General features: G+C 41.2%; 2 protein-coding genes, 2 long non-coding RNA genes and 1 other non-coding gene across 5 annotated transcripts; 1 reads left to right on the top strand and 4 right to left on the bottom strand.

Annotated features, from left to right (window-relative positions):
- Window positions 1–26644: 26644 nt before the first annotated feature.
- On the bottom strand, window positions 26645–27353 carry LOC128126191 (uncharacterized). The gene is made up of 3 exons (XR_008223951.1): window positions 27177–27353; window positions 26998–27085; window positions 26645–26876 (listed from the first exon to the last, which is right to left on the bottom strand). It is a non-coding gene; the product is annotated as an uncharacterized LOC128126191 (long non-coding RNA).
- Window positions 27354–27553: 200 nt separating this feature from the next.
- LOC111907063 (protein DETOXIFICATION 45, chloroplastic-like) lies at window positions 27554–28275 on the bottom strand. Its single transcript, XM_052771511.1, has 4 exons — window positions 28247–28275; window positions 27966–28164; window positions 27777–27848; window positions 27554–27685 (listed from the first exon to the last, which is right to left on the bottom strand). The coding sequence occupies exons 2-4, from the start codon at window positions 28065–28067 to the stop codon at window positions 27554–27556; spliced, it is 306 nt and encodes a 101-aa protein (XP_052627471.1). The 5' UTR covers window positions 28068–28164; window positions 28247–28275.
- A 9643-nt stretch (window positions 28276–37918) lies between these two features.
- Window positions 37919–38771, bottom strand: LOC111908670 (uncharacterized). Its single transcript, XR_002855946.3, has 3 exons — window positions 38350–38771; window positions 38096–38164; window positions 37919–38018 (listed from the first exon to the last, which is right to left on the bottom strand). It is a non-coding gene; the product is annotated as an uncharacterized LOC111908670 (long non-coding RNA).
- A 15321-nt stretch (window positions 38772–54092) lies between these two features.
- LOC128134096 (uncharacterized) lies at window positions 54093–55502 on the bottom strand. The gene is made up of 2 exons (XM_052771510.1): window positions 55384–55502; window positions 54093–54558 (listed from the first exon to the last, which is right to left on the bottom strand). The coding sequence occupies exons 1-2, from the start codon at window positions 55500–55502 to the stop codon at window positions 54093–54095; spliced, it is 585 nt and encodes a 194-aa protein (XP_052627470.1).
- Window positions 55503–58906: 3404 nt separating this feature from the next.
- Window positions 58907–59012, top strand: LOC111908671 (small nucleolar RNA R71). Its single transcript, XR_002855947.1, has one exon. It is a non-coding gene; the product is annotated as a small nucleolar RNA R71 (small nucleolar RNA).
- The last annotated feature ends 13077 nt before the right edge of the window (window positions 59013–72089 follow it).

The raw sequence follows: 72089 nt of genomic DNA, 5'->3' as shown, positions 1-72089 counted from the left end.
TCTGATAGGCTTCTTAACAATCCGTTTGAGCCTTGCTGGAGCATCCTTTTTGCATTTGGGCTGCAGGTTGGTCCATTGATGGTTGAGCCCTATCAAAGTACCTTAGTAAAAGTACTACAAAAGGGTTTAAAGTAGGTGCTTAAAAGATTAAGGAGTTTGGAACCCTACTAGCATAATGATGTTGGTGTTTGATTAGTGTCTAAGCCCGTAACAATATTTGGTAAGTACTTGTCCCGGTTGTGCATGATCCTTTTGGGTTGCCTTCAAACCTGCAATGGAATAAGATAATTGTTGGAGAGAAAAGAATGATTTATTAATTTATTACTTGGTTAATAAATTAATTTGAAATCAAGATAAATGATTTATTAATGTATTATGGATATAATATATTGATTAGAAAGCATATTGTTTAATTAATATGTAATCAGAAATTAATTTAGAATTAATTTTAGGATTAAATGAATTAATTGAAACTGCAGGGACTAAAGGTGATAATGTTCAAAAGTTGAGCATTGAAGCATTCTAAAAACCTCCCTTAGAGGTGGGGAACGAAATCTAGAGTGTCCTAGTGTTTCCTTGGGCTCTAAGGGTGCATTGGAAGCCTTAGGCAGGAAGTTAAGGGATCAGGGTTATCTAAGATACACCTGCCTTATCCTAAACCTTCCTTATCACCTATATAAACCCCTATTAGGTTGGATTTCGTCTAAGGCACTCCAAGAGAGGCTTAGAGCCGATTTTTCCACTTCCTTTCTCTCTCCATAGTAATCCTTGGTTGCTAGGTTTGTTTGTGAGCCATTAGAGGCGCAACACTTGTGGCGCTTGCTTTCAAAGACAAGAAGATTCAAGATTTAAGTTGTTATTACAATATAACAACAGGAGGTATGTATTTCATCTTTCTTTGTGAATTTCGAAATCCCTAGAATCTTGTTAGGGTTCTTCACATGTTCATAATGTTGTATAACTAATAGTGATAACATGGATCCAACTTTAGGGTTGCATGCACACATAGGATTGTTTGTATAAAACCCATCAGTGGTATAAGAGCCATTGGTTTTTGTTTCAATTAGCATTATACAAATGTATAAACTTGACAAATTAGGGTTTATGGCTAATAAACCCTAGGATGCATGAAGTTTTGAAATTAGGGTTCTTGAACCCTGATTTATGAAATTTGGTTAGGGTTTCCCAAATCCTTTCCTTAGCCTCCAAGATTTCGAAATTGGTTAGGGTTTCTCAAACCCTTTCCTTAGCCTCCATGTTTTCAAATTCTAGGGTTATCCATCCCTTGAATTTCGAAATTTGCCTCCTTCCCCAAGATAAGATCCTATTTTTTAGGGATTTGGATAAATGTCATATCTTGTAATTATCTTTTAAGGGTTTAAATGTGGTAATTAAAGATTTTGATATTATCCCATCCCATAATTTCGAATTTTAAGGGATTTAAGGGATTAGGTTAAATTAATTGTTTAATTTAAAAGATATCCTTACCAAATAGAAGATAATTGTCAAATTAATTAGATAATCATTGCCTTATGTGATAAACTTGATTTATTTGAATTATTTGATAGATTATCTTGCAAGAAATTGAATTAGGTTATATTTGGATAATTACTAATTAATTGGTTAATTATTATTATTTGTAATTTGATCTAGAATGTTCTTGCTTATGTTCTGAAAAGTTTCAAAACTTGCCCTTAAGTTTTGGAATTTAAATTTTGATTAAAAGTTTAATTTTAAAATGTTAAATTCTAAAACCCTAGTTTTGAAAAGTTCAAATTTCACCCTTTTGGTTTTATTAAGTTAATTGAAAGTATAATTAAAAGAAAGTTAATAAATCCATCATCATTTGGTTTATATTTGATTAAATTAAAAGTGTAATTTATAAAATTAAACCACCTAGTATTTTAAAAGTGTAAAATACACCCTTATACTATGTATAACATTAAAAGTTTAATATTATATGTATAACTTAAATGCTAGTCTTACCATTAGTATGCCTCATTCACAAAGCCGATCTATAAGGGGGGGGGGGGTATAAGGTTATGACCTATAAAATGGCCGTTTAATGGGTGTCCACTCTCACCCACCGTTCCTTGATTGGTGGAGGATCGTTAGCCAAACGGGTAGGATAGGGCAAACCCTCTCCTCATTAAAAGTATAATGAAAAATAAAGTAGCTAAATGTTTTACAAAATTCCCAATCTTAGTTACTTTAGGCAAAAGTGAATTGATGCAATTCTATGAAATTACACTTTGTACCTTTGCTAAGATGTTAGTGGAGCGTGTGGTTAACCGGCACACTAATTAGGTTCTATGCAAAGGTGGCAAAGGGTGACTTGATGGCTGTCATAGTTCGATGGAGCGTGTGTGGTTAACCGACACATCGAATAGGTGACTGTAACATTGGGGGCACCATGTATATTTGCATGGTTATTTACACCCTGTTTTGTGATCCTCGGCATCCCAGTCACAAATCGAGGTGCATATCAAGATTTAAACATGACATTGAAAAGTTCAATGAATCTCAAAAGATCTAGGAGTTTTCAATACATTTAAAACTTAAATTCCTTTTTCGTTTTTCATGGTGGAAAATTAGTGAATCGTCATTCACTTACCTTCAAATATTCTGCAAGTTGGATTACGACATCCCTCTTCCAATTTGTAGGATATTGTGTTGGATCCTGGCCTTAATATCTCATTTGGGTGTTTTATTAAGGACTCAATCAACTAAACTTGAATTTTCTCGCGTTTCATAGATGTCAAAGTTTGACAACTATGGTCTTCCTAAATCCGTTGGAAAAGATTTTCCACATGAAGATGATGTTCCACGATTGGATTGTGGAAATGAAAATCATGCTTCATTTCTCCACCTCCTCCAATAATTCTCCTTGACCCACATGTTTAAAACTTGAAAAGTTCAAGGTCATTCAAGCCCTATTGGCAATACGACACAAAGATGGAAAGTCTGTGTGTACATACGTCTTAAAGATGAAGTCACACATTGACAAGATTGTTAGGTGTCGATGTCTCAAGGAAGTTGGTTGTTCAGTGACTTCCTGAATCATATGGTAAGTTCTTTAGAGAGTACTATATGATGGACCACGACATGACACTTATTGATTTGACTCATTTGCTTATTGCTGCTGAATCAGAAATGATTTTGCGCACTGGTCGAGCAAATTTTGTCTAATAAATCAATATCCCAACCTTCTATAGGAAATGGCAACAATGGAAGTCCAGAAAAGTTTTCTCTACACAAGAGAAAGGCTGAGTCTGAAATAGTCCCGTGTACCATTCCAGAAGAATCCATGTGTTTATACTGCCAAAAGAAGGGGCATTGGTTACAAAGTTGCCCTCACTACCTAAAAAATCAAGAGATGGGAGAGTCAAGATGTATGACTCTGCTTTAGGTAAAATCCACTATCTAACTCCATTAAGTTCCTATTTGGAGATTCTTAATACATGATGTGATAATATTACATTTTGATGTTTTGAAGGATCGAAGAAAAGAAAGGAAGCCTAAAGGAAGGAGCGAGCTGGGTCTGATCGCGAAGAAATGGATTACGATCGCATGGATTCGATGATCGGATTTTTGAGCTGCTGTTTAGAGTTATGGTAGATTGCTTAGGAATAGGTAATAGAATAGTTTTCATTTACATTGTAAGGATATATATTTTTCCGCAATAAAATAAATTTTGATTTTGTCTTATTTATATTTCCTTGTAATAGCAATTGTGAAAATTGATGTTTGTGTGTTTCTATTATAAGCAATATAAAGTGGATGTGTTATGTTCTAAGTAAGGAAAAATTCCCATAGCCCAAGTTTCAATTGGACAGAAGCATGGAATCATATGATTTGAATCATGTGATGTATGGAAATCTTGGTACTTAGATATTTGAAGGCTAATTCCTTGACAAAGAGTCAAGTGAAGGACTAGGAGATCGAGTTCACAATGTTGTGCACTAGTCAAGTCCACCATTAATAACAACAAGATTATTCGTCATGATTTACTAAATGTCTAGTAAACATGATTATGCTTACAAGATTAAGTGTAATTTTGAATCATTGAAAAGTTTCAATGAATGGTAGAACGAATAAGAAGAATTAATTAGGCAGAAAGATAAAAGTTTCTCCAATCTAAGAAAAAGGGAGAGTACTTTTGTATCATGTTTTATGATCATCTTAAGAACCATATTACAATTCATCCTCTAAGGACACCTTAGTGCACTAGTATGGCTAAGAAGAGGAGTCGAGAATTGTCAAAATGGGTTAAGTTAATAAGATGAATCGTACTTCATTCCAAGATCAAGTCTTAGAGTCAAACTCCAAGATTGTGACTTGAGTGATAAAATCTTAAGTAGGAATGTTCTTATTTTTTCACATTTTGGTGAGTTGTGATGTCTAAAATAAGACAAAGACCAACTAGTACCAAATTGTATGAAGATTTTGTCTTGATAAAGACACACACTAACTCTTGAATATTTGTTTTGTCAAGGAATGTTTGTTGAAAAGAGAATCTTATATGTCAAGAGGTTAGTGGGAGTCTAAATGATCTTGAATAGGTTCAAGAACTAATCAAGAGTAAACCTATTATTAAACACTAGCACACGACTTGAGGCTTCTAACCTATCGTGTTGACAAATTTTTGTTTCTATGCCATTCCAGTTTGGTCAACTATGCATGTGAGTTCTATAAGTTCTCAATAGATTACATAGGAGCAAGGCACCTTGTTCAATGGAAAGTACATTGAAATGAAGGGGTGGGCTGCTCAATAACTTGGAAGCAATGGTGGGACCCTTAATGGAAAGAAATTAAGAATGAGCATGTTTTGTCCATAAGAGTTTGGATTTGTCAGTAAGATTATCTTGTTATAACAAATTCACATGGATAAGGTGTCACACCCCAAAACCAAGAACGGCGGAAACATTCTGGGGCGGAGGACGTCATGTACAGTATCACAACAATGTAAAGTAGTAAACAAGCAACAACATCATCCATTGCATTAATAATAGAATTATTATACAAGTGTGTTCTGTCAAATTTTGATAAACACTAAAGCATAAATCAAAATGAAAGATGAGTCTTCAACGAGCTCCATCTTCCATAGCCCTTGCATCGGTACCTGTCTATGATGACCTGAGGATACAAGTAATTTTGAAAGTGAGTATCAGCTTTGAAGCTGGTGAGATCATAAGTATTTTAGTGTCTTAATTTGTATGTAAGAATTTGTAAGTTTATGAACTGTAAGTATGGAAAATGTATATGAATTGTAAGTATTGAAAATGTATATGAACTGTAAATGTAAAAATGTTTGTAAAACAACTATAAATGTTTGAAAAACCCTAGAAATCCCTATGATTCCTACTATTATATAAAGCGTGTCTTCTACCAAGACCTAACTGTTGGGTAGCATAGCGTAGCAGTTTTGATGTATTGCGTCTATTGGGCTCGGTTTATAGTCCAAGTTTTGTTACTCCGGTTTGGGCCTGTCCAACCGTGAGCTGTTAGGGTTTTAATATAAATTAATGTGCTTGCATGCATATTAAAAAAAACGATGGATAGCGATCACAATAGATCATAGATTATTTTCTTTATCGTTCTTGTAAACCCTTAATCCTCTACAGTAGAAGTTCTTTATCGAGCTCTGCTGAGGATTGTTGATTAATCATTCGACATTCTTCGATCCATACTTGAGTTGTTTACTATTTTCGTATTCTTTATTTTACCTGTTATAAGATCTAATCGATCTTCAAGTTAGTTTTTAACTCATCAATTGGTATCAGAGCAGGAGGCTGTGTAAATCATACACTTCTTTCTGTGAAAAAGGTTTCGATTAGGGTTATTCCACATTTACTGATATTTATTGAGCCGTCATCCCATAATTGACGTAACTTGATATTTATTGTTTTGCCCTAATTTATTACATTACAAGTCTGATCTTTTAACAGGTTATTCGATCAAGCATGGACGAGTCGCAATCCAATCCCATTAATATTTCGAACAACATTGGATCAACAACGAAGATTCCCATCCTATACACCCACGATTATGAAGTCTGGGCACATCACTTTGAAGATTATGTTATAGGATCTGAGGATAATGGATACCTCATCTGGGAAGCAATCATCTCTGGACCCTTTTCTCATTCAGCAACTTCAAGGATTATTAAAACTCAAAAGGAGTATAATGATCTTCTGAAAGACGTTAAAGATATTGCTCAAGACGAAAAAGATAAATTTCAGTGCAATATCAAAGCATTGAGATTAATCAGATTCGCTCTTCAATCCGATACTTTCAGACTGGTGAGTTCGTGCACGACTGCAAAAGAAATATGGGACATGCTACGAGAATTATACTCTACAGACGAAGATCTTGAACACTCCATTCAAACCTTACTCTTGTTTGAGTTTGGTGAATTCAAGCAGGGAGCCGAAGAGACTGTGACGCAAACGTTCAATCGCTTCAATCATCTTCTTAGCAAGATGATTAAACATGACATTGAAAGGAAGCTAATTGAGCAGAAGGTTACGTTTTTGAACGGTCTCAGATCTGAGTGGAGATCTGTAGTGTCCATAGTTAAAGCCCATGAGCAATTTAAATCCTATTCTTTGGCGAAACTAGTGGGCATCCTGAAATCCCAAGAAAAGATCGTGTTACAAGAGAAAAATGTGGTTTCAAGCCTGAGTTCGTTGGCCCTCCTGTCCAAAAGCAAAGCAGTGATGGAAGAAGAAGACCTCAACTTGGAGGACTATGACCTCACTTCTGAAGACTATGCTATGATGGTGTCCAACCCCAAGAGGTTCATCAAGAAGAGATTCCCCACAAACAAGAACCGAAATTGGCAGGGGAGTTATAGTTCTGAAAAGGTCAAAGATGAACCGAAGGCAGAAGAATCAAGGAAGGAACCGAAAGCTAAAGGAGATTCGGGAGTAAGCTGCTATTACCGTGGAGGAAAGAATCACTATGCAAAGGATTGCGTCCTCAAGAAAATGGCAGAAAAGGATGAGGAAAAGGATGAAGAAGCTTTGTTGCAGAAAAAGCTGGATGAGATCAGAAAGAAGAGATCTACTGCTAACCCTTCTATGAACGCTTTAATTGTGCAGGGTTCGGTAGCAGATGATGAGTTCGGTGGCGTGGAGGTCTGGTCAACCGACTCTGAAGATGATGAAGTAAGGAAGCCTTCTCATGGAAAGGCTTATGTGGCGAAAGAAGAGAGCAGTGGTGGAAAATGCTTGATGGTGTCCGACGTTTCTCAGATAAGGGGATACAACACGGACGGGGGGATTGAAGATGCAAAGGAGCGAGAGGACTTGTGCTTCACTGCAAAACCGCTCAGCGTACAGTTCAACGAGCTTGATGAACTGATCAAGAAGGCACAATCCGTTTTTGTTTCATTCAAAGTTCCACAATGCTCATATGAAAAAGAATTAAAAAGTGTTAATTCAAGAATCTCTCATCTAGACAGTAGTTTAACTCAAACTCGAGTCACCAATTCTAACCTAACTGACCAAATAAGCAGGGTGTCTTCGAAGAATGAGGAACGCAGGATGTGGATCGAACTGAAGGAGTCGGAGTTAATTAAAAATCATGTGGAAGATGGAAACGTTGAAATTCACTTTGTTAGAACCATTGATCAACTGGCTGATATCTTCACCAAAGCCCTTCCTGAAGCGTCGTTCAATAAAATTCTACAAGGGCTCGGTATGATGGAATCAGAGTCAGTACCACAAACTACCTCTCAACTTCAATCGTAAGAAGTGAAATAGACCGAACGTTCGGGTTCGGTTGGATCACCTGCCTTTCGCTCATCAATTAAAGGTAGTTTTCTTGGCTGTAAATTTCATGTACAATTGTTTTACAAACTTGTTTATCTTATTGTCAAAAGCATTTCCTTTTTGAAAGTCTAAGTTCATTGGTTTTTCAAAAATTTTCAAAACTGAAATCAACCGAACGCTCGGGTTCGGTTTTTCAAAATTTTTCAAAACCGAAATCAACCGAATGCTCGGGTTCTGTTTTTCAAAAATTTTCTCAACCGAATTCAACCGAACGCTCGGGTTCGGTTCCAAAGTTTTTTTTTTCATATATCCTTTATTTTCTTTCTCAGTCTTATTTTTTTATTTTTTTTACTTCTCATTATTTTTTTAATATCAAAAACTCCAAAAATACATTATATTCTTTATTTACTTTTTGTCTTTAATTTTATTTGTGAGTTCGTTCGTCTATGGGGAAATTGTTGAAATAGTTAAGTGTCCCTAGAAGCATGCTGCTGTATGTGCCCAAAGCCTCATCAGATTCTGAATAATAGCCTTAATGACTTGGTATACACAAACCTTGTCTTCCCAATTAGGCTATCACATTTATTCTAATCGTGAGCTGCCTAACACTCTTCTCACATGAGATAAGAGTTTTCTGCTTGGTCCTTCTTTTCACAGCAGAGGTACGTTATATTCTTTCACCATCTCTATTGTATTTCTCCATTTAACTTCATTTCACAATCGTAACCCTTAGGACTCTCAGACATTACCACTGAGGTTTATGGTTACTCAAAAACTGTGTTTATGATCTTAGTTTCGTGCCACTACGAGCTGAGTGAAACCCAAAATTCAATACCCAATCTGAATTGACGGTGAACAATTAAATTGCTCAAGTTTTCAATAATGAATTGACGGACGTATCTTTATGAAATCTCAAACTTTTATTTTGTGTGATTCCTATGAAATTGTTAAACACCATCACATTTCTTCCCTTGGGATCCAGTTTTTAATTTTTGTTGAGATTTTATATTTACTAGCCACTTTTAAATTATTTCACACCTACTTGTTCAACAGACTACACCGGTCTCACAAGTACTTTGTTCACTTTCTATCTTATTTCAAGATTAGGACTCTTGAATCAAAGCAAAAACCACCCTACAAAGCTTAATTAAAAGAAGCCTTTCATCACTTCTTAATAAGTGTTTGATCGTTATTCAACGGGAAACCACACTAACACTTTAAGGTCTCTCTTGACTTTGAAGGAAGAGATTCGTGCCCGGGATCCTTTGTTCTGTGTCTTTATTGACATCACAATTTTTCCTCAAAAGAATTGCTTTATTTCTTATCTTTTACACCCTTAGCACGAAATTCTTTGATTTTCCAAAATTCTGGTTCTAATAATTACAGGCTTTTTCTTTGGATTGGTGGTTGATTAAAAGCTGAGGTCAACTTTAATCCACGTGGGCGTATTATTCAAAAGATGCCGTTATACTTTAAAGGGATAAGATGAAGAGTTGCTGACTCAGGCAAAACGTCTAATCTCTAACTGACGTCGCAGACGTGTGTGCGAATTTGAAACGGTTCATCTCTGGCACAGAAAGGGCGCGTGTGAATTTGAAACGGTTTATCAGAAACGACGCTTGATGGGAGCCGTGTTCTTCGGAATCTGACACTCTCTCTCATGCGTGATCATCGGTTCCCCGACTGTCACGCATCAGTCACCTCCGGAAAACTCTTGGTATTTCGATAGAAGATATGGGCAGATCTTTCTCTCTCCTTTAACCCACTATAAAAGGCGACATCCTCTCTCATTTACCTCTTTACTGCAATCAAAATTCCCAAGAGAGTAAGAATTCCCTGAACCCTAACTGTTCATCATCTTCTCCACTCTCTTCAATAATGGCCGATTCATCCTCTGTGCATGCCACTTCCCACATTCTTCCCATTCGCCCTCAACAATGTCTCGTAATCGATTTAACCCCTCATGTCTATGACTCATACATGTTCCCAATCATCGAGTGCTTGAAGTATTCGCCGATTGCACCTGCACTTTCTAGGGTGGAATCAGTGCCCATGGAGTTCTTATCGCAGATCTATGCGACTGCACATTACGATAAAGTGGTCGATAGGATCTTCTTCGAAGTTTCTCATCACAAAGCGTCCATCTCCAAGCAACGCTTTTGTTCTCTATTAGGGTTTGAAGCTGACCCAACGAGGGTTAATCCAGAGACTATTCCAGTGGGGCACCTTTTCAACATGTTCTACAATATGGGGTACACGGAGGTGCTTACCTCCGTCGCAAAGTTTAAGAAGTCCTGTTTACCGCCACAGTGGAACGGGATGTTCACTGTGCTATTCAAGGGTCTCTCCGAAAGAAGCTCTGGTTCAGATGGCTCCAGTCGACTATTCCTGTCCATCCTGTACGGTGTCTACAACAGTATTAACGTCGACTATGGGTTTGTTCTCTGGCAACAACTCATCCAAAGTTTATCTTCTTCTTCACGGCATTTAGAGGTGTCGTATGCCAGGTTTTGGACCTTGATCACTAAGTGGGCGATGGATAAGAACAATGTCCCCACTGTTGCCGGCGCACCGATGTCTTCGATTGGTACCTTTCATACCACGAAGATCATCGTTTCAGATGCTTCAAAATTCCCTTTCAATGGTTCCATTCCGGAAACTATGTACGCTGATGTTCCAGCTGACAGCCAGCTCATCCGAACCTACAAGGAGTTCAAGAGGTCTGGTCCAAGGGATCTCACGCCGGAAATGCTCAAATCCATTCATGATGCCGACAAGCCTGCTCCGAGAGGCAAAAAGGCAGACAAAGGGAAGCAAGTGGCAAAAGGGGATAAAGGCCCTTCTCCTAAAAAGAGGAAGGCCACCAAAGCTGCTCCGTCACCGCAACAGAAGAGACGAAAGACACAACCGAAGCGAAAGCTGATTATCGCTTCCTCTTCCAGTGAGTCGGAGGGAGAGAGTTCGGATTCTGACGACTCTCCAAGAGGCAACACACCTCCAAGGGGCAACACACCACCTAGATCACCTACTCCTGACATGCAAATCCATACTTCTCCAATTCCCTCTCCTACTCAAACAATTCCCACTTCCATTCCCACCATAAACCCCTCTACCCATATTCCAAAACCTTCATTCCAAATGCCACCACCTATCTTCACTGATGCTACAACAACATCCACTGCAAAGGTTACAACCAACGTATCTGATACGGGGGTTCATACCGATGCAACTGAACCACCACCAGTAACCGAACCCATTCACACAACCGAAACCCAAACAGCATCCGAACCTACACCTACACCTACACCCGAAACCACACAACCTGAACCTACCCATACCACTACACCCCCTGCTTCACCACCACCACCATCTCCCGGTCATGCCTCTGACGGAGATAACCCTTTCCTTGGCGGGGAAAACATGACCTTTGATTCGGTCTATTACAGTCCGTTTCAAGTGCAGAGTGACGATGATGAAGACGCTCCGGTCACAAAGAAGCATCTTAAGGAGCTACATGACAAGGTCGACTTGCTCATTGCTTCTTCTTCCACCTCTCAATCATCCCTCTCTGAAGCCGTTCTTCAGAAGATTGTTGATGCCTTCTCAAGGGCTCAGCAAGATTCGGTCGCTTCTGCAACCGCCGCCATTGATGCCTCAACGAAAGCCTGTGAGGTTGCGACCGAAAAAGTCGATAAACTATTCTATAATGCCTCTGCCCTGTTAAAGTCCTTACAGGAGAGTGCAGATGCCAAAAAGACTACGTTGGAACCAATTGTTCAACAGTTGGCCACGTTTGTCTCTACAGAGTTGAAGTCCTTTGCCACACTTCGTCAATCTATGACAGACGACAACTCTGCCCTTCGTGCCTCTATTGACGAGCGCCTCTCTAAACTCCAAGAGGACCTAGCTGCTGAGAACTCGTTGATGGATGTTCTGGAAAAGAAGACCACTGCCCTAAAGGTCAAGAGTGCTCAACTCTCCAATTCTCAACAACAACTTGACACTCTTCGGTCCGAACGGGAGGTCATCAACACGTGTGTTTCGGATGTCCACTCAGCAATATCTAACATCCTTGAAGCACATGATCCGATCCTTAATCATTCTGTGAGGCGTACCCTTGCAGAAAAGCTAGCTCCTGCCCTGGATCTGTTAAGTAAAATTGAAGGGCTACCCGATTTCGTGTCCATTCCGAAACAAGGGGGAGAAAAGGAGTCTGGATCGCAACCACCTCATTCCTCAAAAGCAACACACACCACTGAACCTCCTCCTGCAGGCCAAGCCTCTGGTTCGGGTGTGAAGGATAAAGGCAAGAAAATTGCTGAGGAAGAAGAGGAAGAAGACAACGAAACCATTGCCGACTTGCTGAAACGCAAAAGTCGACGCAATGATGAAGATGATAATGTTCGTGTGGCAAGAGAAGCTGAAGAAGCTGAACGCAAAAAGAAAGAAGCCCACGACCTCCTCGAGAGTAGGAAAACTCTTTTTCCTGCTTGGACTCGAGAGAGAATGATAAAGGAGGCAATCGACACCCCGAGCATCTTGTGGCTTGAACTAGTCATCTCGTTTGACTGTTATAATTCTATCGACTCTCAGTTCGACATGCCACTTACCCGAAAGGCGTTCATCTTTTACGCCTTTGCCAACATTGCCGAGTTCCCTCATCCTCATCCAGAGGTTGATCGGGAATTGATTGAGTTCTATCTGAAGGCTGCTCAACCTCAGTATCAAACCTGGAGCGCTCAGAAGATCATCAACGTTCGGGTCCTGAAACCGTACACTGTTGGGAAGTTTATCAATGTTCGGTTCAAGGTGCTCAGGGGATTTACAAAAACTGAACATGCCATCTCTTTAGCAGATCTACCGAACCTCAATCCTCATGATTGGATTGTTCTGCACAACATCCTTCTGACTAATGAAGCTGAATATGGTCCGATCATCGACCATCTTAAAAGGATGTTGGTGTGCTACATCATGGAGGTTGCACTGATGGATCAGGAGATTGCAACTGTCTTCAAGAAGAAACCGAAGATCTCTCCTGTTGGCTCGTCCAGTGATCTAAACCAGATGAAGATGGGAAAAATTGACCCCAGGCGAAACTCGGTCATGTTCACTAGGAGTGAAGGACAGAAATGTCTCTTTGCCTTAGCGGATAAACATCTTTATACCACTGCTTGTCTAGAGCATGTGCTGGGGATCATCCACAGTTGCAAGGAAAATACAGCAGATAATGTCAAGTATTTTGATGATATGATTCAGTGGTACATCCGGTTCAGACAGACGATCCTCGCGCTTATCTCACGTCTGTTTGAAACTGTAAAGAAGAAGGTTCCTACGGCTGGCCCAAGCAAGAAGTAGTGATCTCGCTCCAATTTGACGCAAAGGGGGAGATTGTTGGGTAGCATAGCGTAGCAATTTTGATGTATTGCGTCTATTGGGCTCGGTTTATAGTCCAAGTTTTGTTACTCCGGTTTGGGCCTGTCCAACCGTGAGCTGTTAGGGTTTTAATATAAATTAATGTGCTTGCATGCATATTAAAAAAAAACGATGGATAGCGATCACAATAGATCACATATTATTTTCTTTATCGTTCTTGTAAACCCTTAATCCTCTACATTATAAGTTCTTTATCGAGCTCTGCTGAGGATTGTTGATTAATCATTCGACATTCTTCGATCCATACTTGAGTTGTTTACTGTTTTCGTATTCTTTATTTTACCTGTTATAAGATCTAATCGATCTTCAAGTTAGTTTTTAACTTATCACTAACTATTCTCAATGTAGTCTTCTACCAAGACTTAACTGTTCTAAATGTTCGTTTCTTGTAAAAGTGTGTAATTTTCTCAAGTGTAACTATCATTTACAAAATATAGTTTTTACATTTAATGTTTAAGTGAAATGATCACTAAAATGTGAAAAGGGGAAATTAATGTAGTACTGTAGTGTTGTATTATAGGAACTACTGCTGTACTAACTACCTTAAACCGGATTTATATTAAGGCATCATGTGATTAATTGCACCATACTATCGACTGGTAACAACGACATACGAATGGTCGTAAAACGGAATGACGTTTGGCACCCGCAGACCTGCAGGTCCGGCTGTAGCTAGTAGCAAGGTGTAGGATAGTCAATCCAGTATAGATCTATACGCAAACTCACGCTCTCCCTCTAAGAGAATTCTGGCTACAACTCGGGCCATGACATTTAAGGCATGCTCCGATACAGTGGATCACAATTATTAACGTATTCATGTATATGTAATGTAATGAACTGTTCTAGCTGTAATGTACGTGCTCTCTACCTAGCAAGTATAGTAATGTAATCGTTCTAGTATCGTTGTATATGTTCTCTTTCTAGTATAGTTGTATATGTTCTTCTCTAGTATAGTTGTATATGTTCTTCTCTAGTATAGTTGTATATGTTCTTCTCTAGTATAGTTGCATATGTTCTTCTAGTAGTAAGTATTGACTCATGAATGAACTGACTCATAGTATGATATCGCATTCTAGTAATAGTTCTAGTATCTTCCTAAACTACCCTTATGGTAGTTTACTAGTAATCTAACTGGTACGTATGAACATGGATGTATACCCTTGCTACCCAAGGGCATGGGATGAACTGGAAGGGCCTTTATGACTATATATGTACATATGTTAAATAACTAATATTTAAACAACCTTCGGACGAGTACCCGATATCCCACCAGACCACATCTCAAGTGCGAAAAGGAAATAGGGTGGATAGCCTTCCTAAGTCTTTTAAACATTTCTTATATAACTATACATATAGAGGCACGCAATTTATAATATAAAAGAATAAAATAAGATTTGTAAAACCTTTGAACATAAATATTTTCTAAGAAAAGATCGACTTTATGTCGATCTATAAAATGGTTTTGAAGGCATGGGTTTGATAAAGCAGTTTAGTATGAAGAACATATGTTTGAAACACAATTGTAAGTAAGTTTGAAATGTAATATACATAGTAAAATGTACAGTGTAATAAGGAGTTTTTAAACACATAAAGTGTTTATGAAAAACATTTGAAGGAAACTGTTTGGTAAAACGGCTAAAGAGTAGCCGATCATTTGAATGCTGCTTATTAATCACATGTGATTGATATAATAATTAGCATAATTGTGACAACCTGAAAAACTTCTCGCATGCACTCTTCAATTCTTTCCAATATTAGACTTATTTTACTATATGGTAATACCCTTTAGAGTCTAATGAAGCATTCTAAATGTGATATAATCAAGGTAGGAGTGTTAAGAAGGGTTAACTCGAAGTGTAGGAATCAAAACCGGGCCAAACACTCCAACACATGGAGTGTGCGGCCATACACTTGAGTGTGCGGCCACACACTCTTGTTTGCGGCCTCACACCTTCCCAACCGCACACTCCACATATATATGCCACACTTAGTTCATTCTTGAACACTTCATTCAGTTCTTCAAGCATTGAACACGAAAATCCTCTCAAGTATCATCTATTCTCCTTGAAGATCTTCATAAAAGGTACCAAGAACACCAAGAACACCAAGAACACCAATATCATCATCTGGCCGCACACATGGCAGCACACATGGCCGCACACATGTGCTGGCAGCACACTAGGCCGCACACCTGGCCGCACACACACATATAGTGTGTATTTTGGCCATACACCCTCTTATATAGCCTTATAAACCCTCATACAATCATATATGATTATAACACTTCATTATAAGTGTTTACTAGTCCCTAAGGTGGTCCCAAAATCATCAATTAGTTGTTCATAACACTAATTAAATCCATATATGTGCCAATATATGCTAAATAGGATTCGCGTGTGTACTCAAGTCACCACTTGGCACCTAGCGTCTAATCCAACATTGTCATCAGAACCACTCACTACAGGTGAGTTCATACCCCTTTAATTAACCTTGTTTTAAATACTTTTATGGGGGGGGGGGATACAAGTTGAATACTTATAGTTATTACATCAATCACATGTGATTAATAACTAGAAAACCAATGATTTTATCACTGTTCAAACTGTTTATCAAACTGCTTTACTTCAAAATGTTTTACAAACTCTTTTACTTATTAAATACTTTTAATTAAACCTTGTTATACTTTTTATAAATTGCATGCCCATACATGTATAGATATATAAGAAATGTTTAAAGGGCTTAGGAAGGCCATCCGCCTTATTTCCTTTTTCTCGATTTGGATGTGGTCTGGTGGGATTTCGGGTAGCCGTCCGAAGGTCGTTTCAATATTAATTATATATCAAATGTACATATATAGACATAAAAGTACTTCCATATTCATGCGTATTTGTCACATCATTAGTAAGTTACCATCGGGGTAACACAAGATCATACTACTACAATTTCTAGATCAATGAGTCAGTTCATTCATGAGTCAATACTTATTACTATGAGTTCATATACAACTATACTAGAAAGAGAACATATACAACTATACTAGAAAGAGAACATATACAACTATACTAGGACGAGAACATATACAACGATACTAGAACAAGTAACATTACATTACATATACATGAATACGTTAACAATTGTGATCCACTGTATGGGAGCATGCCTTAATTGTCATGAACCGTGTTGTAGCTAGAGTCTCTTGAAGGGAGAGCATGAGTTTGCGTATAGATCTATACTGGATTGACTATCCTACACCTTGCTGCTAGCTACAGCCGGACCGGCAGGTCTGCGGGTGCCAAACGTCATACCTTATTTTTTGACTATACGTTGTCGTTATTACCAGTCTATAGTATGGTGCAATTTATCACATGATACCTTAATATAAATCCGGTTTAAGGTAGATAGTACAACAGTAGTTATTATAATACAATACTACAAGTACTATAGTAATTTATCCTTTATATACATTTAGTGACTATTTCACTTAAATAATAATGTATAAACTATATTTTGATAGTGATAGTTACACTTGGAAAATTACCCACTTTTACGATAAACAAACATACAAAACAGTTACGCCTTGGGAGAAGGCTACTTTTAATAGAAAATATAGGTTTTTCTGAGAGATTCAAACTTTTACAAACACTTACAAACATTTACATATGTTTTACAAACTTACAATGGAGACATGTTCAAACGTTTTGATACAAACACCGACACTAAAATACTTATGAACTCACCAGCTTAATGCTGATACTCGCTTTCAAAATAACTTGTATTCTTAGGTCATTAGTAGACAGGTACCGAGACCAGCTTTGGAGAAGATGGAGCGCATTCAGGACTAATCTATTTATTTTGACTTACATTATTTTTGGTGTCTATAACTGTACAGAACACACTTGTATTAGAATTATATATTTAATGCAATGGATGATGTTGTTTGCTTGTTTACTATTACTGTGTTGTGATACTTTACATGACGTCCTCCGCCCCAGAACGTTTCCGCCATTCTCGATTTTGGGGTGTGACAGATTGGTATCAGAGCATTGTTTATAGTGAATTAAGTATATCAACCCATAAAAGATATACTATACTATAAACCCATTTGGGATTAAAGCACTCTGACCAAGAGTCTATACATTAAATACTAAAATATTTAATTAAGTATACTAGACTGTATTCATACTAAAATCAGTGTCACAACGTCAAGAACAAAAGTATTACGATTGTTATATATCACAGTTAAGCTCGGGGATGTATGGTCAGTCTTGGGAATGGCATAGACTGATCAACTATGCTGGTCCGAGGAGTGATTAGCATATGCCCTAGAATGGTTGTGATATGTTAACAAGTCTAAAAACCTACCAACAATACCACAAGAAGATCAGTAGAACCTAAACTTAAAATACTATAGGTGTATTTTGTACTACTAGTTACGCATATACTATATTCTCATACCTCTCTTCTCGCATAGGTATCATGGCTGGATTCCATCACGGCGACCCATACTTTCCAGATGAAGGCAATGCAGGGTGGATCGAAGAAGAAGAGCCCGAAGATGAGCATCCAATCCCTTTGGATGATCACCTCGCAGAAGGCTTTTCTGATGGATCCGACTCAGAGCCTGAAGTCAATAATCTACCTCCCATAGGTCAAGCCCCAAACAACGATCCCCGACCAGCATTTCCAGGTCCCACTCCTTTGTGGGTAAACAACTTGAATCGCTGGAGCGACGAACAGAGTCAACCCTTACCTTACTTTGGGGACCGAAGCTTTTACAACGTTAGCGAAGGTGGTTCTGCAGATAGAGCTCTGCCAGTCATGGTCCGTAGAATTGCTCGAAACATCGAACAAGGTTGAGCAGCCATCGACCGAGTCATGGAAATTGATGCCAACTCAGGCGTTAATACCGTCCGCATTCGACATCTAGAAGAAGCACTCGAAGGGACGAGGAGAACCAATGACGCATTGCGACAGCAATTAACCACCGAAATCGCAGAACTTCGAGTCCGCCAGAGAGCTCACGAACGACACCTCCGAGAAGTGGTTCGCCAATTGGCAGATATGAGGATTCGCCCTAGGAATTCCCATCGCCGTTAGAAGATGTCTAGTACATCTCTGTCTTTTGGATAAGGAATAGCCTTTAACATCTGTGCTCTAAGTAGCACTTGTCTGTAAAATATTCCTAACTCTCAGTACGCTAACTAAGAATCTAGTAACTGTCAAACGTTTCCGTATGGTATGAAGTAAGACCTACTGTTAGGTCAATTTTTCCCCTGAACCCATTACATCAATAATACCAATAATATTGATAGCTAGCTAATCTGTGAGAAAATCTTTATACTTATGTTTTCCTACTATTCTTCCCTATTGTGAATTCAATTCGTACACTCATTCAACTGTTGGAGTATGGCTATTTAGTCCACGAGTCACTCTCAACTTGCTTACAATTGATTCTTACCATTGTATATGTCTTTATAAACTTATAGCTGAAAGATGCCTCCTCGCAAATCTTCCCGGAATAACCCTGCACCTCCACCACCTCCTCCTCCGGTCATCGATACCGCGGTTCTAAATGCTGCAGTAGCTGCGGCAGTGGCAACTGCCATGGCTCAATATCACTCAACTAATAATAGCCAAGGTGGAACCCCTGTTGAATCCACTCATGCTGAGATCCATGTGCGCATGAGAGGATGCTCCTACAAGGATTTCACCAACTGTAAGCCGAAGTCCTTTTATGGAACCGGCGGAGTCATTGCCCTCTCGCAATGGTTCGAGAAGACTGAATTGGTCTTCGAAATCTGTTCATGCCTTGCTGCGAGAAAAGTCAAATATGCCGCATACACCTTGGAAGGAAAAGCCCTAACGTGGTGGAACGGCCACGTTAAAGCTCTAACTTTCGTCGGAGCCAACGACATGGGCTGGGAAACAATGAAAGACCTCATGATTGAGGAGTACTGCCCGAAGGGCGAAATCCAGAAATTGGAGTAAGAACTGTGGGGCCTAGCCATGAAGGGCTCCAACATAGTCGCTTATACCGCCAGGTTCAGTGAACTGGTGGCTCTCTGCCCCAATATGGTTCCCACTGAAGGGAAAAAGATCGAAAGGTACATCTGGGGGCTGGTGCCTCCGTATCAAGGAAATGTTCTGTCATCAAACCCCACTACTTTCGACAGTGCCAAGCGGCTGGCACAGTGACTCATCGACCATGGAATTCAATCCCCAACAGCGACAACAACTCAAGCCATCTCAGAACCCTCCAAACCCGCTGAATCTAAGCGGAAGTTCCGGGATGACAAGAAGAAGCAGCGAGCTGCAAAAAAGCAACAAATTGTGGCTGTACATGCTGCAATAACCCCTGCTGCTGCTGCTGCTACTGCTCCAGTGGGACAGTATGCTGGAAGTTTGCCCAAATGCAACAAATGCAACTACCACCACAATGGCCCCTGCCATGAAATGCAGTGCTCTAACTGCCATAGGAAAGGACACATAGTCTATTTCTGTAAATCTCTGGTGAGACCAATCGCCCAATTCCTCGGCTCAGGCGCGAGCCCAACCTGCTATGGATGTGGTGAAGCAGGCCACTACAAGCGGGATTGCCCCAAAGCAAAGAATGCAGGTGGATCGGGGAGAGTACTGGCAATAAGCCATGGGGAAGCAGTTGCTGACCCGATGGTGGTGACTGGTACGTTCCTTCTCGATAACTCATATGCATGCATTCTGTTCAATAGTGGAACGGAGCGAAGCTTCGTGAACCATAAATTTGCTCACATACTTAAACATCAACCACGCGCACTTAAAGAACAATTCACGGTAGAAATGGCTAATGGGAAAACTAAAAGCACCAAGAGCATATACTTAGGTTGTACCTTAACTCTAGGTAACCATTCATTTCCAATCGACCCCATGCCGGTTTCAATTAAAAGCTTCGACATAATCATCGGCATGGATTGGTTGAGTCTTCATCGCGCCGACATCATGTGCTTCGAGAAAGCAATCCGTCTAAACCTTCCATCTAACGAAACTCTTATAGTCTATGGTGACAAACCCAGTACAAGTCTTCGTATTATCTCCAGTATCCAGGCACATAAATATCTACGTAAGGAATATCACGCATTCCTTGCTCACGTTGTCGATACGAGCCTCGAAACGAAAGAACTAAAGAACATCCCAGTAGTGAGCGACTTCCCCGACATTTTCCCAGAAGAGCTACCAGGTTTACCTCCGCAAAGACAGGTCGAGTTCAGAATCGACTTAATTCCAGAAGCTACCCCTGTAGCTAAGTCGCCATACCGATTAGCACCAGCTGAGATGCAGGAATTATCTGGTCAACTTAACGAACTGCTCAGCAAGGGCTTCATAAGACCAAGCTTCTCGTCTTGGGGAGCACCAGTCTTGTTTGTTAAGAAGAAAGACGGATCATTCCGTATGTGTATCGACTACAGGGAACTTAACAAACTGACGGTCAAAAATCGTTACCCTCTGCCTTGCATCGACGATTTATTCGACCAACTCCAAGGGGCGAATTATTTTTCCAAAATTGATCTGAGATCCGGATATCACCAGTTACGAGTGCTAGAGGAAGATGTTCCGAAGACAGCCTTCCGGACTCGTTACGGACACTACGAGTTCGTGGTAATGCCATTCGGACTGACCAATGCGCCCGCAGTTTTCATGGATCTGATGAATCGAGTATGCCGACCTTACTTGGATCAGTTCGTAATTGTTTTCATCGTTAACATTCTGATTTACTCCTGGAGTAAGGAAAAGCATGGCAATCACCTACGACAAGTTTTAAGAACTTTACGAACGGAGAAGCGTCTATGCGAAGTTCTCGAAATGTGAATTTTGGATCCGAAGAGTCGAATTCTTAGGACATGTGGTAAGCGAAGAGGGAATCCACATGGATCCATCCAAAATTAAGGCTATTGAGAATTGGTCAGCACCAAAGACGCCTACAAAAATTCGTCAATTTCTAGGTCTTGCTGGCTACTACCGCAGATTCATACAGAACTTCTCCAGTATTGCGAAACCTCTTACAACACTGACCCAGAAGGGCGTGGCTTTCGACTGGGAAGAGAAAGAAGAGAGAGCATTTCAAACGCTCAAACGAGCCTTGTGCGCTGCACCAATACTATCCCTACCCGCAGGGATAGAAGACTTCGTGGTCTATTGCGATGCGTCAAACCAAGGGCTCGGTTGTGTCCTGATGCAACGGGGTAAGGTCATCGCCTACACCTCGAGACAGCTGAAGACACACGAAGTCAACTACACCACACATGATCTTGAACTGGGGGCAGTTGTGTTTGCCCTGAAGATCTGGAGACATTACTTGTATGGAACAAAAAACACTATTTTTACCGACCACAAGAGTTTACAACACATATTCGATCAGAAGGAGCTCAACATGAGACAACGACGGTGGGTCGAGCTACTCAATGACTATGAATGCGACATTCATTATCATCCGGGTAAAGCCAACATAGTAGCAGACGCCCTAAGTCGGAAGGAATATTCTGGTCGAAGAGTCAAGTCGTTGACAATGACTATCCATTCGCACTTGTCTAAACAAATTCAGGCGGCTCAACTTGAAGCTATGAAACCTGAACATGTGGCGAGTGAATCCCTTAGAGGAATGGATAAGAACTTAGAAGCCAAGGGTGGCGGAGCCCTATATTTCATGAACCGGATCTGGACCCCGAAGCACGGTGGTTTCCGAGACTTGGTCATGACCGAGGCGCACAACACTCGGTATTCCGTCCACCCAGGTTCAGATAAGATGTATCTGGATCTTAAAAAGCTATACTGGTGGCCTAATATGAAAGCAGAGATTGCTACCTTCGTAAGTAAATGCCTTACTTGCGCAAAGGTCAAGGTCGAGTACCAGAAACCCTCTAGTTTACTGCAACAACCAGAGATCCCAGAATGGAAGTGGGAGCAGATCACTATGGATTTCATAACCAAGTTGCCCAAGACAACGGGTGGACTTGATACCATATGGGTCATCGTCGATAGATTGACCAAGTCTGCACACTTCCTACTTATCAAGGAAACCGATAAGATGGAGAAACTTACGAGAACATACATTAGGGAAATCGTGCGACTACATGGTGTTCCTATATCCATTATCTCCGATAGAGATAGTAGGTTCACCTCAAGATATTGGCAATCATTGCAACATTCCCTAGGAACAAGGCTAGACATGAGCACAGCCTACCATCCTCAGACCGACGGACAAAGTGAGAGGACCATCCAAACACTAGAAGATATGTTGAGAGCCCGTGTGATTGACTTTGGAAAGGCATGGGATACTCATTTACCTTTTGTCGAGTTTTCCTATAATAACAGTTATCATACGAGCATCAAGGCTGCTCCATTTGAAGCCCTCTACGGCCGAAAGTGCAGATCCCCTCTGTGCTGGGCTGAGGTGGATGATACCCAACTTGCTAGGGGGCACACTTCTGACAGTACTCTCACAGGTCCAAAAATCATTCGGGAAACGATAGAGAAAATAGTACAGATCTGTGAACGATTGAAAGCTTCTAGAGACCGACAGAAGAGCTACGCTGATAAACAAAGAAAACCGTTGGAATTTCAGGTGGGAGACCGAGTCCTTCTCAAAGTCTCACCCTAGAAGAGCTTGATACGCTTCAGAAAGCGTGGAAAGCTAAATCCAAGGTACATTGGGCCTTTCGAGATTCTCGCAAGAATCGGCCCAGTGGCTTCCAAACTCAATCTACCGAACGAACTTCGTAACATACATTCTACATTCCACGTTTCCAATTTGAAAAAGTGTCTAACCGATGAGACTTTGGTAATCCCACTCAACGAGATCGAGATCAACGAGAGCCTCAACTTCGTGGAAGAACCCGTAGAAGTCATGGACCGAGAGGTCAAACAGACGAAGCAAAGCCGTATCCCGATTGTGAAGGTTCGCTAGAACGCCAAGCGCGGGCCGGAATTCACCTGGGAACCAGAGGATCAGATAAAAATGAAATATCCTCATCTTTTTTCTAAGATATTTGTAATAATCTAGTAACTTAAACTCAAATTTTGGGACGAAATTCCCTTAACAGGGGGATGATGTGACAACCCGAAAAACTTCTCGCATGCACTCTTCAATTCTTTCCAATATTAGACTTATTTTACTATATGGTAATACCCTTTAGAGTCTAATGAAGCATTCTAAATGTGATATAATCAAGGTAGGAGTGTTAAGAAGGGTTAACTCGAAGTGTAGGAATCAAAACCGGGCCAAACACTCCAACACATGGAGTGTGCGGCCATACACTTGAGTGTGCAGCCACACACTCTTGTTTGCGGCCTCACACCTTCCCAACCGCACACTCCACATATATATGCCACACTTAGTTCATTCTTGAAAACTTCATTCACTTCTTCAAGCATAGAACACGAAAATCCTCTCAAGTATCATCCATTCTCCTTGAAGATCTTCATAACAGGTACCAAGAACACGAAGAACACGAAGAACACCAAGATCATCATCTGGCCGCACACATGGTAGCACACACCACCTGGCAGCACACATGGCCACACACAGGGCTGCACACATTTGCTGGCAGCACACTAGGCCGCACACCTGGCCGCACACACACATATAGTGTGTATTTTGGCCATACACCGTCTTGTATAGCCTTATAAACCCTCATACAATCATATATGATTATAACACTTCATTATAAGTGTTTACTAGTCCCTAAGGTGGTCCCAAAATCATCAATTAGTTGTTCATAACACTAATTAAATCCATATATGTGCCAATATATGCTAAATAGGATTCGCGCGTGTACTCAAGTCACCACTTGGCACCTAGCATCTAATCCAACATTGTCATCAGAACCACTCACTACAGGTGAGTTCATACCCCTTTAATTAACCTTTGAAATACTTTTAAATGTTTTAAATACTTTTATGGGGGGGGGGGAATACAAGTTGAATACTTATAGTTATTACATCAATCACATGTGATTAATAACTAGAAAACCAATGATTTTATCACTGTTCAAACTGTTTATCAAACTGCTTTACTTCAAAATGTTTTTCAAACTCTTTTACTTATCAAATACTTTTAATTAAACCTTGTTATACATTTTATAAATTGCATGCCCATATATGTATAGATATATAAGAAATGTTTAAAGGGCCTAGGAAGGCCATCCGCCCTATTTCCTTTTTCTCGATTTGGATGTGGTCTCGTGGGATTTCGGGTAGCCGTCTGAAGGTCGTTTCAATATTAATTATATATCAAACGTACATATATAGACATAAAAGTACTTCCATATTCATGCGTATTAGTCACATCATTAGTAAGTTACCATCAGGGTAACACAGGATCATACTACTACAATTTCTAGATCAATGAGTCAGTTCATTCATGATTCAATACTTATTACTATGAGTACATATACAACTATACTAGAAAGAGAACATATACAACTATACTAGAAAGAGAACATATACAACTATACTAGGACGAGAACATATACAACGATACTAGAACAAGTAACATTACATTACATATACATGAATACGTTAACAATTGTGATCCACTGTATGGGAGCATGCCTTAATTGTCATGAACCGAGTTGTAGCCAGAGTCTCTTGAAGGGAGAGCGTGAGTTTGTGTATAGATCTATACTGGATTGACTATCCTACACCTTGCTGCTAGCTACAGCCGGACCGGCAAGTCTGCGGGTGCCAAACGTCATACCTTATTTTTCGACTATACGTTGTCGTTATTACCAGTCTATAGTATGGTGCAATTTATCACATGATACCTTAATATAAATCCGGTTTAAGGTAGATAGTACAACAGTAGTTATTATAATACAATACTACAAGTACTACAGTAATTTATCATTTATATACATTTAGTGACTATTTCACTTAAATAATAATGTATAAACTATATTTTGATAATGATAGTTACACTTGGAAAATTACCCACTTTTACGATAAACAAACATACAAAATAGTTATGCCTTGGGAGAAGGCTACTTTTAATAGAAAATATAGGTTTTTCTGAGAGATTCAAACTTTTACAAACACTTACAAACATTTACATACGTTTTATAAACTTACAATGGAGACATGTTCAAACGTTTTGATACAAACACCGACACTAAAATACTTATGAACTCACCAGCTTAATGCTGATACTCGCTTTCAAAATAACTTGTATTCTCAGGTCATCAGTAGACAGGTACCGAGACCAGCTTTGGAGAAGATGGAGCGCATTCAGGACTAATCTATTTATTTTGACTTACATTATTTTTGGTGTCTATAACTGTACAGAACACACTTGTATTAGAATTATATATTTAATGCAATGGATGATGTTGTTTGCTTGTTTACTATTACTGTGTTGTGATACTTTACATGACGTCCTCCGCCCCAGAACGTTTCCGCCGTTCTCGGTTTTGGGGTGTGACAATAATTCTACTTGTATCCCCCCATAAAACATTTAAAAGCAGTTTAAAACATTGATTAAGGGGTATGAACTCACCTGTTGTGGGTGATACTGATGAACTGAAGAGGTAGGACCGCTAGGTGTCAAGTGAAGTCTTGAACACCCTCTATGATCCTAGTTAACATATAATTTCACATATATGTAACAAATTAGTCTATAAACAACTAATAAACAAGTCAAGACACCCTAGGACATGTTAAACACCTTTATCAAGTGTTATTAGCCTCTAGGATTGCATCTAAGTGTTTGTAGGGGAAGCTATTGTATGTAGGGCTCAAGGAATACTCCACCATGAGGTTGACGGCCCTAATGACCCTACTAAGTGAGTTTACGGTCATAAACTCATGAGTTTACGGCCGTAAGATCACACTTATGTTACCATTTGATGTTTGATGCTCTATAAGGTCCTAAGAAGCATTTCTACTTAATGGCTTGGTCTATGGAAGAGTTTAGGGCATAATATAACTCCTTTTAGGAGTTTACGGCCCTGGGACCATATTCCCTTCACTACTAGAAAAAAGGCCTTTTACGACGCTCATTGCGCGTCGTAAAACGCTCAGACGACGCGCAAATGCGTGTCAAGGAAGGCCCTGTCATAAAGAGAGACGACACGCTTTTGCGCGTCGTCTATAGACGACGCGCATTTACGACGCGCATTTATGACGCGCATTTACGACGCGCGGTTACGACACGCAATGCGTATCAAGGAAGGCCCTGTCATAAAGGAAGACGATACGCATTCGCGTGTCGTAACCTTACGACGCGCGTGTTAATGACACGCAATGCGTATCAAGAAAGCCTCTGTCAAGAAAGGCCATGTCATAAATGAAGATGACACGCATGTTTGCGTATCATAATTTTAAATGTTAAATTTTTTTTTTTTATAGATTTACTAATTTTCAAATTAAATTTGCATTTAATGCCTCACAATATAAAATAAAATATCATATACAAAAAATATAATCCATTTCATAAAATTTAATGTCTTACAATTCTATTTGTTACAATATATAAATTTACATGATGTGTAGTGGAACAAACAATGAGATACGCATACAATGGAGATGGATAACAAGACATCAAAAAGGAAAAAGAAGGGCAAAAAAGTAAAATACGAGGCCACGCATGAGAAGCTCAGCTACTTTAGCAGCAACTGTGTTACGTGCAGCATCCTTGCTAGCCTGAGAATGAGATGCATATCAAAATATCAAAGTTGTTAAGTAACTAGTTCCTTTTGTTTACTTTCCCAAATATTTTTTAAACATCATTTATCCGTACAACACTCAAAGTAAGAAGACATACCTCACCCCTTATCAGCAATGGGTTTCTTCCCTCATCAATTAGGACATAATCAAGTTCATCAACTATTGCAAAATGCAATGGTTTTGGCCTGATAAACATTGTGCTATTATTAATCCAAGAGACACTTCAAATGAAATCTGCCTTAGTAATTAGTATTAGTATGAAAAATGTGGTAATACCATCTCATAACAAGTTGCAATTACAGACGATAAAATCCCAACAAGCATCTACAGTGAAAACATATTAATCCAAGGGCAAATATGTAATTTTATATTCATGTCTAAAAAAAAGCATACCATGGAATAAGCAGCATACGGGAAGTCTGAAACTCCATAATGCAAACCATCAACAATAAAAGCAAAAGCATTCAAAGGCTGACTAGCACTCACAAACTTTTTTCACAAAATCAAAACGCATCAGAAATATATATATATATATATATATATATATATATATATATATATATATATATATATATATGTATATATATATATATATATATATATATATATATATATATATATATATATATATATATATATTAACAACAAGGGTATTATAGGGAGTTTACCAAAACCCCGGTTCTAGCAATCGCCAATACTCCAATGTCCTTAGTGAATAGTGTGACTATGGAACCAAATGAAACTCCCAATATTGCAGCCAAAGTAACACCCATCACAAAACCAATCTAAAGAAAATAATAAAACATTAATTAACTTTTATAAAATAAAAACATCTTTATATATTATATAAACAAAATAATTATTAATTAACATTACAGTCAACACGAAGTATGTGATATCCTTCACAGATCTATAATTCCCTTTTGAAACCGAACTAGCAATCAACGCCTAAAACAAAACAAAACAAAAAAATGGTTAAGAAGTCAACTAACTGACAAATAGTCAAACATTTTCCTTAAACTATATGTCAAGTCAAGTCAAAGTCAACATTTGGTGAATTTATACCTGACCAGATGCAGCCAACGCATCTGTAATAAGGGAAACTGCCAACCAAACTTGCAGACATATATGATGAAGCAGTAGAGTAGAGTACCTTGAGCATTTCATTTTGTGCTGTCAGCAACTGGTCCCGCCCTTGCAACTGTACCATACTCATCTTACCAGCAAGTATGTCTGCTTCTTTCCCGCCCAGGAAATTTGTTTTCTTTATTCATTTAAGAACCAAAACCCTAAAAAACATTATATAGAATTATAAAAACTTCAAGAAAAGTCAAAGGGAATAATACCTCAAGAATATGTAGACGTCAATTCACAGGAAATTCAGCATTTAACACAGCAGATTTTATACCACACTGTCAAAAAATATATAAAAAGTTTTATTAAAATCTATAATAGGTAAAAAAAGATTAATTTAATGGGAAAAATAATACTTGCTCAAAGTTTTAGTCTAAAACTTGTGTCAATTGTATTTGTAAATATAAAGACTTTCTTTTGAACAAGATCCAACTTCAAAATTGCAAGAATGTAAAGAAGCTTATCTCGATAACTACATTGTATCTAAATATAAAAGTAAAAGAAATAAATAAAGATTCAAGAAACTATAAAATGTATTAAAGAAATGCCCTAAAATAAGTTTGTTAAATAAGTATACAAGATTTTAGCTCTTAAGCTCTTACCCAAAATTGCTGAACATTTTTGGGGACAATTTCGTCCTTTCCATCACCAACTTCTGCTAAAGTAAGAATATAGGGATTGTGTAGATAAAGCTTCTTCAAGCTTTCAACATCATCACTGCAAAAATTTCATCAGAATTAATTGAATGAAGAAATTGCAGGGGTAGAAATGGAAATACCATCTTATAAGAAGTGATAATGACACAAACAAACCTTGAGGTAGCAGCCATGAGAAGGCATTGACATCTTTTAGGAATGTGAGTTTTGAGATCTTTGAGATTCTTTTCATATCCATATGTAAAAAGAAGATCTGCCTGATTTACTAACATGAATCAGTACTTTAATAAAGAGTATTATAAATGTTACAGAAAGAAAAGAATCCATACCTTATCAAGAATAATAATTGAAAGATAATCATGAACGGATTTTGCTTGAAGAACACCTGATGAAAGGCATCTTTGGACACAAGCTGGAGTAGAAACAAAGATATAAGGAGGCCCTGACAATGCTGTCGCCTGAAAATTGGAAAACAAAAGCAAAAATTACCAATTTACCGTTGATCTTTATAATATTGAAGAACAGAATTGGATTTTGTATAAAAAATTTACAAAAACTAACCATTTCAGAGAAACTTGGTTCACCCGTTAACTGAAACTTTATTTGGCAACATCATTTTTGCAAGAGGAAGTAATGCCCCTTGAGAAATCAGAATTTGTCTCGGTTCTTCACCTTCTCCTGCAACATTTCCTAATGCTTATGCACACTGCTCTGCAACAGGCACTGAACTCTTTTTTGGATAACAATTACAAAATTAGAATTACGCCATTGAAGTGATATGAAAAAATCAAGAAATATTAAATGTAACAGCCTGAAATCTCAGGTATTGTTTAAATTATGTTTTTGGATGATTTAAGAGGGGACTCGGCGAGTTGGGGCCAAGACTCGCCGAGTAGGATCGCAGACTTGGTCGCGGGTCCGCGACTGGACTCGACGAGTCCAGCTATGGACTCGGCGAGTCGACGCTGTTTAGCGGAAACCCTAACCGTTCAGGTTTGGGACGTATAAAAGGGGTCCATTGGCCGTCATTGTTCGTTTTAGCCTTCTGAGAAGAACCCTAAATCGATTAGTGCAGCAGGAGCAAGGATCTTAGGCCATTGTTGGTTATAGAAGAGTGGGTGTGCAAGGAAGAGGAAGGATTGGCTAAAAGAGCAGCAAGGGGTCACATTCTGAGGATTGGGAATAAAGAGAATACATCATCCAGGTAAGAATTCGTGTATGCTCTGCTATAATGATGTATTTATGAAATTAGGGTTTATAGAACCCATTTAGTGAATTGATGAAGTAATGCCTTGTTATCCCACGACTATAATCTTGTATTAGGACCTTTAGAGGTCCAGAAGGTCCCATGCATGTGTACTTCGGGACGAGACTTATCTCAGGAAGCAGTTACTCGTCTGCATGGCATGGACTCGCCGAGTTGTTCTTCAGACTCGGCGAGTAGCTTGAAGATTTACTGGGACTCGCCGAGTTGTTCATCAGACTCGGCGAGTGGAGTCGGGGTGGCCCCGCGATTCTTTCACGAGGACCTCGTCGAGTCAAGAGGGATACTCGACGAGTAGAAAGGGAATATTCAGGAATTTGTGAGGACGACTAGACTCGCCGAGTCGCCATGGTACTCGCCGAGTCCAGTCGAGTTGACCGTTGACAAGAGTTGACCTAAGTCTGACTTCTTAGGGATAGTCACACTTAGATGATATGAGTGCTAATGAGTTATGTAATGTTATAGGAGGGTTGTAGCTCGTTGGTTTGTGCACGAGTGATTTCAGGAGTTGCTAGTTTTCAGCATTTACGAGGTGAGTCTTCTCACTATACTGTACCCGGAATGGGTTTGACTGTGTGACCGGAAGGTCGGTTATGATATGTGATATGTATGCTATATGTGGTATGTTATATGATATATGTGCTATGTATGATATGTGGGCCGGAAGGCAATATGTTACGGGCCGGAAGGCGATTATGTTATGAGGACCGGAAGGTCAGGGCCTGGAAGGGCGTATGTGCGTAAGTGTATATTGGGGAACTCACTAAGCATTTATGCTTACAGTTGTTGTGCATGTATTTCAGGTACTAGCGATGACCGTGGGAAGGCGCCGGCATGATCGATACACACTGAAGATGGTTTTATGATCTTGGGATTTTGGATAATTGTATTGACTGAATAATAAACTATTTATGTCTTGTTTTTAATGAACACAATTATGTTTTAAAATGGAAAAATTTGTTTGAAAAATTTGAGTTGTTACAATTGGTATCAGAGCCTTGGTTTGAGGGATTCGGGTGCACCTTCGGGGGTAACTGAACTCAAACCGAGGATTTGAGGAAACTTTTCAAATAAAGGCATAAACTTTTGTAAATGGTTTTGTGGTAAGCAAGAAAGAAGCAGTGTGTACGATCAGTCAGCGCCCGAACGGTAAAGATCCCCAAAATACCTTACAATATTATATGATAAGAATTGTTATGCATGCTAGAAGACTAGGTATTCATGATAGGACTAGAGTGGCCTGATTTGTGATGCCTTAGTCTAGGGAAGTTGCCTATATGAGATGCTTTGCTAGTATGCGGGTAGATAGAGCGTATCGGAAGTAGAGTACTCACTCTCTGGAGTTTGGGGAGGAGGGCTTGGGATGAACATTGATGCGGTGTGGTCGGTAGTATTGGGCCCGTACTACCGAGGACACCGGGTCAGTGGGAGGCCCAAGTGAGAATCCCTGGATATCTGGGACTGAGTAGGGTTGCGTTTCGAGTACGATTATACTCGATAGAATCTCTGATAGTTTTATGTTGTATTTCAGAGATATCATGGTTAGACCGCGGCACGGGGCAAGTACGAGCGGTGTGAGTGACGAGGATATTCGTCAGATGATCCACGAGGAGGTGGCGGCGGCGATCCGGGCTGAGATCCCGGAGATGGTCGGGTCTATCAAGACCACCCTGATGGAGACGTTCGACGAACGGTACGCCGCATTGACTGAGGCTGCAACCGCTGCAGCTACCCCAGCTGTGGCCGCTGCTAGGCCACAGGGGGGTGATTCGTTGCTGTTCCGAGAGTTCAGCAACACGAAGCCACCAGAGTTCGATGGGACGCAGGATCCGATTGCTGCGATGAGGTGGATCGCAGATATAGAGGGGTGCTTCTACACTTGTTCATGCCCGGAGCACCTGAGGGTACGGTTCGCTTTGAACCAGCTCCGTCTGGGAGCAAAGGACTGGTGGAAGTTCGTGACGGCGAACTTCACTTTGGCAGAGACTGCGGCAGTGACATGGGAGGGGTTCACTACCATGTTCAGGGAGGAGTATGTTCCCCCGGTGGAGCGGGAACGATTGGTTCAGGAGTTCTTAACCCTCAAGCAGGGTACTGATTCGGTGGCGGCGATCACGCGGAAGTTCCATGAGAGGGCGATGTTTTGCCCCGAGCTGGTGGCCACAGAGCAGGCTCGGATGAGCCGGTACTTGGGTGTTCTGAGGAGGGAGATCCGGGAGTTTGTGTCAAACTCCACTTATCATACCTTTACTGAGCTTCAGGCGAATGCCAGGAAGCGTGAGATCGAGTTAGAGACTCAGGCCAGGGAGGAGGCCGAGTCTCAGCAGGCAGACCGGCGGCCGGCTCAGTCTCAGCCGGCAGCCAAGCGGATCAAGTCCGCCGATTCGAGGACGGGAGGTTCGAAGAACCGCACTTGCGTAAAGTGCGGCAAGGGTCACGATGGGGTGTGTCGAGCCGGTGCCTGCTACAAGTGCGGCAAGGAGGGGCACATTGCTAGGGAGTGCCCCAAGGGGTTTATGGTTTGCTTCCATTGCAACCAGACCGGCCATCGAAAGGCCGAGTGTCCGCAGCTTCGTCAGGGATCTGCACCTGTTGCCAGGACTACTGAGACTCGACCGGTGAAGGTCGAGGCCCCGAGGGCTCGTGGGAGAGCCTTTCAGCTGACTGCGGAGGAGGTCCGCGCTGCGCCCGATGTTGTGGCAGGTATGTTGTAATTTGTGTAATTATTTTAATGTCAATATGTTATGCTTATGTTATTATGCGCGTAGGTACTTTCCTTGTGAACTCTGTGCCTGCTTTAGTGTTATTTGACTCGGGTGCGAGTAGGTCCTTTGTGTCCTTAGCCTTTAGTCAGCAGATTGGCGTTAGTCGTGAGTCGTTGAGTCGACCTTTGAGAGTTTCTATAGCTGACGAGAAAGTGATTCGTGCTACGGAGGTTCTTCGGGGATGTGTACTAGAGATTTTCGGGGTTGAATTCCCGATTGACCTGATTCCTATTGCGATGGGGGATGTCTGTGTTATCGTGGGCATGGATTGGTTGAGCCGATTCGGCGCTGTCATCGACTGCGAGCGTCAGTTGGTGACCATACGAGACCATAGTGGGGGAGTTCTTTCGGTGTACGGTGAGGGTACTCGTTCAGGATCAGCTTTTTGTTCGGCCGCTAGGGCGAGGCAGTGTCTACAGCAGGGCTGTAAGGGTTTTGTGGCGTATGTGATGGATACGCGGGAGGTTTCCGAGAGACCGAAGTCAATTAAGGAGGTCCCTGTGGTGCGTGAGTTTTCAGATGTTTTTCCCGAGGAACTGCCAGGAGTACCTCCTGTGAGGCAAGTAGAGTTTGGTATCGATCTGGTTCCGGGGGCTGCGCCTATTGCTAAAGTGCCCTATTGTCTTGCACCTCCAGAGATGCAAGAGTTGTCCTCGCAACTCCAGGAGTTGCTGGGAAAGGGATTCATTCGGCCGAGCAGCTCGCCATGGGGAGCACCTATTCTGTTCGTCAAGAAGAAGGATGGTTCACACCGGATGTGCATTGATTACCGGGAGTTGAACAAGCTAACGGTCAAGAACCGTTACCCGTTGCCGAGGATCGATGATTTATTCGATCAGTTGCAGGGAGCATCTTGGTTTTCCAAGATCGATCTGAGATCAGGATACCATCAGGTGAGGGTACGGGAAGAGGACGTCCAGAAGACAGCGTTTAGGACGCGATATGGGCATTATGAGTTTGTGGTGATGCCTTTTGGACTCACCAATGCCCCGGCTGTGTTCATGGATCTCATGAACAGGGTATGCAGGCCGATGTTGGATCGGTCAGTGATTGTATTTATCGACGACATTCTGGTGTATTCGAGGTCTAGAGAGCAGCATGAGGAGCATTTGAGGGAGGTCCTTGAGGTATTGAGGTCGGAGAAGCTTTATGCAAAGTTCTCCAAATGTGACTTCTGGTTGCGGGAGGTCCAGTTCCTAGGACATGTGGTTAATCAGAAGGGGATATTAGTCGATCCGGCCAAGGTTGAGGCGGTGATGAGTTGGGAGGTGCCGAAGTCACCCTCTGAGATCAGGAGTTTCCTTGGGTTGGCAGGGTATTATCGGAGATTTATCAAGGATTTCTCCAAGATCGCAGTGCCACTCACCAGATTGACCCGGAAGGGTGTTGCATTCTCATGGGGGCCCGAGCAGCAGACCTCCTTTGAGACACTTCGCCAGAGATTGTGCGAAGCCCCGGTTTTAGCTCTCCCAGAAGGGATGGAAGATTTCGTGGTATATTGCGACGCATCGATTTCGGGATTGGGTGCAGTGTTGATGCAGAGGGGTCATGTGATAGCTTATGCATCGAGGCAGCTGAAGCCTCATGAGGCGAGATATCCCACACATGATTTGGAGTTGGGGGCAGTAGTGTTCGCTCTCAAAATTTGGCGTCACTACTTGTATGGGGTTCGATGTACGATATATACGGACCATAAGAGTTTGAAGTATTTGATGGATCAACCCAACCTAAATATGCGTCAGAGGAGATGGTTGGATGTGGTCAAGGATTATGATTGTGAGATCCTGTACCACCCAGGCAAGGCTAATGTGGTAGCCGATGCATTGAGCCGCAGGGCGGAGAGCACTCCATTGCGAGATGTATGCTTGAGACTGACTGTGATGACTCCAGTGTTGGACGCTATTCGTGGAGCCCAGGCAGAGGCTGTGCGACCAGAAATGCGGAAGAAAGAGCGGGTTGTGGGATTAATCTCAGAGTTTGTCAAGGATAGTCGAGGCCTTATGACGTTTCAGGGTCGGATTTGGGTGCCGTTCGTGGGCGGTACGCGTATTACGTTGATGGAAGAGGCTCATAGATCTAAATTCTCGATCCATCCCGGTGCTACAAAGATGTATTTGGATTTAAGGAAGGAATATTGGTGGCCCTGTATGAAGAGGGACGTAGCATGGTTCGTTGAGAGGTGCTTGACCTGCCGTAGGGTTAAGGCCGAACACCAGAGACCGCATGGCAAGTTGCAGCCATTGGAGATCCCCGAGTGGAAGTGGGAACAGATCACTATGGATTTTATCACCAAATTGCCAAGGACTGCTAGGGGAGTTGACGCAATTTGGGTGATTGTGGATAGGTTGACGAAGAGTGCTCACTTCCTTGCCATCAGTGAGAGTTCTTCAGCGGAAAAGTTGGCGGAGATATACGTGAAAGAGGTGGTGTCTAGGCACGGGGTGCCGATCTCGATTGTGTCAGACCGCGATGTGCGCTTCACTTCCAGGTTCTGGAAGAAATTCCATGAGGAGCTGGGTACTAAATTGCATTTTAGTACCGCATACCATCCCCAGACAGACGGTCAGAGCGAGCGGACGATTCAGACGCTGGAGGACATGCTCCGAGCGTGTGTGTTAGACTTCGGGGGTAGTTGGGATGCGTATTTACCGTTGGCGGAGTTCTCCTACAACAACAGCCACCATTCGAGCATTGGTATGCCGCCTTTCGAGCTGTTGTATGGTAGGAGGTGTCGGACTCCCATTTGCTGGGGAGAGGTGGGACAGAGAGTGATGGGCAGCACGGAGATCATACTCCAGACGACAGAACAGATTCAACAAGTGAGACAAAGATTATTGACTGCCCAGAGCCGACAGAAGAGTTATGCAGACAGGCGCCGATCCGAGCTTGAATTTCAGGTCGGCGACTTCGTTCTCCTGAAGGTCTCTCCTTGGAAAGGAGTGATTCGGTTCAGGAAGAGAGGCAAGTTGGGGCCCCGGTATATTGGGCCATTTCGTGTGATTGCAAGGATAGGTCGGGTAGCCTATCGGTTGGAGTTACCAGCGGAGTTAGGTCAGATCCATGACACTTTTCATGTGTCGCAGTTGAGAAAGTGCATAGCCGATGAGTCGGCAGTGGTTCCATTGGAGGATATTCAGGTGGATGCGAGCCTGAATTACGCGGAGAGACCAGTGGCGATCAGAGATCGGAAGATCAAGGTTCTGAGGAACAAGGAGGTACCCTTGGTGTTGGTTCAATGGCAACACCGTAAGGGATCGGAAATGACTTGGGAACCGGAACGCGAGATGCGGGGGCAGCATCCGGAACTATTTGCGGAGTGAGACTTCGAGGGCGAAGTCTAATCCAAGTGGGGGAGAGTTGTAACAGCCCAAAATATCAGGTATTGTTTAAATTATGTTTTTGGATGATTTAAGAGGGGACTCGGCGAGTTGGGGCCAAGACTCGCCGAGTAGGATCGCAGACTTGGTCGCGGGTCCGCGACTGGACTCGACGAGTCCAGCTATGGACTCGGCGAGTCGACGCTGTTTAGCGGAAACCCTAACCGTTCAGGTTTGGGACGTATAAAAGGGGTCCATTGGCCGTCATTGTTCGTTTTAGCCTTCTGAGAAGAACCCTAAATCGATTAGTGCAGCAGGAGCAAGGATCTTAGGCCATTGTTGGTTATAGAAGAGTGGGTGTGCAAGGAAGAGGAAGGATTGGCTAAAAGAGCAGCAAGGGGTCACATTCTGAGGATTGGGAATAAAGAGAATACATCATCCAGGTAAGAATTCGTGTATGCTCTGCTATAATGATGTATTTATGAAATTAGGGTTTATAGAACCCATTTAGTGAATTGATGAAGTAATGCCTTGTTATCCCACGACTATAATCTTGTATTAGGACCTTTAGAGGTCCAGAAGGTCCCATGCATGTGTACTTCGGGACGAGACTTATCTCAGGAAGCAGTTACTCGTCTGCATGGCATGGACTCGCCGAGTTGTTCTTCAGACTCGGCGAGTAGCTTGAAGATTTACTGGGACTCGCCGAGTTGTTCATCAGACTCGGCGAGTGGAGTCGGGGTGGCCCCGCGATTCTTTCACGAGGACCTCGTCGAGTCAAGAGGGATACTCGACGAGTAGAAAGGGAATATTCAGGAATTTGTGAGGACGACTAGACTCGCCGAGTCGCCATGGTACTCGCCGAGTCCAGTCGAGTTGACCGTTGACCAGAGTTGACCTAAGTCTGACTTCTTAGGGATAGTCACACTTAGATGATATGAGTGCTAATGAGTTATGTAATGTTATAGGAGGGTTGTAGCTCGTTGGTTTGTGCACGAGTGATTTCAGGAGTTGCTAGTTTTCAGCATTTACGAGGTGAGTCTTCTCACTATACTGTACCCGGAATGGGTTTGACTGTGTGACCGGAAGGTCGGTTATGATATGTGATATGTATGCTATATGTGGTATGTTATATGATATATGTGCTATGTATGATATGTGGGCCGGAAGGCAATATGTTACGGGCCGGAAGGCGATTATGTTATGAGGACCGGAAGGTCAGGGCCTGGAAGGGCGTATGTGCGTAAGTGTATATTGGGGAACTCACTAAGCATTTATGCTTACAGTTGTTGTGCATGTATTTCAGGTACTAGCGATGACCGTGGGAAGGCGCCGGCATGATCGATACACACTGAAGATGGTTTTATGATCTTGGGATTTTGGATAATTGTATTGACTGAATAATAAACTATTTATGTCTTGTTTTTAATGAACACAATTATGTTTTAAAATGGAAAAATTTGTTTGAAAAATTTGAGTTGTTACATTAAAAACTAAGTACTTAACACTAACCTCCAATTTGAGCAATGAGTAAAGGTAATGCAGGCAATTAAGCTCTTGTTTCTTTAGGTTTTCCAGCAGCTATGTTTGTAAGACACCAAGCTGCTTCAAGCAACTGTATTATGGATCCAGAATAAAAATTAAAACATATTAAAAAGGGTATGCTAAAAAGAAAGAAGGTCATTACTAATATTATTATTGTTTATTACCTGCTCATCATGGGAACTGCTCTGTAGATAAGAGGGGTATCAGATCTTCAACAAAATGGATATGAATGCGTAAAGCTTCCAGTCTTGACCAACCTGCCCTTGTCCTATGCACCATCCATAATAAAAAGAATCATAATTTGTTTTACGCATTTGCCCCTGTTCAGAATCATATACCATTCAACTATTCTTGCCTTCACTTCATGAATAATATATTTATCTGTACGCATCTTTTGGAGACCTGTTCAAGTAATAGTTATTGGCAACCAATTTTTCCTGCATAACCCAATTATTAAAAATTAAAAAATAATAATAAATTTAAAAAGTACAATAATGCCCTTATTGATACGCACCAGATGAGACTGCACATTTGCCATCTTCTTTTCATCAAACTCATACTCTTTAACAGGTACTTTTGTAGCCTTTTAACATACAACAACAATACTAGTATCAAAAATGGATTACACAAGATGAGACAGGGGCCTTGATTTGATAATCAAATATTGCAATACTCAGTGAAGCAAATAATCAAACACTTAGTGGGCAGTAAAAACTTAATTGTGTTGATTGAAAAGAAGTTTAGGGACGTAAAGGAGAAGAGGAGAACCTGAATCAACGAATCTGGCATATGGTTAGATGTTTTTACCAGAGACGGTAACAATGGTACTCATAGAGAACAAGATTAAGAAGCAGACACTACATTGATTTTCTAGAAAGAAAATGGCAAACAGTTAGTAATTGATCCAAAATCAATAATCGGCACATCACCTGCACTCGAATTGATGACATCGTTAGCTTCCCGAAACTCCAGCGACACTGTTACTTCGCCTGGACTCCGGCGACTCATCTGACCTACACCACGACGACGTCAGTTGTACCAACGACTCATCTAATCCCAAATCTGATCTTCAACCTTCGGTTTCTAATCTTCAACCTCGAACTTGAGCCCTATAGCTCCTCACAACCCCTTGACAACCTTTGAACGCCACCTCACACCCTCACCTGCAAATAAAAAAAGAAATAATAAGAAGGGAGAAGAAGGGTTGTGATCGAGCTAGAGGAAGAAAAGAGGAAGAATACGCACATCATTTCTTTCTTCTTTCTTCTTTCTTCTTTCTTCTTTCTTCTTTTCGCTCTCCAACTCTGGCTATAAATACGAAAGTGCAAGAGATATTGAGAGGAGTGAGCGGGGTACTTCAAAATTTTGGGGGATTATCCATGTTTCTAGTGGTGGCGGCTGCTAGGTTTTACAGAGAGTAGTAGGGGAGAAAATGAAAGAAGATATTACTATTTCAAATGTGTTATGTTTGATTAGGGTTTGCACATAGAAGGAAGTGAAAGTCGATCGGAGAAGAAGGGGTTTGCAGAGAGATAGAAGGGAGAGAATGAAGTTGATTTGGCGGGTGTAGAGAGTAGAGAGGAAGAGGAAGCGGGTGTTCAAAATTTTGGGGGATTTAGTTTCCCCCCTGAGTCCCAGAAACGCGTGTTTATTAAAATTATAAAGCGACATTTGTAGAGGACGCCCTTTTTATTATAGGTGCCCTCCGTGTTTTTAATATTTTTACATCAGACACTAATTTAAGGGCACTCAGTAATGCGCGACCTAAATCCTGAAAATTTTTGAAGAGATGACACTTTTTTAATGTCGCTCTCTAATGCGTAACATAAATCAAAGAGCGTCGTGTTTTGCGCGTCGTAAAAGGTCTTTTTTCTAGTAGTGCTTGGAGTTTACGGCCATAAACTCCCTTGGAATGATGTTTTTGATGCTTTCAAGTCCCATACTCACAAAGGATATGTTCTAGGCAATTGTTCAAGGCTTTAGGAGGAATTATGGCACCATTTGGCACCATTTATTGGAGTTCACGGCCCTGGAACATTTTGGGCCGTGAACACCCTTTTCTTGGTGTTTTAATGGTGTTTGCTTGCCCCAAACACACTAGGGTACTTGTCCTAATTTGTCTTTTGGATTAAGGAAGATTTTCAAGGCATTTTGACACCTAAACATGGAGTTCACGGCCCTGGAACACCCTTGGCCATGAGCTCACTTTTCATCCTTAATTTTAATTGTTTTGTGGTCTAAAACATGTAATGCTAGTCCCTATGTTGATCTCTAAGGCTTTGAGGGACATTGGGACACTTTTGGCCCTTAAAATGGAGTTTACTCTCCGCGTGTTCTTGGGTGGTAAACTCCCAAATCTTGGGGTCTTGATCCGATTTTGATGTTTTCTAGTCATATAAACACTAGCATACAAGCCTAAGGTAGTTACCTAACATGGGGAAAAGACTAGGTAGCATTTAAGCCACATATAAGAGTTTACTCTCCAAGAACGTTCTTGGGCGGTAAACTCCCGAATCTCACAGATTTGCTATGTAATCTAAGTTATTAAGCACATTATAAGCATTATAAGACAACTAGAGAAGTGTGCTCACGATTTGGGATAAAAACCCGAAGATCCATGAGAGAGAATATGGCTTTTCTCCAGTTGGAAATGTAACTAATGACATAATTTGGTTCAGAATTCTATTTATAGTCCTGAGATATTTTTGGCAGAAAATATTTTTATTCCCAAAATGATTTCTAATATAACAGAGTGTTGGAATAACAGTGTTGCACGAAACCCTAGTGCATCCACTCTCCTGATATCTCCTTAAATGTAAATCCTGAAAAACTGCCAAACTTATACTCGAAGTCTGAATTTTCAGTGTAACTGTTCTACTTCTATTGGCGTCAAATGGTTTGTACAAAATGGAAATTTCGAGTTGTCACATCATCCCCCTGTTAAAGGGAATTTCGTCCCGAAATTAGAATTTAGGTAAGGAAGTAGGTACGAATGATCGAATCGTGAGAAGGAAACTTCCTAATCGATTGGTTCCAGCGCACCTAAGTGAAATCGGGTTCTCGATTGGCATTACAACGAACCTTCACTAACTGGCGATGGCGTTGCTTCGTCCGCTTGACCTCTCGGTCGAGGGTCACTACGGTTCTAATACGAAGGCGAGGATCTCGACGAGTGGACTTACAAGAGTCCTAACGGAAAGATATGGTTTCACGATCGAGACGCTAAGAGTATAATGTACGTTACTGAGTTCACGGAGTAGGTCTAGTTTGTGCGAGGCATAGGACCGATTCTGATAAGAATCTCGGAGGTCCTAACTATATTGGATTTAGCTTTCCATGCGATACGAAGCGTATTAAGCCATTCCCAGAGTGAGTTCTCCTAAAGAACTTGGTGACTCACTTGGAATTCCAAAGGTTCCTTTTCTTGTTTAACTTCCCAGTCAAGGGCCACCTCTTGCTGGGTCAAAGTTGTATGGGTTTCTTTAATTTGCGAGGAGTTCTGAATGAACTATGACAGTAGGTCGGTAAGACCTAGAATTTGGCGAATGACTGTCGGCGTCTCCGGTGTCGACAAATGCTCAACAGTTTTGACAAATTGAAAAAGTACTCAAAATTTCCCACATTACTAACAGTGTGTCTTAGAAATTTGACTCTTCAAATTTCAAAACTCGTGCCTAGAGAACTTCGCAAAAAGTACCTCTGAAGGTAATGTTTCCATGGGTTTCTTCTTACTACGAGGGTAGATAAGTAAGTTATTACATGGAGAAATGACGAACTGATCCAAGTAAGAAAGACGTACCCTACCCATTTAGCTCATGAAAACTACGGGCGTATTGGTCCTATCCGAAGGGTATCACTACGGACTCGAAGTGTCCGCATCGAGTTCGGAAGATAGTCTTCCGGACATCCTTCCCTAACACTCGAATTGGTGATATTCGGATCTCAAGTCCATTTCTGAAAGTAATTCTTTCCTTGCGTTTGCTCAACCATTTCATCTATGCGAGGCAGAGATAACGATTTCTACTGGAAAATCTTGACGGAGTCCTCGATATCCGAGGCACATACGATGCAATCCGTCGATCTCTGGAAGAACAAGACCGGGTTTCTCCAGGGGGAGAAGCCTAGTCTTCTAATTTTATTTCTGTATGGTTTGCTAAGTTGTCTGCACTGTTCTTGTGTCTCCGTAGGTGTTTAAGTTGTAGGGCGATCCGTTTACGGGAGTCATACTGGGTTCTAAGTTTGTTCACATGACGGTGTGATTACTCGTAGTCTTGAGCAGTTCTCCGTCCTGAAGTTCATATTAGAATTCATACATGGTTTCACAATCACAATTTCGTGTATACGAGTCGTATATAATTAAGATTGAAAAGGTAGTCGAATAACTGATTCTTCTTTAAGCTCACATCCCATCGGGGAAATAAAAGTTAAAGTGGAATCATCAATTCTAAACCTGTAGAACCTTGATTATATATCACTCTTATGTATACATTCCTCAGTGATAGATCAATCGTATGAATCTTTGGATTGAACTTGACGTACTGCACGAGTGGTAATTCGGGGGTTTCTTCGGAATAGAAAAGAACTATGAGGTACTCCATGCATGAGTACTTCGGTGTTATGAAATGACGGTTTCGCTAAAAAGACGTTTACTGATAATGAGACGTATGCATGAAACTGTTTTCGTGAGGATCAAATTGAATCGAGTCATATGATAATGTCAGAATCATACTAAAACTTAAAGACATTAGATTTGAACATAAGACGTTTTACAGACAAAACACAACCATGCAACCATCAACAGAGTTACAATACTTTAGACTTACAACAAGACCATTGCTGCAAATAAGATATACTACAAAAGACAAGTATACGCAGCACGAGCATCCCTATAAGGACTGTAACATCCGGAATTTCAGGGATTATATCTATTATTTTTATTTCAAGTTTTGTGGAAGAACTCGGCGAGTTGGTGCGTAGACTCGCCGAGTAGAGACGCGATTTCTCACCCGGATTAATGACCGGACTCGACGAGTCGCATTGGTGGACTCGGCGAGTCCGTTCTATTTAATGAAACCCTAATTTCTCGGGTTTGGGACCTATTTAAAGGGCCTTATGGCCGTCATTTGTGCTCACCAGCCCCCAGAGCAAAACCCTAGTGAGCTTGAGCGTTCGGAGTGAGAGAAGGAGCCATTGTCGACCTTGGAGGTGTTGACTAGCAAGGGAAAGGAAGCTATAGCCAAGAGGAAGCAAGAGGGTTAACTTCCTGAAGATCTGAGGTCCAGAACATCACGTTTGAGGTACTATTTTCGAACCATTTTCTGTTGTGGTGATGTTCATGTTGATTTAGGGCTTATTGAGCCCTTTTGTGACTAGATCTAGTGCTCCCATGGTCCCTTAAGCGAATTAGGTTCTGGATCTGGACCCATGGAGGTCCAGAGTGCCTCTTTGTCCAAGCTTTATATGAGTCTATGGAGGTTTTGGTTTGGGATCATTGTGTTTGAGGTTAAAACACCATTTATGAGTCAATAGGTGTGATATGAGCGCCAAGACATAAACTTTAAGTGATAAATGAGCTTGGAAAGACTGGATCTATGAGTTAGTGGAACAGATCTGACCTCAGAAGGTCGTTTGGGGTTGTGCATGGAATGCACTCGTCGAGTCCATTGGTAGACTCGTCGAGTTGGAGCGAGCTGTTCCGTGTTTTCGAACCAGGGGTTGAGTAACCGAGTTGGGTGAGTGACTCGGTGAGTCGGAAGGGATTCAGAGGATTCGGGTCCTCGTAGGGACTCGGCGAGTCCACGCCAGACTCGGTGAGTTGGGTTGACCGTTGACCATTGACCAGAGTAGACCGGTGTTGACTTGGTAGAATTAGTCAACCATAGTTGGGATAGTGTTAATTAGAGATATACTTGTGTTATAGGAGGACTATAACTCAGGAGATCGAGCACTAGTGATTTCCGGGATTTACGAGTTGCCGAGATACGCGAGGCGAGTCTTCTCACTATACCTTACCTTGAATAGGTAACCAAAGTTATGTGAAAGAGTATTTGTATGCTATGTATGTTATGTGTTGTACTGCATTATTTCTATGTGATTTATGCTGTGCATGTTTACAGAGTTAGAACAGGAAGGTTCCCAGAGTTAGAACCGGAAGGTTCACAGAGATAGAGCCTGAGGGTTCACAGAGTTGGGTGCACGGACCCACAGAGTTATAGCCTCGAGTGGCTAATATGTGTTATATATGGTATTTTGGGGAACTCACTAAGCTTCGTGCTTACAGTGTTTTGTGTTATGTGTTTCAGGTTTCTCTCAGGATCACGGGACGACATCGACTCGATTGTACACACCAGAGAAAGAGTCATGTTTTGAGGATCCTGGTTTATTATGCAAGTGGAAATGGAGTCATGTTTTGTAATTCGATTATGAATGAGATTTTAAGCAAAGTGTTTTTTAAAAATTAAACGATTATTTTTAAATGAAAAATTGTTTTGAAATTTTCGGTGTTACAAGTTGGTATCAGAGCCTTGGTTTGAGGGATTCGGATGCGCCTTCGGGTAAATCTGGACTCAAACTGAGGAAGTAAGAAAAGTTTTCAAAGAAATAATTTTCTAAAGTGAATAAGAGTTCAAAGAGAAAGCGAGAAAGAGTAGTGTGTACAATCAGCCAGAGCCCGAACGGTGATTCCCAAAATACCCTTACTTTTGTGTTATGAGATATTTGTGATGCACTTTATGAGATATTATTTCATGCTAGAGACTGGCTAGGTATTCCATATCTTAGGACTAGAGTGGCCTGATTTTTGATGCCTTAGCCTAGGAACTGCCGTTATATGCGATATGCTTTTGAGTATGTGATGAGTGAGAATATTTAGTTGGAATCCTTTAGGGGATTTGAGTAGAGGAGTAATCTAGGGGAGATAACTAGATAAGTACCGTGGTAGTTAGCGAAAGAATAGTTAGAACCCGCGAGGGGAAGAGTTGCAGAGTTCGGTGGTACTTTCGAGGATGAGTAGAGCAAGTGGAGTTATCACCCAGAGTGAGTCATATATATTCTTCGAAGCTCGAATGTTGCTTGCTACTTGCTTTGTGGAACTCTCGATGATGGAAGTCAGCTACCAGCGAATATGATGATATTCAGGAGGTAGATGGCTGGCATCATTAGGAGCTCTTCAGCAGCTGATGGCAGAGAAGTGTGGGAATCTAGGAAGAGCCTAGGGAGTAACCTTAGCCAGATGAGTGCGCTGGCAGAGTAGAGAATTCCGCTGGGGGTCGAGCGTGCGACGGAATTGGTGAACGAGAAGGTCGAGCAGCTACTTAGGAGCTCCGGGATAGTCCGTGTGGAAAGTATGGGTAGATGTGCCAGGTAGTATGGGCCCGTACTACTGAAAGAAGAGGACCCATACTTGATACCGGGAGTATTCTGAAGGTTCTAAGGAGCGGATTGAGGAGTGATGTTATGGTTCGAGTACCATACATTGGAGCAGATTGAGGAGTGATGTTATGGTTCGAGTACCATACATCGGAGCGGATTGAGGAGTGATGTTATGGTTCGAGTACCATACATCGGAGCGGATTGAGGAGTGATGTTATGGTTCGAGTACCATACATCGGAGCGGATTGAGGAGTGATGTTATGGTTCGAGTACCATACATCGGAGCAGATTGAGGATTGATGTTATGGTTCGAGTACCATACATCAGAGCGGATTGAGGAGTGATGTTATGGTTCGAGTACCATACATCGGAGCAGATTGAGGAGTGATGTTATGGTTCGAGTACCATACATTGGAGCAGATTGAGGAGTGATGTTATGGTTCGAGTACCATACATCAGAGTAGATTGAGGAGTGATGTAATGGTTCGAGTACCATACATCGGAGCAGATTGAGGAGTGATGTTATGGTTCAAGTACCATACATCGGAGCAGATTGAAGAGTGATGTTATGGTTCGAGTACCACACATCGGAGCGGATTGAGGAGTGATGTTATGGTTCGAGTACCATACATCGGAGCCGATTGAGGAGTGATGTTATGGTTCGAGTACCATACATCAGAGCAGATTGAGGAGTGATGTTATGGTTCGAGTACCATACATCACAGCAGATTGAGGAGTGATGTTATGGTTCGAGTACCATACATCGGAGCAGATTGAGGAGTGATGTTATGGTTCGAGTACCATACATCAGAGCAGATTGAGGAGTGATGTTATGGTTCGAGTACCATACATCGGAGTAGATTGAGGAGTGATGTTATGGTTCGAGTACCATACATTGGAGCGGATTGAGGAGTGATGTTATGGTTTGAGTACCATAGATCGGAGCAGATTGAAGAGTGATGTTATGGTTCGAGTACCACACATCGGAGCAGATGGAGGACTGACGCTATGGTTCGGCTACCATACACCGGAGTATATTGAGAAGAGATGTCATGAGATGAGTACCATTGTTCGTAGTGAATGATGTTTGTGGTTCTCCGGTTATCCGGTCACGATTGATGAGGTAGAGATTGGACGTTATGGGTTTTAGGCCCGTGGGCCATGATTGAGTCCGAAGAGGCGTCCCTTGAGAGGGAGGTCGAGAGCCTTTCAGAGAATTTTGGTAAGGAGTCAGAGGGAGGGGAGAATCTCGGTCTGATTTGAGCAATCAGTCGATAGAGGAGATGTCACCTTCTATGACCTAGGCGGTGCTATTTATGTTCGTGTGCGGAACATGAGAGGTATGATTTTTAAGTTATGGGTTGGTGGTAAACCCTGCAGGTTGTCATTAATGATGATTGTCCATCAGAGTATCATGTAGCATGTGTGCCGCGAGGCAGTGATTTACCATGAGCAGATGGTCAGTTGGGACTGAGATAGTCGAGTACCACGTTGCACCTATTTGAGTATAGTAGGGTGTATTGTAGAAGTATCAGTGGGGAGTCCAATCGAGTTAATAAATGCAGTGGTTTTTCTATCTATGTGGGGTATTGAAGAAGGGAGTGGGTCCCTGTTCTTGGGATGATCCGTGTGTTGGAACGTCAGTTGATGAGTCGAGGTGGGGGAGTATGATGATTTCGTGGTCCAGTCTATGAGTCAGTGATGTTATTGGACAGTTGAGTTTTTCGGAATTGGATTGGTACGAGACTTGGAACGACTAGAGGCAGTCGTGACGAGAAGTTCTTGAGGATTTCATCTGAGGTTCAGAGTTATGAGATCGATTGATTTTCCTTAAAGGGGATTATCGGGCGTTGTGTAGCACTTTCCAGGGGCAGGTGCGTTACTGCTGGTGAAAATAGTTTGTGAGGTTGTTGATGTGTCAGATAGTGATGGTTCGAACCCTGAGTGGGGGAGAACCAGGTGGTTTATTGAGAGAACCAGAGAATTGTGCAAGAGCGGTTAGGGGTTGGATACAGAAACCTGCGGCTTGAATTCATGAGATCAGGGTCATTGGTGATCAAAGAAAGGTGCAGGGCGAGATAATGCATGTAGTATATGTCTGAGAGAAGAATGGGTGTCTCCACGGCGGGTGGACAATGGTCAGGAATCTGGTGGTGGTCAGAGTTGTTTCAAGTGGAAGACTCGTAATGAAGTTATGTGCAGTTGAGAACTTCTGGGTTGAAATATGGGTAGAAGATTGTCGAGTAGCCAATTCCCGGGCTGGGATGTGTATTTTTGCTTGGATTTTGAGCAGTAGTGGAAAGGGTTTCGGAGGATCATCAGTGTGTTCTGAAGAGTTAGCGCCTTCCTTGTATTCCAAATGAGTATTTGGATGCACTGAAGTTGCGCATTGAGTGAAAGAGGAAATGTATTTTTGTATGTGTATGGTGCTGGGAGTAAGGGAATCAGTGGTAGAGGCAGGACATTGTGATGCTCTGTTAGGGTGTTCCATGGTTTCCGCGTATAGCATCCCAATTTCGGAGTTATTTAGAGTCTTGGGTTTAAGATGACTAGTGATGTATCATGTATCCACGGTTCCAGTGGGAGCCCTTCGTGTATTGTCATCAAGAGGGATTAGTTAAGGAAGTGGATCTCCGCAGAGGTAGGTTCTGTGTTATGGCGGTTGCCGCCAGAGTCTGTAATGCATATCGGGGCAAGTGTGTGTGTAACTATCTATGATAGTCTTCGGTGCATGAGTTAGTGAACATAGTGTGGCGTTGTAATGAGAATGAGAGTATAGGGTGATGCTACAGGGAGCCGTAGTATTCGCTAGTCAGAGGGTGTTGTGATGCTACGGGGAGCCGTAGTACTAACAAGTCAGAGAGAGAGAGAGAGTCGTGATGCTACGGGGAGCCGTAGTATTCGCCAGTCAGAGGGTGTTGTGATGCTACGGGGAGCCGTAGTACTCACAAGTCAGAGAGAGAGAGAGAGAGAGTCGTGATGCTACGGGGAGCCGTAGTATTCGCCAGTCAGAGGGTGTTGTGATGCTACGGGGAGCCGTAGTACTCACAAGTCAGAGGGAGGGAGTCGTGGTACCACGGGGAGCCGTAGTACTCACTAGTTAGTTGGCCTTATGATACTACGGGGAGCCGTAGTACTCATTAGTCAGAGGCTGTCGTAATGTTGTGGGAAGCCATAGTACCCGCTAGACGGAAAGAGAGTGTGATGATGGAGTGTTCTCCGATAGGTGCATGATGCAGAAGAGTGTTAGGCTTGAGTAGCCCTAGTGTTGAGTTTTTGGATCCTAGTAGTTGAACCGGGGTGAGACTGGGGTCTCCGTCTCTGTCGGGAGGGTCAGCGAGGCGCGCGGGAAAATAGACGCAGCATACGCCAGAGGTTAGAGCTGAGTCGATCTTCGATTGGATTGTATTTTTATGAGGAAAAGGGAATTTCGTGACTTGCATGTCACTGGGCCGTGATACTGGTCACGGGGAGGAAGTTAGTGAGATATGTTGGATCATGTTATGTGTGACCTTTGGGGGTTCAGCTGTGGGGCCAAAAGCTGACCTGGTGCTCGGTATCGAAGACGAATATGAGAAATGAGCTAGAGTTTACCGTGGTGATGTCTGTGGACACTTCAGAGCGAGCGAACGATTCAGACGCTCGAGGATATGTTTCGGGCATGTGTATTAGATTTCGGGGGGAAATTGTGGCCCGTATTTGCCCTTGGCAGAGTTTTCCTACAATAACAGCCATCATTAGTGCATCAGTATGCCACCCTTTGAGCTGTTGTAGGGAAGGGGGTATCGGACCCCATTTGCTGGGGAGAGGTAGAGCAACGTGTGATGGGAAGTATAGAGATTGTGCTTCAGACGTCAGAGCAGATACAACAGGTCAGGCAGAGGTTGCTGACCGCTCAGAGTCGCCAGAAGAGTTATGCTGACAGGCGCCGGTCCGAGCTCGAATTTTTGGTCGGTGGCTTTGTACTCCTGAAGGTCTCTCCTTGGAAAGGAGTGATCCGATTCAGGAAGAGGGGCAAGTTGGGGACCCGATATATCGGTCCTTTTCGGGTGATCGCGAGGGTAGGCAGGGTAGCCTACCGGTTGGAGCTACCTGTAGAGCTAGGTCAGATCCATGACACTTTCCATGTGTCGCAGCTGCGAAAGTGTATAGCCGAGGAGTCGGCAGTAGTGCCATTAAAGGATATTCAAGTGGATGTGGGCCTGAACTGCGTTGAGAGACCGGTGGCTATTCGGGATCGAAAGATCAAGGTTTTGAGGAACAAAGAGGTGCCTCTGGTGCAGGTTCAGTGGCAACATCGGAAAGGATTCGAGTTGACTTGGGAGCCAGAGCGAGAGAGGCGTGAGCAGCATCCGGAGCTATTTCAGGGATGAGACTTCGAGGGCGAAGTCTGATTCAAGTGGGGGAGAATTGTAACATCCGGAATTTCAGGTATTATATCTATTCTTTTTATTTCAATTAACCTTTTGTTTGATGGTTACTCAAACAAGCTCACACATTAATCTAACTATTGTCTCATTAATCTTAGTTTCATAATCATTATTCCTAAGTATATGATTTAGTGTTCACATAGACATATGTGGTTAACAACTAAGAGATGTTCATGCAGCTTAATTGTCTTCCAATTAACAGAAAATAATTGTGATTAATGCGTAAGGTTCTTTAACAAACTTAATTTAATAGATCACCAATAAACAATTAACCAAAAGCTAAGAATTAAACCATAGGAGTTCCTTGGTATTCCCTAAACAGAAACAAAAACGTATTTAGCTCATAGTTGCAGTAAAAACAAACACAAAAACAAGTTTAGCTAGATTAAACATACTCAATTCCTAAAGCTAAGTGGAATGATTAACCTAGTTGCTTCAATTCTTCAAAAGGTTGAAGATTAGAATTCCTCAGCGTCTTCCAGGGTTCTCAATCGCAGTTGGATCTTCAAAAAACGCCAGAAAAGTAGTCCCATCGGATAAAGGCTCGGTTTTTATAGATATCTCAAAACAGGGTGTACTCGGCAAGTAGCAGACCCAACTCGCTGAGTAGCCTCGTTGTTATCCGTCTTAAATCAGGAGTCGTGGCTATCTTCTGGAATATTCTGCTGGACTCGCCGAGTAGGCTCGTGTACTAGCCGAGTAGGTAAGTTTTTGTCCCTCAATCTTCTTTCTTTGGTCTTTAATTGCTTTCCCTTGTTCCCTTTCACTCCCAAGCATGTCTTTTGGACTGAAAACAAAATTTAAACAATATTAAGTACCTTTTCTCCATATTATTTACATAATTAGTTAAAAATGAATAAAAATGTATACCAAATAACTAACTAATTATGCACATATCAAAATACCCCACACTTGACTTTTGCTTGCCCCCAAGCAAAGCTGAATTTTAAACATATTAGAATCACATATGACGATTCCAATGTAACCCAACCATTATGCCACGACCGCAACGCATGCATTTGTGTCTAAAATTGTCCTAAGTACCCCCATACTTCAAATACTCACAATCCTCATAAACATTCGCCCACTCACCCCGAACTATGCTCATTTTATGCAACCCTCCGAATCCATCCGCAGAAAACCTCTTAGCCTCAAGGTATTTTTAATTGAGCAACCCAAGCATACATAATCTAGAATTACAACTTTTCGATACCACTATGGAGATCTTTTGAATTCTTTACTTCCTTGATAATTTGATCTTTGATCTCTTTGAATTCACCACCTTTATTGTTTGATTTTTGGTATCTTCAACTTTTGAATTATTCAGAATTTTGATCTTCACTTTATTTGCTCCAAAATTCTTCAAACTTTTCTTGCAATTCTCTCTTTTTTACATGTACCTCACTTTTTTCACTCAAAACCCTACATGCTTAAGCAGGAGCGCTCAATCTCAACCTTTATTGGCTAACGATAATAATTTTCCTGGATACATTTCAGGTTTAGGCTGCTAAACGTATTGCATCCCTCAGGCTGAGCGGGGTTGTGTTTTTGTCTCATGATTACACTGGAATAAGGAAGCCACAAATGCACTAGAACGTGTATAGGCTCAACTAAACATTTGGGTTTTCATGCAATCATCAACACAATTCTAATAATGGAATCCTAATTTGCTTTTACCAAAATTTTCTAATTTAAGTCCCTAAGTAATATTTTTGCTATGCAACAATTTTTTTTAAAATTAGCCTAAATTAAGATTCTAAATTTTCTAATATGTGACCAACCCCCTACCCCACACTTATTTTATGCAATGCCCTCATTGCATACTATGCAAAAAAAATAAATAAAATAAAAATGCAAATATATAGAGGGAATTGGAACAAACTCCCCTGGGGTAGCAGTCGATAGGTTAATACTCTCTTCTTCAGCTCCTTCTTCTCTTGACTTTAGCCATGGGAACAACTCATCCATGGCTTGGGTGTCATGTCTCGTGTGGTTGACAGCTCGAAAATTTCACGGAACAAGCTTCTTAGAAAATCTCCAGTGACAATTCTTGACAAAAAGTGGATAAATGATGCAGTGATATTACTGAAAACAGCTCTGGAGTTCGAAAATTCCCAGTCTACTCGGCGAGTAATAACGTGAACTTGGCGAGTATATCTTGACTTGGAACTGTATCGTGTAGCATCTCTGGTGCTCGCCCAGTAGAATTTGTGCACTCGGCGAGTAAGCACTGTATGCCCAAAACTGATCCAGTTGCTATTCCTTTCGACTCAGGTTTTGAAATTGGTAATTTCAATGACCCTCACTCTAATTCCTTCAGCAGCAACACTCTCCATTACTCTCGACTCTCACGGACACAATCCTAAGGACAAGACTCCATATTTCTCTTGAAAAACCTCTCATTCCTTACTTGACCCTCTCAATTTAGTATGCTTCCTAATCTTCTATCCCTGAAAATTAAACAACTAAAAGTGAAAGTAATAACCATCCCAACAGAAAACAAAAATCATCCAAGTGTTTGACAATTGTTCTAAACATAACAAAACATCACACAAAACAAAAAAGAAAATTCTTCATCCTTAGTCTTCCATGTCAGCTCCTCCTGCACCACTTCCTCCTTCTCCATCTCTTCTTCCCATTCGCTCGTCCCAACTCATAATGTATGGATATCCGGGCCCGGGTCCTGGGGCAATATTCATCTGTTGGAAGAGGTATTCAAGAGATTGGTTATTATAATTCACCCTTTGTCCAATGTCATCCAAGTAGCATCGGTACTCCAATTGGTTCCATCCATCATTGTCCTCATCCACCGGAATAACCGGTGGGTCTTCCCGCACCCGCTCGCTACGATGTTGGACCCGCCTTCCCGGCTCCTCGGGAATTGTCGACTCGTCTTCATGCGGAATGGTGAATGAGTCACCAAATTTCTCAACTATCCGTGCCCTCCGATATAGTGCAGTGTTGAATGGTGGAGGGTGGATAACCATGAGTACCGAGCTTGTTGCATATCTAGGATCCCATACGACTTCACTAGCCTAGTGACAAACATGCCTCCATTGATTTTTGAGTTGACTTTTTCTTTAACTGCCCCTCAGCAAGGAATTTGGCAATGCAATATGGGAGGTTGCAAAAAGCGTCGGGAGTAATAATACTCCATAAATAGAAGATGTCAAGGGTTGGGACCTTGTCCCAATCCTTCCTCATGTTGATGGTGCTAGCCACAAAACGGTGAATGAGGCGGTGGATTGGTGAGCGAATGTGGCCTTCTTGGGCGGTGGAAGGGATAAACACCCGATTAGCGATTGTGTTCCACCATGTAGAGGCCACCACTGCCTCGGGGAGTTCCTTATGGCAATTTTCCAGGAAAGTTTCAAAATCTTCAGACAGCATCGTGCTCTGATCATAAATACCCAATCTCCAAGAAAACTCAGCAATGCTGAATTGTTGCAGCTCCCCGCCCAAAGAAAAAGAAATTGTGTTGTGGTTGTAATACTCACTACCACCTCGGAATGAGATGGTATCAAAGAATTCCCAACACAACTCGGCATATACAGGCTCTTGAATCTTGAATAGTTGTAACCAACCATCACATGTGATGGTGGTATACCTCAAACTGCATTCCTTCACCAAGTAAGGTGTAAGCTCCTCCTCCAATCCCATATTTCCCAACCACCCCCGGTCAACTGCATGTGGTAGATGGATTTCCTTTTGTTTGAGCGCCTCTAATCTATTTTTGGCCCTTGTTTGTGATGACTTGGAAGTGAGTTGTTGAAAAGAAAGCCATGGAATATCACTTTGGCTCCCCCCACGAGAAGACTGCCCCCTTCTGGCCATTGTACCTGCATAAGAATATCAAAAACACACAAACAAACAATACCCAGTAATTAAAAACAAAGAAATCTGGTCTGAATAGTCATCTACTCGCCGAGTACACGACCTACTCGGCGAGTAGGATGAACATCGGGACTGTTTGGTGCCAGACCTACATAAACTGTCCAAAAATCCCAATTCTTTACAGGGGTTTGTTGTAATGAGTTATCTAACCATAAATCTAAAAGAAATTCTTCCTAATATTACCTAATTCATGGCTAAATTAAAACCCTAGAAATTTAGGAAACCCCCAAATCCGAAATCAAGCAAAATCGGGGCAAATCTATGATAAAGATTGGACCTTTGATGAGTTTAAAGTGTAAAGATGTTACCTTTTTCCTTGAATGATGAAGATTCGGTGGAGAATTGAAGAAAATCAGACGAAATCGCTGCTGCTTGAGAATTCGCTGTGCACGGCAAGTGTGGGAGTTAAATGGGTGAAAAACCCTCTTTTTTACAAACTTATATTTCATCCGTGTAAATTGGCTACTCGCCGAGTAGAAAGGTCCTACTCGCCGAGTATAAATGCTGTTACGCGTTTTATCGGGCTACTCGGACAGGTACTCGCCGAGTATACGTGCCTACTCGGCGAGTAAACCTTGCAGTTTGAAAAAATTGTGACAATTTTGAAAAATTTATGTATTTTCTCATTTTTTTTAGCCATCCACCCCACACTCTAGGCATTGCTTGTCCTCAAGCAGTTATGTTCTTAAAAATAGATGAAGAAAAGGAAAAAAATAATGAAAATAAAGAAAAGGAAAGAAAATGCAAACTTGAAACTCGGGTTGCCTCCCGAGAAGCGCTTCTTTTTAGGGAGTCATTAGTTGCACTCCTCCCCTTCTACGTGGTTGCAATCCCTTCCAACAGCAGCAACTCTTCCATTCCTTCATTCCGGGGGACTCCTTCTTCATACTTTTTGACCCTATGCCCATTGACCTTGAAAGGCATGCCATCTCTTGATAATAGCTCTATAGCACTATGTGGAAACACCGTCTTTACTAGAAAAGGACCATCCCATCTTGACTTGAGTTTTCCCAAGAAAAGCTTTAGTCGTGCATTGAAGAGCAACACTTTTTGGCCTTCATGAATTTCTTTATCTTTAATCCTTTTGTCATGCCACATCTTGGTCTTCTCTTTATAAAGCCATGAACTAGAGTATGCATCATTCCTCAACTCCTCAAGAGCATTCATTTGCATTAACTGGTTGCTCTTTAGTTCCTCCGTGTTGAAGTTACACCTCTTTAAAGCCCAAAACGCCTTATGCTCTAGATCCACCGGTAAATGGCATTGCTTTCCATAAACTAACCTATATGGTGTGGTACCAATAGGTGTTTTGAAAGCTGTACGAAAGGCCCAAAGTGCATCATCTAGCTTATCCGACCATTCCTTGCGATTGCTCCCCACCGATTTCTCCAAAATTCGCTTTAAAGCTCGATTTGTCACTTCGGTTTGTCCACTAGTTTGTGGATGGTATGATGTGGAAGACTTATGGGTTACCCCATATTTCTTTAACACCTTTTCCAATTGGTCATTGGCAAAATGTGTGCCTCGGTCACTTATAAGGGCTTTCGGGACTCCAAATCGTGAAAATAATTTCTTTAAAAACCGCACCACCACCCGACCGTCATTTGTTGGTAAAGCTTGTGCCTTCGCCCATTTGGACACATAATCCACCGCCACTAGTATGTATTTTTTTCCTTTAGACATGGGAAATGGTCCCATGAAGTCATTTCCCCACACATCAAATACCTCGCACACTTGGATACTATGTTGTGGCATTTCATTTCGAGATGAAATGTTTCCCACCCTTTGACAAGCATCACATTCTTTGACAAATTGGGTTGCATCTTTAAAAATTGTGGGCCAATAAAACCCAATGTCAAAGATCTTCTTTGCCGTGTAGTGTGCTCCATGATGTCCACCCATGGGCCCGCTATGACAATGCTCTAATATTTTCCGGATTTCCTTCCCGAATACGAATCTTTGTATGATCCCATCTGCACAACTCCGGAAGAGGTATGGTTCGTCCCAAAAGTAATATTTTAAATCGGAAAAGAATTTCTTCTTTTGTTGACTGCTAAAATTTTTCGGGATGTATTTTGTAGCTAAATAATTAGCTATGTCTGCGAACCATGGCTCTTCTCCCACGGTCACCATAATGTACTCGTCTGGGAAATCGTCTCCATCTTTATCTTCTTGCAATTGCGGGTTCTCCAGCCTTGACAAGTGGTCAATTGCTACATTCTCCATTCCTTTCTTTTCTCGTATCTCTATGTCGAACTCTTGAAGAAGTAGCACCCATCATATCAGTCTTGGCTTGGCATCCTGATTTGCAAACAAATACTTGATAGCCGAGTGGTCAGTAAAAACAGTAGTTTTGGATAAAACCAAGTAAGGGCGGAATTTGTCAAAGGCATACACCACAACTAATAATTCATTTTCAGTGGTGGTGTAATTCTCTTGGGCTGGATTTAGAGTCTTGCTAGCATAATATATGGGTCGAAAGTGCTTATCGACCCTTTGACCAAGGACAACTCCTAATGCAAAGTCACTAGCATCACACATAATCTCAAATGGTAAATTCCAATTTGGTGCAATAATGATCGGGGCATTAGTTAATTTTTCCTTTAAACATTCAAATGCCTCAAAACATTCTTTAGTAAAAGTAAATGGTGCATCTTTTAGTAGTAATTGTGTTAGAGGTCTAGTTATTTTGGAAAAATCTTTTATGAAACGCCGGTAAAAACCAGTGTGTCCTAGAAAACTCCTAATGCCCTTCACATTAGTTGGTGGGGGTAATTTGGCAATGGTGTCAATCTTTGCCCGATCCACTTCAATTCCCTTTTTGGAAATTTTGTGGCCCAAAACTATACCCTCCTTGACCATAAAGTGACATTTCTCCCAATTGAGGACCAAGTCGGTTTTTTCACACCTAGCAAGCATTAAGTCAAGATTTGTGAGACAATCATGGAAAGAAGATCCAAAAACGGAAAAGTTGTCCATAAAAACTTCCATGAATTTTACCACCATATCATGCAATATGGCTGTCATACACCTTTGAAAAGTCGTGGGTGCATTGCATAGCCCAAAGGGCATGCGTCTATAAGCAAAAGTCCCACTTGGGCAAGTGAATGTGGTCTTTTCTTGGTCCATTGGGTCTATGGGTATTTGAAAATAACCCAAGAATCCATCTAGAAAGCAATAGTAGCAATGGCCCGATAGTCATTCTAACATTTGATCAATAAAAGGTAAGGGAAAATGGTCTTTACGAGTGGCATCGTTTAGCTTTCGATAATCGATGCACACTCTCCAACTGGTTACCGTTCGTGTCGGAATTAGCTCGTTCTTTTCGTTGGTTATGACCGTCATCCGTCCTTTCTTGGGCACCACTTGGACCGGACTTACCCACGGACTGTCGGAAATGGAATAGATAATTCCTGCATCTAAGAGTTTGACCACTTCCTTCTTGACTACTTCTTGCATGTTTGGGTTTAACCTTCTTTGGTGCTGTACAACCGGCTTTGCTCCTTCTTCCAGATTGATCTTGTGGGAGCAATAAGATGGGCTTATTCCCTTGATGTCGGTGATGCTCCATGCTATGGCCCGCTTCCGTTTTTTCAACACTTGCACGAGCTCTTCCTTTTCAGAATTGGATAGGTCAGCGGCTATTATTACAGGCTTTTGGTTGCCTTCTTCAAGGAAAGCATACTCCAAATGTTCTGGTAAAGTTTTGAGCTCCGATTTTTTGGTTCTGACTGTTGGACTCGCCGAGTGCAGGTAGGGTACTCGGCGAGTTGGTGGCTGTATTCACGACTTCTGCCTTTTTTAGAGAGGAACTCGGCGAGTAGATCGGTCCTACTCAGCGAGTAGGACTGTCAGTGTTCTTCACCAATTCTTCATAGTCCGCTTCTTCTAGCAGTCTTTCAATTTCCATCAAGTCTTTTTCTGGATCAAGTTCTTCATCATCAGTTGTGAACTTGATGGGATCTTCAGTTATGCATTCCTCCAATAATTCGTCTAACATATCAATTGAGAATGTCGTGTCGTCACTGTTCCTTGAATACTTCATAGCTTGGTCTACCCCAAATGTGACTGAATCTTCTCCTACCCGCAAGGTGAGCTTCGAGTCCCTCATGTCTACTATAGCACTTGCCGTGTTGAGGAAGGGCCTTCCAAGGATGATTGGCACTTGTGGATCCGCCTCCATGTCTAGAATGATAAAATCAGCGGGAAAGACGAATTTGTCCACCTTGACTAGTATGTCTTCGCATATGCCTCTTGGGAAGGTGACTGTCTTGTTTTCCAAATGAATTGCCATGCGAATTGGCCTAGGTTCCGGGAGATCCAGCTTCTTAAAGAATTAGTATGGCATTAGGTTCACACTTGCTCCCGAATCGGCTAAGGCATGAATGGTGGCCAAGTTGCCAAATTGGCAAGGTAAAGTCAAACTCCCCGGATCACCTTTCTTCTTTGGTAGCTTATTTAGCATAGCAGCTGAGCAGTTTTCATTGAGTACTACCTTCTTCACTTCTTCCATCTTCCTTCTATTATTGAGAAGTTCCTTAAGGAACTTTTCATACTTGGGCATTTGCATGACGACTTCAATGAAGGGTATGTTGATTTGAAGAGTCTTGATATGATCTAGAAACTTCTGATACTCCTCTTCCTGCTTCTCCTTCTTAGCTCGGGCTGGGTATGGCATGGGAGGCTGGTAAAGTTTTTCAGGAATCTGCTCGTTGGGATTTTGTGATGTACTCGCCGAGTCCATACGTGGTACTCGGCGAGTAGGGCTGTCAGATTGTATGTCTTGGTTCTCTACTTGCTTTTCTGCCTCCTCCTTCTGTGATTTCTTGGATGACTCAGTCTGAATAGCTTCCAGGGGAGTGATTATCTTCCCACTTCTTGTTGTGACTATGTTTATGTGCGCGCCTCGTGGGTTATTTTTAGTTTTGCTAGGAAGTTCGCCTGGTGACCTTTGGTTGATTTGTTGAGCAAGTTGCCCAAGCTGCATTTCTATATTGTGGATAGATGCTTGCTAGTTCCTAAGCATGGTCCTTGTTTCTTGAATTGCAGCATCATGATCACTATGTCTTTTTTCTGAAGCAGCTACAAATTTGGTGAGCATTTCTTCCAAGACTGGCTTCCTTTCTTGCACCGACTCCTCCTTTTGGTAGAACCCTTTTCCTTTTTGCCTAAACCTTTCATCCTTGGCTTTCTTGTACTCTTCATACGGGAGCCATTCTTTCTTTTGTTTGCGCCAGTCTTCATCATATCGGTCTCCACTTGAGTAACACACTTGCACCTTCTTGTTGCCATTCTCATCTAAGTCACAGTCTCTAGTGTGGTGAAGCCCATTGCAGTTTTCACAACCCACCCGAATAGCATGGATCGTTTGATCCATTTTATCCGTCCTCCTATCCATGGTTTTTAGCATATCCATGACCGCGGATAAGTCTTCAGTAGCTGCATAAGCGGCTCCCCTAGTGACATCATGTCTAAGGTTGTGGTATTCTCTAGAGTGTTTAGAGAATTCTTCAATGAATTCTTTGATCACCGGGGGTGGCTTCTTTGTGAGCGGGCCTTGCGAGTCTAGTAACTGCCTGGTTGTGACATTGACTCCATCATAGAAGATGGAGACTTCTTGCTGGCTGTTTAGGTCATGGTGTGGGCAGTTTCTTAGTAAGCTCTTGTACCTCTCCCATGCTTCATATAGCGACTCTCCAGCTTGTTGTTCAAAGTTAACAATGGCCTTCTACAAATTGGCTATCTTGGAAGGTGGGCATAAGTGATCAATGAATTCTTCTTTCATCTTGGCCTAAGTTGTGACTGATCCGGGGGGAAGTGACTTGAACCAGTCTTTTGCAGCACCTTTGAATGTCACCGGAAGCATACGAAGTAGCTGAGTCTCGCGGGGCACATTTGGAACATTGAAGTAATTAGCTACATCATTGACTTCGTCCAAATGCTTGTAGGCATCTTCATGGTCTTTTCCATAAAACGGTATTTCTTTAAGTAAATCTAGGATATTACCCTTTAACTCGAAAGTAGCAGTCGTGGGAATAGCGGGTTGGACAAGTCCCGGGCCAGTGTCGTCGCGCATCCTCTTCTTCCATTCTCCCATGGGGATTTCATCAATGTTAGCCATTGTTATAGCTAACTCTTCCTCGGAATCGGTTTCGTGCTCGTATGTATGCTCCTCTTCTTCCTCGGTCTCGTACTCGATATCTTCTTGAATTGGGTCCTCGATTCTCAAAGAGGCACTGGATGCTCCTAATTTGCTGCTCTTCTTTTTCCCAAAAACAGTCTTCAAATTGTACAAAGGTGACTTCTTTGGTGTACTTGAGCTCTCCACGTCCTTTCCTTTGTTCCTTTTCAATGCGGATTCGAGATCTTCAAACGGGGGCACCAGCGGGGTGTTTGATCCTCTGGTCATGAAAGTCCTGAAATAAACAAGATAAAAACGTAAAAAGAACAAAAAAATGTACTAAAAAATCGAAAACTAATCTGTCAAATACGCTTGTACTCACCGAGTAGGTGCGACTGCACTCGGCGAGTATCAGTGTAATTTTGAAAAAAATTTAAACTTAATTTTAAAACTAAAATAGATGCTAAAACCTAATTTCTAACTACTAAATTGCAATAAATTAACTTTGTGCCAGTAAACTCACACAAAGGATCGAAAAAATTAGGGATTAGATTAATTATTTAGAACCGTTCCCCGGCAACGGCGCCAAAAACTTGATGTGTGGTAAATGCACTTGTTTTATTCCTACTTTTTATTAATAAATTTAGCACACAAAGGCAGTGAACCTGTCTTTTAGTGGTATAGTTTAGTAAGTAAGGTATCGAACTCAGGGAACGGAAAATTAAACTAATAGCTAATTTTAACTAAGCAATTAATAAAAGTAAAAGGTTTTTCTTCTAGTTTTACAAGACTAGAAACTTAAGCACACTTAATTAACTAAATAACTAAAGCAAACAACTAATTCACCAAATTTGACAAAGATGTTTCTATTTAGGTTTAACCAATTCACTCCTATGGTTATTTTGTATTTATGATAGATTAATTGTTATTGGCTACCAATTATAGTGGTTAGGTTCATGTTCATTACTCCTAACACTTAGATAATTAATTAAATCAAGCAGTGGTCAAGTGTTTAAACTAATTAATTCCCTAGATTAATAATTTGGATTAAATAAGATTTGTAGTGGTTCAATTAACCTCTTGTTTGATGGTTTCTCAAACAAGCTCACACATTAATCTAACTATTGTCTCATTAATCTTAGTTTCATAATCATTATTCCTAAGCATATGATTTAGTGTTCACATAGACATATGAGGTTAAGAACTAAGAGATGTTCATGCAACTTAATTGTCTTCCAATTAACAGAAAATAATTGTGATTAATGCATAAGGTTCTTTAACAAACTTAATTTAATAGATCACCAATAACCAATTAACCAAAATCTAAGAATTAAACCATAGGAGTTCCTTGGTATTCCCCAAACAGAAACAAAAACGTATTTAGCTCATAGTTGCAGTAAAAACAAACACAAAAACAAGTTTAGCTAGATTAAACATACTTAATTCCTAAAGCTAAGTGGAATGATTAACCTAGTTGCTTCAATTCTTCAAAAGGTTGAAAATTAGAATTCCTCAGCGTCTTCCAGGGTTCTAAATCGTAGTTGTATCTTCAAAAAACGCCAGAAAAGTAGTCCCATCGGATAAAGGCGCGATTTTTATAGATATCTCAAAACAGGGTGTACTCGGCGAGTAGCAGACCTAACTCGCCGAGTAGCCTCGTTGTTATCCGTCTTAAATCAGGAGTCGTGGCTATCTTCTGGAATATTCTGCTGGACTCGCCGAGTAGGCTCGTGTACTCGCCGAGTAGGTAAGTTTTTGTCCCTCAATCTTCTTTCTTTGGTCTCTAATTGCTTTCCCTTGTTCCCTTTCACTCCCAAGCATATCTTTTGGACTGAAAACAAAATTTAAACAATATTAAGTACCTTTTGTCCATATTATTTACATAATTAGTTAAAAATGAATAAAAATGTATGCTAAATAACTAACTAATTATGCACATATCACACATACAACCCTATAGCTTGGATCTAGGTTTCACTAATTGAACATGCAACATATCCAAGACTTTCATGGCTAGATCTAATGTAAACTAACAATCAAAACATATGAAAACAAATCTAGAATAATACCTTGAGTTACTTGCTTGAAAACTTTCTTCTTCTTGGAGCTTAGAGTCACAAATGTCACTCCTCTTATGGCTTACAAACACCAACTAGCAAGAATATGATTTCAGAGAGGTGAGGAAGAGGGAAATCGGCTCTAGGGTTTCTCCAATCACAAGGATGACCGATTTCCTCAACCCTATAGGTCTATTTATACTGTGAGCTTCTAGGGTTTCACCCTTAAACCCTAATTGGATAACATATCCTCAAAGCAATCCAAATCCCTTCCTAGATAAGGCCTTGGACGATTTCTAGGTGATCCATATCCCTAAAATCGTCCAACCCTATATCCATAAAGGGTTATCAGCTCAAAATACAACTTTCATACACTTGACAGTTTATACCCCTTTATTTACTTAATCTCTTTAAGTCACAAAATTAATTCCTAATTAATTTATGACTTATATTAATCAAATAATATTATCATTCCTTTAATATATTATTCTTATAATATATTAACAATAATATTTCTTCCCTCTATTAACAAATCATCCTATCAAGTTGCTATGGTGAAGGCAACCCAAAAGGACCATGCACAATCGGGTCAAGTACTTACCAAATATAGTTACAGCCTTAGACACTAATCCAACAGTCTCCCACTTGGATAAGTCTAGTAACTATAAATGTAAACACAATTCGATTAGCAATCGTAGCTTTCAAAGACGCTGTCAACTCTGATTCTTATAAGTATCTTGTCCTTTAGATAAGGGATCGTACAGTCCTTTGTTTTGATATCGTGCAAACGATTTCATAAGACATTGTCATGATCATTGTCCAACAACTATTTTCTCGATCTCAGATTTATTTGACATAGAACTTAATTGAACACATCAATTCAGTCCTGACCGGGCCCGACACATAAGTCAAAACAAATCATCGAGCGGCCGTGATATCGCTTTTACCCTCTTAGGATAAAAGTAACAGATAAACTTCGACTTATATGCATTTAATTATCGACTAACTAACTATACACAACGATGCGTTTTATGACATCAATTTACTGATGCGGTTTCGCATTATCAATGTACAACCAATTAGTAAATAATAAACCATATATCTAGGTTTTACGACCATATGATATTATCGTCTTGCGATCACTTGAAAGTGATTCCAGCAAGCGCGGGTTTATTCCAATGCGCAAAACTTGTTCATAAGCACTCATGAACGTTGTAGCAAACCTTTGCTATGTCTAATACCATTTAGACAATCTACACACCAATTCATGACAATCTTCATTCATACCTACTTCCAACAAATGAACGATTGTGGACAATTTGAATAATTCGATCATTCTTAATAAACTCAATTATTCTGGAAGTCAAAACATGCAAAGCGAAACAATAGGTAAATAATTAACATAAGACAGTAACAATACTTATAAATAATACCCCTTTATTTAATCATCAAATGTCAATTACATTTATCTATTAGACGTTTCTAATACTATCTAATCTAAACTAATATCATCCTTCAGCCCAATACTCCTAGCATGCTGCAAGTGCTTAACCCTGCTCAGTCCCTTCGTAAGCGGATCTGCTGGGTTATCTTCTGATGATATCCTCTTAACCATGAGGTGTCCTTCTTCTACTCGATGTCTAATAAAGTGATATTTTCTGTCGATATGCCGAGATCTACCATGATCCCTCGGTTCCTTGGTCAAGGCAACCGCTCCTTCATTATCACAGAAAATCTCCATGGGCTCCTTTATGGCAGGCACAACTCCAAGATCGCCAATGAGGTTCTTCAACCATATTTCCTCCTCTGACGCTTCGATCACTGCAATGTACTCTGATTCGCATGTTGAATCAGCTACTGTTTCCTATTTGGAACTTTTCCAAGTTACTGCTCCTCCATTAAGGGTAAAGACCCATCCCGACTGCGAACGGTAGTTGTCCCTGTCGGTCTGGAAACTGGCATCACTATACCCTCGCACCTTCAAGTCATCACTCCCTCCGAGGACTAGAAACCATTCCTTGGTCCTCTAAAGGTACTTAAGGATGTTCTTGACCGCAATCCAATGCGCTCTACCAGGATTCCCTTGATATCTACTGACCATGCTCAAAGCAAAGGCCACATCAGGACGAGTACAAGTCATAGCATACATGATCGAGCCAATGGCGGAAGCGTAAGGTACTCGACTCATCTTAGCTATCTTGGCTTCGGTACTCGGACTTTGAGTCTTACTTAACATGGTATTACTCTGTATCGGTAGTTCTCCCTTCTTTGAGTTTTCCATACTAAAACGTTTTAGTACCTTATCTAAGTAAGTATTCTGACTAAGTCCTATTAGTCTCTTACTTCTTTCTCTCACTATCCTTATTCCCAATATATAGGAAGCCTCTCCGAGGTCCTTCATAGCGAAGCACTTCCCGAGCCAGGACTTTACCTCCTGCAGATTCGGGATGTCGTTTCCTATCAGTAGTATGTCATCAACATACAAAACGAGAAAGCTAACTATGCTCCTACTGACTTTGACATATACACATGATTCATCTTCGCTTCGTACAAATCCAAACTCTTTTACTTTCTTATCAAAGCAAAGATTCCATATGCGAGACGCTTGCTTAAGTCCATAAATGGACTTTTCAAGCTTGCACACTCTATTTGGATGCTTCGGATCGATAAAACCCTCTGGCTGAGCCATGTAAACATCCTCAGCCAACTTCCCATTAAGGAAAGCGGTCTTGACATCCATTTGCCATATCTCATTGTTGGGTTGAAGATTCGTCTATGTGTTGCGCCATTGGGCTCGGCTGTTAGTCCATTTATTTTGTGCTCCGGTTTGGGCCTGTCCAACCGTGAGCTTGTGAGGTTTACTATATAAGAATATGCTTGCATGCATATTAGGTTAATGATTGGAGAAGTTTTGATAGATTGATTGATAGCATTACAATAGTATTACAGATTTCTTTCATTGTTCTTGTAAACCTCCAACCCTCTACAGTTGATGTTCTTAATCGAGCTCTTCTGAGGGTTATTTTATAATCATTCGACACGTTTGATTCATTCTTGACTTGTTCTTTATTTTCGTGTTCTTACTGTTTAATCATTATTTACCTGTTTAAGATCTAATCGATCTTCAAGATTAAGTTTTAATCACATCAATTGGTATCAGAGCAGGAGGCTGTGTAATCGATACACTTCTTTTCTGTGAAAAGGTTTCAATTAGGGTTTTTCCGCAATTACTGATATTTATTGAGCCGTCATCTCATTATTGACGTATCTTGATATTTATTGTTTTGCCCTAATCTGATTTATTACAAGTCTGATCTTTAAACAAGTTATTCGATCATTATGGACGAGACGCAATCGAATCCCATCAATATTTCCAACAGCATTGGTTCAACCACGAAGATTCCCATCCTATATACCCATGATTATGAAGTCTGGGCGCATCACTTCGAAGACTATGTTATAGGATCTGAGGATAATGGATACCTCATATGGGAAGCAATTATCAATGGACCGTTTTCTCACTCTGCAACGTCGAGGATTATCAAAACTCAAAAGGGGTACAATGATCTGCTGAAGGATGTTAAAGATATTGCGCAAGATGAAACGGATAAATTCCAGTGCAATATCAAGGCGTTAAGATTGATCAGATTCGCCCTTCAGTCCGACACTTTCAGGTTGGTAAGCTCATGCACGACGGCAAAGGAAGTCTGGGATAGGCTTCGTGAACTATACTCTACAGACGAGGATCTTGAACACTCTATCCAAACCTTGCTCTTATCTGAGTTTGGAGAATTCAGGCAAGGAGCCGAAGAAACTGTGACCCAAACATTCGATCGCTTCAATCATCTTCTCAGCAAGATGATCAAACATGACATCGAAAGGAAGCTTATCGAGCAGAAGGTTACGTTTCTAAATGGTCTAAGGTCAGAGTGGAGAGCAGTGGTGTCTACAGTTAAAGCCCATGAGCAATTTAAATCATATTCTTTGGCGAAACTGGTGGGTATTCTCAAGTCTCAGGAGAAGATTGTGCTACAGGAAAAGAATGTTGTCTCAAGTCTTGGTTCGCTGGCCCTCCTGTCAAAAAGTAAAGCTGTGATGGAGGACGACGACCTCAACTTGGAGGAGTATGACCTCACGTCTGAGGATTATGCTATGATGGTGTCTAACCCCAAGAGGTTCATTAAGAAGATTTTCCCCAGCAATAAAAACCAAAACTGGCAGGGAAGTTATAGTTCAGAAAAGGTTAACAATGAACCGAAGGTTGAAGAGTCCAAGAAGGAACCGAAGGCAGATGGTGATTCTGGAGTAAGTTGTTACTACTGTGGAGGGAAAAACCACTATGCTAAGGATTGTGTCCTCAAAAAGATGGCTGAAAAGGATGAGGAAAAGGATGAGGAAGCTTTGCTGCAGAAAAAGCTTGATGAGATGAGGAAGAAGAAATCTACCGCTAACCCTTCCATGAATGCTCTAATTGTGCAGGGTTCGGTTGCTGATGACGAGTTCGGTGGAGTGGAAGTTTGGTCAACCGACTCAGAAGATGATGAAGTGAGGAAGCCTTCCCATGGAAAGGCTTGTGTGGCAAAAGAGGAGAGCAGTGGAGGACGGTGCTTCATGGTGTCCGATGTATCTCAGATGAGGGGATACAACACTGATGGTGGAAGCAATGAACCAAAGGAGCAACAGGATATGTGTTTTACAGCCAAACCGCTCAGCGTGCAGTTCAACGAACTTGAATAACTGATCAAGAAGGTACAATTGGTTTTTGTTTCATTTAAAGTACCACAATCCTCATATGAAAAAGAACTAAAAAGTGTTAATTCACGAATTTCTTATCTAGATAGTAGTTTAACTCAAACTCGAGTCACCAATTCTAACCTAACTGATCAATTAAGCAGGGTGTCTTCGAAGAGTGAGGAGCGGCGCATGTGGATCGAGTTGAAGGAGTCTGAATTAGTTAAAATAAAAGATGAAAACATTTACTTACAAAAAGACAATTTAAAGTTGTTAAAACAGCGTAATGTTTTTTGTTTGATTGCAAAACGTCTTTACACTAATATTACTCAACTTCACTTGGACTGTGAAATAGGCCAAAAGATTCATCGCATGATTTTGCCCTTCCTTGAGTTTAAGGAGGATGAAATTGATGCCGAAGCTTATAATTGTGAGAGTGTGATATCATCTGATGACGTCAATCCGACCTATATGTATGGACTGGACAAAATAGAATCTTTCATTAAATCCAAGGACCATAAGGACATGCTTAAAAACCTTTTGGATGAAAATGATAGACTTAAACTGCGAACCGAAACCATACAAAAATTTGACTCTTTAAACGCCAACTTGAGCTCAGAAAACAAAATTGATGTTGAAAATGCATCTGAGCTTAATGAGGATGAAAATATGAGTGAGATTTCTGTAGAGGACACGGTTGACTGCTCAGAATTTGTGAAAAGAAAACCTGAAAACCACAAGAATCTAATTTCAGAAAATTCAGTGGAGTTCGCTCGATTGTTCCAACAAAAGTCCCCGATCTTAGAAGAGAAAGCGGTTGTATATCAAAAGGTTAGGACCACTCCAAATCAAGTGTACAAGGTCACGGGAGTAACCGAACATCAGACTGCTGAACTCACAGCTATTGTAAACGAAGACAATGCTGATGGCTGCGATGAATACTTCTGGTCAGCTCCAATCGATAATGCAAATGAAACGGTAGGCTTATCAGAAAGAACCTCATGGATGAGTAAAGGTAGATACATACCAGAACCCTTGAACAAGCCAAATAATTTCGATGAGCCAAGCACCAGTGGTACGAAAGACATTCCTCAAGAAAATGGAAGTTCGGCAAAAGAAGACATTCCTTCTAGTTCCTCAGTTCAAAGTGAAACTCCCACAGTTCAAAGTGAACCAGCCAAAGAGAAACCGAAAATGAAAGCCAATATCCATCATCAACCGAAGCAGATGAGGAATCAGAAACGTGAAAGGAACCAGAGATACAGGAAGAATCTCTCTGAAAGGAAACAATTCTGGCAATCCCAGAATGCATATTTCTCACATCAAGACAAGAATCTAAAGTTTGAGAATAATCCTGTTAAAAAGCACGAGAGCCACAACAACCGAAACCAAGGTTCGGTTCAGAGAACGAATCCAACCGAAAACCAAGGTTCGGTTCAGAAGATGACACCAACCGAAAGCAAAGGTTCGGTTCTGAAGTCAAAAGAGATCAAAACTCTAAGGTCAGTCCCACCAATGATCAAAAGCAAAAGGGTCACCTGGAGTCTCCAGCCAAGAAGTTATCTCAATCTAAGCCCTCTCATTCTCACTCATCTAGTTCTTCTAATTTTTCCAATTCATCTCCATCTCACTCAAAAGTTCATTCTGTTCGTTCTCAAAAATCTCATTCGTCAGCTGAACAAAAAGGCAAACAGAAGGATTCAGCATCCAAACCAGACTCTAAACCGAATGCACCTAATCCTAATAAAATCAAAGTTTTTACCATTAAAAGGAAAGATGAAACAACACTAATAAAACGAACATATCTTGTTGACATCTCTCTTACTATTCCTGTACCTGTGAAAGGCTCACGAGGACCCAAGAAACTTTGGGTTCCTAAATCTGCTTAATTTTTGCAGGTTATAAGTGACGAGCAGTTTGACGAAGAATGGTACATCGATAGTGGCTGCTCGCGTCACATGACAGGGAGGAAAGAAGAGCTCAGGGAATACAGGTCTCTTTCAAATGGTGGCAACATCAAGTTTGGAAATAACTCTTTCGGCACCATAAAGGGATATGGAATGATTACCAATGGTGATTTCACTATAAGGAAAGTGGCATATGTAGAAGGGCTACAACACAACCTCATCAGTGTATCTCAGCTTGTTGGAGGTATAGGTCTCAAAGTCTCATTCGACGATGAAGGTTCTGAAATTATTGAGAAGAAGACAAAGAAAGTAATTCTCAAGTCGGAGCGTAAGGGTGAAATGTTTCCTCTAAACCTTAAACCCATCAAAGGAAACCCAGCTATATGCCTGTTATCAAAAGCACAATCTGACGAAAGCTGGTTGTGGCACCGAAGACTCTCTCATCTCAACTTTAAAGATATCAACAAACTTGTCACTGGAGGTCATGTTCGAGGTCTTCCATTGCTCAAGTTCGACAGAGATCATTTGTGTGCTGCATGCGAAATGGGGAAGCAGAGTCGTCAAAGTCATCCATCTATAATCAACACGAAAATTGTTGAACCACTCGAATTACTTCATATTGATTTGTGTGGTCCATCATCTATCGAAAGCATCGGTGGTAGCAAGTATATTCTTGTTATTGTTGATGACTTTTCGCGATTTACATGGGTGTTCTTTCTAAAGCTCAAATCTGAAGCGACTCATAAGCTGAAAGTGTTCCTCAAGCAAATTGAAGTACATCTCAAAAAGGTCGTTCGCAACATCAGGAGCGACAATGGTCTGGAATTCAAAAACAGAGAATTTGAAGAATTTCTGGCAGAAAAGGGAATAAGTCACAACTTCTCAGCTCCCTACACACCTCAACAGAACGGAATTGTCGAAAGACGAAACCGATCTTTGTGTGATGCTGCCCGAACAATGCTAAGTTTCGCTTCCTTACCTCTTTATTTTTGGGCTGATGCTCTTTCTGTTGCTTGTTTTACACAGAACAGGTCTTATCTCAACAAGCGATTCACGCTCACACCTTATGAGATTCTCAACAACAGAAAGCCCAATGTGAAATTTTTCCATGTGTTCGGCTCACGGTGTTTCATCTTTAACTCTAAAGAACACCGCAACAAGTTTGATGTCAAAGCCGACGAGGGAATCTTTCTGGGCTACTCTCTCACTTCCAAAGCATACAGAGTTCTAAACAAGCGTTCGAGAAAAATCGAAGAGACTTACTACGTGACTTTCGACGATAGCTATGTCAAAAAGCTACAGGCCAAAGAAGACACAGCTGGGGAAATCTTTCCTCAAACTGGCCAAGTCACAGTCTCGATCGCTAATCTATTCGAGAAGTTTATGGAGCTATTTGATGAATCAGAGAAAGCTACTCTCTCAGAAGCAGGAGCAGCAGACAACAAGGTAGACCATATGAAGCATATTGTCGAGGAAGCTGCCAGAAGAATGAACGAAGGAGGATCGAATTCTGACAAACCTCCATCAAACGATGCTTCAGTCGAGGGGGAGGATCAACCGTCATCAACTCAGCCGACCTCACATGTTGAGGGGGAGCCAAGCTCTCCAACTGCAACTGAAAGTTCTTCTCCAACCGAAAGAACTTCTTCAACCAAAAGTGGTTCACCATCTGAAGGTGCATCAATGCCTGAAAGCCCAGCACCACAAGAATCCTCTGAACCTCAAGTTTCTCAAAGCATTCCAAAAAGCCCATCTATCGAGGGGGAGCAAGCTGATATGTCACTCGACTACGAAAGCCAATCCGAGCCAGAAGAAATGATCAATGCTGAACTGGACCCAACCTTTGATCCAAACTACCCTCCTCTTACCAAATGGACCAGAGATCATCCTATCTCTCAAGTTGTTGGCAATGTTTCTGAAAAGGTTCTAACCCGATCACAACTCAAGGCAAAACAGACATCCTTATTTTCCAAAGTTGAATTTTGCATGTTTAACTCATTCGTATCAAAAGTTGAACCGAAGACAGTTAACACTGCTCTCGATCACTCCGATTGGGTTCAAGCGATGCAAGACGAACTGAACGAATTTGAAAGGAACAAAGTTTGGCGCCTCATTCCAACTCCTCCAGATGCCTCGGTTGTTGGTCTCAAATGGGTCTTTAGAAATAAAATGGACAAGGAAGGGAACGTTATAAGGAACAAAGCTCGTCTGGTAGTAAAAGGATATTGCCAGGAGGAAGGGATTGATTATGAAGAGACTTTCGCTCCTGTAGCTAGGCTGGAATCTGTACGAATATTTCTAGCTTATGCTGCCCACAAAACTTTGAAGTTTTCCAAATGGACGTCAAGTGTGCATTTCTTAATGGAGAACTCGAAGAAACAGTGTATGTGGAGCAACCTCCTGGGTTCGTAAATGAAAAATATCCAAATCATTGCTATATTCTGGATAAAGCTGTGTATGGACTCAAACAAGCTCCGAGAGCCTGGTATGAAACGCTAACTAAATTCTTAAAGATGTCCAAATTCAAACAAGGTTCGGTTGACCCAACCTTCTTTCGCAAAAAGGAAGGTAACCACCTTATGATCATTCAAATTTACGTCGATGATATCATCTTTGGCTCAACGAATCCCAGCCTAACAGCTGAATTCAGAAAGCTGATGGAGACTAAATTTGAAATGAGCTTAATGGGTCCTATTAACTTTTTCCTTAGTTTAAATATTAGACAGGGACCCGAAGGCATCTTTATCAATCAGGAAGCTTACACGAAGACTCTTTTAGCAAAGTTTGGAATGATGGGAGACTCCAAAGTCAAAATCTCAATGGCATTCGGCACCAAACTAACTCCATCCCTAGACAAACCGGCTATTGATATCACGCTCTATCGTCAAATGATAGGCTCACTAATGTATCTTACTGCTAGCAGGCCTGACATCATGTTTTCTGTGTGTTATTGTGCTCGATTTCAGGCAAACCCACGCGAACCTCACATGCTTGCAGTAAAGAACATTCTACGCTATCTGAAGCGAACCACCTCCTTAGGTCTATGGTATCCTTCCAACTCAGGCTTCTTCGTTCAAGCCTACTCAGATGCAGACCTTGGAGGATGTGGAATCGACAGAAAAAGCACCACTGGCGGCTGTCAATTCCTTGACGGGAAGTTGGTTAGCTGGCAATCAAAGAAACAAACGTGCGTGTCGCTGTCCACTGCTGAAGCTGAATACATAGCCGCTGCATCCTGCACCTCTCAAGTGATTTGAATCCAGAGTCAACTTCGAGACTATGGACTCAATATGAAGAAGATCACACTATATTGTGACTCTGAAAGTGCAATTAGGATCTGTCATAACCCAGTGCAACACTCCAAAACCAAACACATAGCACTGAGGTATCACTTCATCAAAGATCATGTGGAAGATGGAAACGTTGAAGTACACTTTGTAAGAACCACTGATCAACTGGCTGACGTCTTTACCAAAGCTCTTCCTGAAGCATCCTTCAACAGAATTTTACAAGGGCTAGGTATGATGGAATCAGAGTCAGTACCTCAAACTACCTCTCAACCTCAAACGTAAGAAGCGAAATTGACCGAACGTTCAGGTTAGGTTAAATCATCTGACTCGCTCATCACCACATAGGTAGATTTCTTGGTTGTATATTTCTTGTACAAAGTTGTTTATCTTATTTTCAAAAGTATTGCAAGCCTAAATTCCTTGGGTTCTTAAAATTTTCCAAAACCGAAACCTATCGAAGGTTCGGGTTCGGTTTTTCAAAATTTTCTTTAACCGAAACCAACCGAACGCTCGGGTTCGGTTTTTCAAAATTTTCTTTAACCGAAACCAACCGAACACTCGGGTTCGGTTTTTCAAAATTTTCCCAAACCGAAACCAACCGAACGCTCAAGTTCGCTTTTTCACATTTTTTGGGTTCGGTTACCAAATTTTTCCAAAGTTTTTTTTTTCTCTTTCTAAGTCTTATTCTTTTCTTTCTTGCTTAATTT

This window comes from Lactuca sativa, chromosome 5 (assembly GCF_002870075.4).
Source record: "Lactuca sativa cultivar Salinas chromosome 5, Lsat_Salinas_v11, whole genome shotgun sequence".
Classification (NCBI taxonomy): Eukaryota; Viridiplantae; Streptophyta; class Magnoliopsida; order Asterales; family Asteraceae; genus Lactuca; species Lactuca sativa.
This window is presented reverse-complemented; position numbering and strand designations above follow the sequence as displayed.

Excerpts from the sequence above, each read along its gene's own strand:
- LOC111907063 (XM_052771511.1), bottom strand. The coding sequence starts at position 28,067 with ATGAAATGCTCAAGGTACTCTACTCTACTGCTTCATCATATATGTCTG. Across the intron at positions 27,849-27,965 it reads CGTTGGCTGCATCTGGTCAG|GCGTTGATTGCTAGTTCGGT; the intron begins GTATAAATTCAC and ends GTTTTGTTTTAG. Across the intron at positions 27,686-27,776 it reads TCACATACTTCGTGTTGACT|ATTGGTTTTGTGATGGGTGT; the intron begins GTAATGTTAATT and ends TATTTTCTTTAG.
- LOC128134096 (XM_052771510.1), bottom strand. The coding sequence starts at position 55,502 with ATGGAGAATGTAGCAATTGACCACTTGTCAAGGCTGGAGAACCCGCAA. Across the intron at positions 54,559-55,383 it reads ACCGTGGGAGAAGAGCCATG|GTTAGTTTATGGAAAGCAAT; the intron begins GTTCGCAGACAT and ends CACACCATATAG.